A 72,089-nucleotide genomic window follows, 5' to 3' on the forward strand; every position below is an offset into this window, starting at 1 on the left:
TTCACAAAACACAAGAGGCTGGAGAAAAGAAGTGGAGGCCACACTTTGCTCAAATGCAATTGTCTGGAGTTGAAAAGGAGGGAGTCGAGAGCTTCCAGCAGTATGAAAGGTTTTGCACCTTAGAGGGCTAAGAGGAGATCAGCAAATATAAGCCACACAACAGTGCGAAAGTGTGCCACAGACTACATGGGGGCGGCGGGGGGGGGGGGGGAGAAGTGCTCCCCTTTCCTGCAATGAAATGTGTTCACAGCAATGATTGTTCATTACCATAAATGTCTAACTATCTAATTTCATTTTGCCTGTGTTCATTGATGATGCAGGGCTTGTAAGCTTGAAAACTGGTGCCAGCATGCTAGTAGAAGCTGGCCTGAGGAAATGTGCATTCTTGGTTATCCTGCTTATATTTCCTTATGGCAAATTAGATGTTTCAGGTTTGCAACTGGATATGTCCCTTATTTGTCATAAACACATCTAACCATTATTTAAGCAGAGTGTTTAAGGGTCACTTCTGATATTCCTTTGCATAGTTTACTAGGAATAATAAGAATGGAATTGCCCCCAAAAGATGTTAGATTATTTTTGTATGCCACTACAGCAGCAAGACTGCTATTAGCTAAAAATTGGAAATCTCAAGAAATACCAGCGGTAGAAGAATGGCAGATGAAGATGTTGGAGTTTTTGGAGCTGGTCGACCTGACTGGAAGAATCCGCGATCAGAAAGAAGAGGAATGCCAAGAAGATTGGAAGAAATTTAAAGATTATTTAGCTAAATATTGTAATATAAGATAATTAGAAGATACTTGAAAGCATCTGATAGGCCTAGGTCTAGAATAAGAATGTTGTATAGTAATATGGATTTAAGTCAGAAAAGAAAAGAGATGAAGATAGTTAGTTGAAGGAGTTAATTGTATTAGAAAGAGGATTTTGGAGAACTGTTACGAAGGAGATACAATGAAATTCAGTTAGGGGGGAATCGAGGAAGTCAGACTACAGTGAAAGTTAACTTGGATTTTGGAAGTAATGACTGTTTATACACTTTTTTCTTTTTCTTTATCTTAGTACTGTAAGATTTTTGTTTTATGTTTTTCATATGTTATATTTGGTATAAATGTGTAAAATCAATAATTTTTTTGATTTTTTAAAGAAATTAGTGATTGGTAAATGGGTTTGGTGTCTTGTTTCGTTTTTCCATCCATTGGGGGCTTTATATTGCCCATAGCAGTGCTTATCTGATAAAGAGCCAGCAGAGGGGGTGTCATTAGGCAACACACAGAATGATCATCACCACTAAAATGTTGATAGTCACACAACTGGTCAATTTTACTCAATTTGGCCAAGCAGTTTTTTTTAAAAAAAACATAGCTTGCCCTAAGAGTGTCCCAGCCCTGCTCTGGCTTAGACAAAACAATGTTAAAGGTATGATATGGGGAATGGGAACAAATAAGAAGAATGCAGTTGAAAGACTTTACAATCTACATGCGTTGTGCTTTTCATAAGGTGCTGCTCAGTTATCGTAGTTGCTGAGTAAAGCTGAAATGTCGCGGCAAAAGAAAGACAGATGGGCATTGTATGGGAATTCTAGTTGCTGTACAATAAACGAAATGGCAAAGAAATTAATTAGAACTGCACTGGAAACAGACCCTGAATTTTGACTGATTTCAAGTTCTTGGCACTGGAAATGTGATTTTATAAACTTGTAAAGCACATTGCATATAATGTGTATTTTTAAAGTTCTTTAACCTTGGCATGCATTCTACCTGTCATCAGAGTCATTCAAGTAGTGGGGAAAAGGCAGGTGGAAAAGGTATATTGTTTAGATAATGCACATAGCACTCTGTGTGCGGTGTTCAAGCACAAATTTTTATAGTGGGCAATTGATGGGGTGTACCCTAGAAGTGATGAATGGTGTTTGTGAATAATTATTGAGTAGTATTTTGTTCTCCAGCTACAGAAAACTCACCTGGTTCAAAGGAACAGAACTGTAGCTGCAAACCTCAAGTAATTTCTTTTGTGTATTTCCATGGCATTTAGTGAGATCACGAATGGCATCAAGGACAGCAGCCAGATATGAGGAACTTTATGAGGGCAGCACAAAGGATGGCAACCATGTTTACAAGCTCGCAATGGACACAAATGGGATTCCTAAATGTGGATAAGCAAGGAGAAGATTAGTTAATAAAGCAACTTCCTTTTCTTTTGCATGAATTTTACGACTCAAGCTGTTCACCGTTAAAACTGTTCCTGACACCAACCGCCATCTTGTTTATTTTCTAAAAGCCCAACCAAAACCAGACCTGTATTTTAAGTTTAGAGTACCCTATGCCATCCTTATTATCCTATATTTGTCACTTTAAGTACTGGAGGAGTCAAGAATTTCTCTTTACTTAAGAGGGATTAAAGCAGAGCTTTTTGATGGCATGCCTTACATTTGATCTGAGATTTGCAAAAGACCCAGTGATGATATTTTCCTGCAAGCCAGACCTCAGCAAGGTGAACAGAACCGTGCATTTATGTGCCCCTTTCCTTTTTCACTCCTACCATCCTTGTATTATTCCCCCTGATACAGTGGCTTTGGCCCAATGCTGGGAGACCAAGCCTACCTAAACAACCCTTTGCATGTCAACAGACTGTTGGTGGTCCCGTCTTCCTTTTTACACCCCCTCCCCACTTTCCTTTCTCCTTTCCTACCCCAAGACATGCGCAGCAGAACTGAGCCGAGCCTGGAGGAAGCACAATAGCACCAGCTGCTGCTGTGTCTGCAAATAACAGTGTGTGACTCCCACTCTGCAGAGGTTGCTCAGTGCCTTCACATGAGGCTGGTAAGGTTGGCTTGCTAGCTTGATTTACTCGGAGCCATTTGCACTACACCAACTTTTCTGCAGTCAGTGCAAGGCATTGTATCAGGGCCGGATTTAGGTTTCATGAGGCCCTAAGCTACTGAAGGTAATGGGGTCCTTTATATGTCCAGTTGTCCTTTTTCAACAACAAATTGTCGCTGTTTTTTTTGTGTTGAATATATGCTATATGGTAATTTATGGACCTAATATGGTAATTTATGGACCTGAAATACAATTAAGAAGAAGTATATTAACAGTGAAGTAGAATTAAGAAGAAGTTTTGGAATACTTTGGTTTTGGAACAGACTTCCGGAACAGATTATGTTGGAGAACCAAGCTACCACTCTATATAGAAATGAGCAAACCAGTGATATTTTAGGAAGCAGGCTAGCAGGCCATTACAGTCATATCTCGGGTTATAGATGCTTCAGGTTGTGTTTTTTTGGGTTATGGACCGCTGAAACCCGGAAGTACTGGAACAGGTTACTTTCGGGTTTTGGCGTGCGTGTGTGCGCAGAAGTGCTAAATTGCGCTTTGCGCATGCACAGAAGCACTGAGCTGCAACCTGTGCATGTGCAGACACACCGCTGCAGTCTGCAGACGCTGCGGGTTGCGAACGTGCATCTCACACGGATCACGTTCGCAACCCGAGCGTCCACTGTACTTCCATCATAGGAGCCTACACAACACAAAACACTGTTGCTGTATGTAGGTTTTATTTTTATTTTTATTATCTTATATTTTGGAAATGTACATCCAGTTTCCCCCCTTTTTGGGGCTCCCAAGAGAGTGGGGCCCTAAGCTATAGCTTGTTTCAATCCAGCACTGCATAGAATGAATTGGTCTGTGAAGGGCTGACTGATCTTTTCATCCTAAAGCAGAGGTTTTCAACCTTTCTGAGTCCACGTCTCCCTTGAACAACTACATTCTTTCTGTGGCACCCCTGCGGGGCTCAGGAGCCCAGTTATGTCACCCCTTGCCTGCAGAACTGGAAGTCTCTCACTCTTTTTCGAACACCCTCCCTTGTGGAGCGTTCCCTCAGCCTCCTCTCCCTCTCCTTGGGAGTCCTCTGAGCAGCCACTGCCACCGCCCTTGGTCTCTGAGCTGCCCCATTTTCCCCTCACACTGTCCATTCCCAACAGCAAGGGCTGGTGGACTGGCTGGCTGGGCTCCCTCGCCCGCTTGCTTGCTTACTCCGAGGCCGCCTCAGCTCCTGGCAGCCAGCCAGTCAGCGCCAGAGGCACCATTCGCCTGGAGAGCTTGTAGCCAGGGTGGCTGCAACAAACAGCTGCACAAGCTTTTGGGAGGCACAGACACAAGAGGGCATCAGAGGAGGGAGGGAATGACAGAGGGACAGAGGCCAATGTTGCTTGCAGCACCCCTGACCATCATTCAAGGCACCCCAAGGTGCCATAGTGCACTGGTTGAAAACCACTGTCCCAAAGGATTCATGCGTTTCCCTCTCCCTCTGATTTGATGATGCAGCAGTTAATCAGCAGAAGCTCATCTGTAGCACAGGACAACCCTCGAACAGTAGGATTAGAGATTTAGGTCTGGTGCTGAATCAGAACTGGCATTTGCCTTTTACACTGCAATTAACTGGAGGGCTAGGATGTGGGTGTTAAGCAGTAACATCACTTGCTGTAGGAGCTGAACTGGCTGTTCCACCATTGTCAGTAATAATAGATGAGAAGCTGTGCCCGAGAGCAAGCAGGCTGACGCTATGTACAAGCACCCTTTTATTGTTTTGTTATCCCAGTGCCCAGGCTTTGGGCAATTGCTGGTACTTTGGCATCACTGCTTCAAGAAGCCAAATCCACGCTGGTAATTAAGAACGGCGAGTTCTTTGCCATGCGGTAGGAGGATGCAAGGAATCTGCTGCTGACAGTTGCAAATTGTGGCTTTCTCCCTTTCCAGCACAAAAGGCAGCTGCCTACATCAGTTTATCCATGTGGGAATCCCATTTGTTTCTGCCTGCCTCCTGAGTGTCTCACTGTGCAGCAGGTGACTACCAGCTGGCTAGAGCTGCTTGACCTTCATGGCTTGCCCCAAAGGGGTCTCTGTTGCCAAACAACACTCGTACCTCTTTTGCAATCAGGTGTGGGTGAATGAAATCTGGAAGGACTCCCATCTCCTCCTGCATAGGGACCAGGCTATGTTCTTAAACATCTGGAGAGATAAAATGATGATTGCTTTGGCCATCACAAGCTCACTAGTGCAATAAAGTACCCAATGAAGTTCAGCTTGAACGGTGGTTGGGATTCCCATTTCTCTCCATTTGGTTTCAGAAAGAAAGTTGCTGATCTACGGTAGTTCTCCAAAGCCTCCAACAGTACCGTACTGAGCTCTCCAAATTCCCCATAAACAGGCATCATTATTTTCCAGCGTAGCCCTCGTGGGGACGTGTCTCAAAGGCAGTTTATTATGGCTTCCAGTCTCCAACAGCTACTCACAAATAATATTTGGGAAGCTTTTGACAGGCAGCTTGCCTCGAGGCAAAGGAAGACAGTGCCTAATTATAAAATGGAGGGCAAACTTTGCATCTTTAGCAAAGTACTGGCTTCCTGGACAAGAAAAAATTAAAGCAGAGCCCTGATCGGAACCATCTTCTGGGGTGGGGAACTCAACCAACTGTCTCTGATGTTGACATAACTTGAATTTGGATTAACACTTCCAGTGTTAATTGCACACAAATCCCAGGCCAGGTTAACTTGTTATGTCATCCGTATTTTCTCTTCAGTGGCCACTATTTTTTATATATCAGCCTAAACCAAAGGAGGAAATTACTTCACTTGTTTTTTTATATCCATCCCTTTTTGTTTTCCTTTCATTGCTTTTGTCTCCACCTGCCAAAATATTCTGTTATCAAATAAGGCTCACAAACTATCTGATCCGAGAAAGAGAGCCCTAAATCACCAAAATATTCTAGATGGAAGGCATGCCACAAAATCTGCCGAGGCAAGACTGAGCCTCATTGATTCCTTCACCCTCTCGTCTCTTCCCCTATTTAGATTCTGTGGTTTGACTGCCTGTTTTGTTTCCCACTGGTTGCAATGATCTGCAAGTGTCCTAACCCTTAATAACATTTCCCTTTCACTTCTTGCAAAGCCATAATCTCTACAAGCGGACCAGGGGGAAAAGAAAAGCCCAAAGGCTGCTTTGGAGACGGATACAGTTCCTGTTGTCGTAACTTGTGAGTTACTGCAAGAAAACCCGTCAGTAATGCCTAAACTGTTCTATCAAGTGACTAAGCAGCCTTGACAGCAGCGAAGTGAAGGGGGGGGGGGAGGGAAGAGAAGAGAAGAGAAGAGAAGAGAGAGAGCCATAATTCATCAGCAGTCCTTTAGAACTGTGATGTTATCTCCTTCTCCCCGCACAAAAGCCACAGCTGTCTAGTGATAACATCAGAGAAAGAGGAGAGTCCCATCTGTTTCCACCTTCCTTGCTCGGGGAGCAGGTGACTGCCAGCTGACAGAATCGGCTTGTCCCTTTGTGGCTAGCCCCTGGAGAGGCACAACTCACAGAACCAAACAATGCATTGCTTGCCACCCAAATATGTCTGAATGGCCAGACAAACCCCAAATGTGGAGACTGCAAACATGAACAGGGGTTGTCAAGTTCTATTCAGCACAGCGCCCCTGTGAGTTCCCTTCCCCATACACACCCGCTATGTGCTGGGTGACAGGTGATCTGGTGATTTCCCTCAAAAGTGCAGCAGTGATCACAAAAGCAACACCCAACCAACATCCCCTGGAAGGCATCCTCCGAGGAATTAGTATCCCTACAGGACTCTGAATGAGACTGTAATTGCATTTGCTTCTCTATAATCACAGGCCACATTCCCATAGGCCATACATTTAAAGCACTATGATGCCACTTCGAACAGTCATGGCTTCCCTCAAGGAATTCTGGGAGCTTGGAAGGAAGGATTAAAATTTACTGCGTGCAATGCTTTGAAAGAAAATGTGATGAAAATGATGTATACGTGGTATATTACCCCTGTAAAATTAGTTAAAATGTGTAAAATAAGTAACAAATGTTGGAAATGTAAAGATAAGGAAGGAACTTTTTATCACTTGTGATGGGAATGTAAAAAAGTGAAAGGCTTCTGGGAAATGATATATAATGAGATGAAAAAGATGTTGAAATATACATTTATTAAGAAACCAGAAGCATTTTTACTTGGCATTGTAGGAGATGATATTAATAGACAGGATGGTAAGTTGTTCTTATATGCAGCGACAGCAGCAAGAATATTACTGGCACAAAAATGGAAGCAAGAAGAACTACCGACGAAAGAAGAACGGAGGATGAAATTGATGGACTATGCTGAATTAGATAAATTAACAGGAAGGATTCGAAGCCTGCGGGATCAGAGATTTTTAGAGGACAGGAGTAAATATATGAACTATTTGAAAAGTAATTGTGATGAACAGATTATGCTAGTAGGTTTGCAAGAAGTTTTGTAAGGTGGATTATTTGAAATATTACAAGAAGGACTATGAAAAGAATTATTAGTTAAGGACAATTAAATGCAATATAGAAATTTAAAAAGGCAGAATAAGTGATAAAGAACGGAACATCATCAGAGGTGTTGACGGAAGTCTAAAATATTGTATAAGATGAGAAGATATGTTGTATGGCTGTTGGAACGGATATGTTTAAAAATCAATAAAAATGTGTATATATAAAAAAAGAAATTCTGGGAGCTGTAGTTTGTTAAGGTTGCTGAGAGTTCTCAAGAGTCCCCTAGTCCCCTTCCAGAGCTTCAGTTGGTTTAGCTTGTTTCCAATGCAAAGGCTCTATTCTATGAAAGATGAAGCAATAATGGCAGAAATGCTTGGGCCTTGCAAAACCACTGGCATTTTTTCTGAGCATTCGGTCATCAAGTCCATCTCATGTACAACTGTTTTCTGTCTGTGACAGGAGACAGAATAACCTTCTTTAGGGGTAAATCATCAGGTGTGAGTCTGGAATACTAAAGTACCCTGGAGATAACTATGGGTAAATTGCTTCAATCAGCCTTGCCCTGATTGAGCAAAAAAATATTCTCCAGTCACATTTTTAGTTGGAATTTTGTTCTTCTCCACATGCTGATGGAGTGGAGTATAAATCTGGATTTTAAACCCAGTCAACCTGTTACATAAGGCATAGACGGAGATCTTGAGGAAACAGCAGTTGCTCTGAAGCTTATTTATAGCCAGGGTAAAATTTAATATGACTACAAGGAGAACAATTCTGAGGCAGGGCTTGAAAGCAGGGAGTAAGGATGAAGATGGATGTTTTTTAGCATGGCGGAAGTGACACACGCACACTTTAAACCCTTTCAGACATTTGAGAGATGTCCTGTCTTAGCGGAATAGAATCCACAGGCAGGTTGAGAGGGTACAAATTGAGCAAGAAGTCTGGAGGCGAGGCAGAAAAGAAGCAGGCAGGTTAGGGTGCCTAAAGGGAAGGATCTTTCAGAACCTCAGACAGAGCTCAGAGAGCAGACAGCTTGTTCGGAGCTGAGCCTTTTTATGATCTCTGAGGCTGCCTAGACTTCTCTGGCTCCACACCATGACTGGTGAGTGGGAAGCCTTGAAGGGGCAGCTGTTTGCCTGGAGCAGGCATAGGTAAATTCCGGCCCTCCAGATGTTTAGGACTACAATTCCCATCATCCCTAGCTAACAGAACCAGTGGTCAGGGATGATGGGAATTGTAGTCCCAAACATCTGAAGGGCTGGAGATTGCCTATGCCTGGCCTGGAACCTATTCCTATGCTTTGTTAACCTGCCTAACAATGGGACTTAATATTCTGTACCAGCCTGCCCCCTTGTTTATTAACCTACACATGTGAGTCTGTAGAGGATTAAATATAATTAATATATCCTCTTACTAATTCCCATCAGTGTCTACCTGCTGAATAAATGCCCAGTACAGGCAGTGTTGTTCACCACCCAGGGAGATACAATTTGTCACAGCGATAGACACATAGTGAAAAACGCTTCAGTTGTCAAACGTGGACCAGAGGTTCTCCATACTGACTCTGTCCACTGCTCTTCACCAGAGTAACCTGACTTTTGTTTTAGAAGGCTGCATGTCATTTTCCAGAGAATAAAGAACTGTGTTACACCTGCTGCTTTCTTCTGCTTAATATTTTTAATTACTGGGCGTAGAGCGAGTTTGATGCCTTTCTAGAACCTTAGCATTGATTTTATGAGGGTGTTGAGCTGTTGCTGAGCACAGAAGCTAATCCGCTTTTGAGAACTGAAATGTGTCAATCTAAAACCACTGATTTTCATGACTTTCAGCAATTATCTTAATTTGGGGAAAGTATGGGCGAGACGAGGTTGCTATTAGCCACGTTAGGCAACAATGGCCTGTTGTCCTCAGTAATAAATGTCTCCTACCTCAGAGGTTTGTCAAGAAGTGGTGAAAATTATTTAAGAGCAGTTTTGCTGGAGAGTCCTGATTGCGTCAAGGCATTTTCCCCCCTGAGGGAGGTTTAGCTGTCATTGTGAAGGGAAAGCCAATAAAAATCTTAATCTAATCTAGCCCAAGGGTGGTGTCTTAAGGAGGCTAATACATTTTTTTCTTTACTATTAAATGGACCATTTCTGAATCAAAAGCAGGAAGAACCAATGAACATTTTCAGTAAAAAGCCTGTAATGACCTTGGCCTTTGAGAACCACAGTAGCTATTGGGTTGTGATCAACTGAGCCTTGCTCAGAGTAGACCCATCGAAATTAACAAAACTAAGTTTTGTTCATTATCTTCAGTGGGTCTGCTCTGAGTATTGGGTAGATGGGACATTTGCCATGGAAGAAGTCTCTACCACGCAGCCATACTGTTTAGGGTTGCCACCATTTTTGAGTTTATATCTGTTGATATATGTGGCACCATATAGGGCCCTATATTACACCGATCTTGGTCCAACTGCACTGGCTACCAATTAGTTTCCGGGCCCAATTCAAAGTGCTGCTTTTGACCTATAAAGCCTTAAATGGCTCAGGACCACAATACCTCAAGGACCGCCTCTTTCCATATGAACCTACCTGGACCCTGAGATCATCTTCTGAGGCCCTCCTTCGTGTGCCTCCTCCTCAAGAGGTTCAGAGGGTGGCAACACGAGAACAGGGCCTTCTCTGCAGTGGCTCCTCGTCTGTGGAATGCTCTCCCCAGGGAAGTTCGCCTGGAGCCTTCATTATACACCTTTAGGCGCCAGACAAGAACGTTCCTCTTTAACCAGGCCTTTGGTTGATTCAGTTTACATCCTATGCCCTTTTAAAATGTGTTTCTTTTAGGAATTTTAAATTTAAATTCTTTTAGGAATTTTAAATGATGATATTCCAAAAGACAAAACTATTTTTTTCTTATATGTGATGTCTGCAGCAAGAATCCTGGTGGCTAAGTATTGGAAAGGGAATCAGTTACCCATTAGGGGAGAATGGGTATGTAAACTTTCAGAATATTTAGAATTAGCCAAACTGACAGATATAATAAGACAAAAACCAAAAAGTGAAGTGAAAAAGGAATGGGAGTGCTTAAATGAATACCTTAAAAGTCAAGGTTCAAGGACAGAAATCTGGCTGAGTCTGGAATAACCTTGTGAAGTGAAAGGATAAGAAAGAGGGATTTATATCTGGATGCTAGGATAGAGATGATAAGGAAAACAGGAAAACAGGAAGATACAATGAGAGGTAAAGGAGGTGCTATGGGATTGGTGGAAGTCAGTGTTTGTTTTTCTTTTTAGTGTTTATATTATTAACTTGTAAGATATGGATATTTTTTTTGGTATGCTGATTTTTGTGTTTTGTGTATGGTTATTTTTCAATATTTTTCGTGTTGTTGTTGTGTGGAAAATACTAATAAAATTTATTTTTTTAAAAATAATAAAATAAAATAAAATGTGTTTCTTTGTGGGGGGAGGTTTGGGTTTCTGTTTTCATTTTTAATAGATATTTTGTGGTTTTATATCTTGATTTTATTCTGTGAACCACCCTGAGACTCCTGGGTATAGGGCGGTATATAAATTCACATCATCATCATCAGGAAGTTAATTCAATGGCTATGCTTTGTTGCCACAGTTGGAGGTATTCAGTACTTCTGAATACCAGTTGCTGGAAACAGCAGCAGGGGAGAGGGCTCCTGTGCTTGGGTTGCGAACGTGATCCGTGCAGGAGGCACATTCGCAACCTGCGGCGTTCGCAACCCGCAACGCCGCGTCTGCACACGTGCGGGTCGCGATTCAGTGCTTCTGCACATGTGCAAAGCACAATTTAGTGTTTATGTGCATGCGCGAGTGCCGAAACCCGGAAGTAACCCGTTCCAGTACTTCCAGGTTTGGCGCGGTGCACAACCCAGAAACACACAATCTGAAGCATCTGTAACCCGAGGTTTGACTGTATTCCAATCCTACTAACGATTTTAACTGTTTAAAATGGTTTTTAAGATAAACTATACAATTTCCCCATTCCTTATTAACATTTTGGTCTTCCTGATTTCTGATTCTTCTGTTCATTTTTGCCATTTTGGCACAATCCATCAACTTAATCTGCCTTTCTTCTCTGGTTGGGACTTTATCTTCTTTCCATCTCTGGGCCAATAACATTTGTGCAGCCGTGGTCACATACAGAAACAGTCTTTTCTGCTCCCTTGGGATTTGAACCCTTGTCTCCCAGGTCATAGTCCAGCACTCTAACCATCACACTACACTGGCTCTTCCATCTTGGAAGTGAGGGGAGGTGACAGCAGGTGCTGTAGGTCAGGCATAGGCAAACTCGGCCCTCCAGATGTTTTGAAACTACAATTCCCATCATCCCTGACCATTGGTCCTGCTAGCTAGGGATGATGGGAGTTGTAGTCCCAAAACATCTGGAGGGCCGAGTTTGCCTATGCCTGCCGTAGGTGGATTCAGAGACAAGTTTATGGATAAGAAGCTGGGAATTGCATTGGGGGCGAGAGTGCTCTTACTCCCAGGTCCTGTTTGTGCATGACATCTGGTTGGCCACTGTGAGAACAGGATATTGGACTAGATGAGCCTTTCACCTGACCCAGCAGCTGGTGCAGATTCTCCTACTGCAAAGCTATAGCCTGTTTGAAAGTAGGAACTGCTACAGCAAAAATGAAAGCAATGCTTTATCTGTACGCATCTCTCTCTCTTTCCTCCATGTTGTTAATTCATTTGGATCCCAGCCTTTGCTTGGCTGTTTTAACCATGCCAAACCATGTTGTGTTTTCAAGTTAGTTTCTATCCATCTAAGGATACCTGGGATAACATTATGTAACAATCTAATCACATCACAGCTTAAAGTCCTTTCCAGATTGTTGACTCAATTGATAGATTTCCCCAGATGGCTATTATATAATTAACTCTCACTGGTATTATAATTAGCACTGTGAAAATGACAACCTGACTTTTCAGCCGATTTTCTATGGCTTTTTAAAAAGAGTATTCAAACACACAAACGCAAAACCCCTCAGTGGCCTCAGTGGAAGTGCATTTAGAGTCCCCACATCCTCTGTGATTTATTTATTTATTTATTGCTTTGGCTGAATACACACTATATCTTTGAAGCACATTCAAAGTCCATTTTCCCCCTCAAAGAATTCTGGGCGCTGCGGTTGTTTTAAGATTTTATGTGACAGGTAAACTACAAGAGCAATGGGTCTTGCATCCGAGATTTGTACAAGGCAACATTAGGAAATATCAGTCAAAATACAGGACGGCCTCGGTCCTGTATACCTGAAGGGTGTCTCAACCCTATCGTTTAGCCCGGACACTGAGGTCCAGCTCCGAGGGCTTTCTGGTGGTTACCTCATTGCAAGAAGTAAGGTTACAGGGAACCAGGCAGAGGGCCTTCTTGGTAGTGGCGCCCGCCCTGTGGAACGCCCTCCCAGCAGATGTCAAGGCAATAAACAACTGTTTTACTTTTAAAAGACAACTGAAGGCAGCCCTGTTTAGGGAACTTTTTAATGTCTGATGCTGTATTGTTTTTAATATTCAGTTGGAAGCCGCCCAGAGTGGGGAAACCCAGCCAGATGGGCGGGGTATAAATAATAAATTATTATTATTAAAATGAAAATTGTACCACATTGAATTGGAATGTTAACGGGCAAAATGAATTAAAGCTAGTGGACATTGTTCTTCAGCTCACATAGGCAAAGTCAAGTGTAAATTATCGTTTTGTTTGCTTGCAGAAAGAGGAAAGTAGTATTTCTATTAAATGAAAAAAATATGCGTCAACCCACCCCCAAACTGGCACAATTTGGCATGCATAAGTGTCCTGAGAGATGTAAAAACAGCTTGCATACAAATCATCGTGTTTCCTAGCTCTACGTTCTGAATGAACAGAATCAATTAATGGGGAGTGGGGAGAAGCTTCTTCCCAAATAGCTGAGAAAGACACAAATAAAATTGTCACAATCCTATCTATATGACAGTACTGGAGAACACCCAGAACTTTGAAATAATAGCTGAACTGGCTGTCCGTCTGCGAAAGAGCCATACATTTCTAATAATGAAATGAAAAGAACACCAAATGATCATTTCACCGTGGGTGGCCTTAAATTTGGATGCCACAACCACAGAAGGAAATTCATAGCAGTTCATGTCAGGTCAGTACCCTGCTAGAAATATATACAAAAGTAGGGAGCCTCCCCTTCTCTCTGCCAAGAGGCAACAAAAAGCCATTGGGTTCCAGGCACTCACCAAGCATTTGTGTTCCTTTGGAGAATTGAGACATGGTGGAGACTGCCATAGCTTTCAGAAATACGGTTTATTTACCTATTCACACCTTCAGTCTGCCTGAAGGGAGTCCAGATGGTCCTTTCAGCATGGTCCTTTCAAGTGTGGCTTGTCCCCCTCAGCAACGCAGCCCTGGAATCCAAGGCATCTCTCCTAGCCAGCCTTCAGCCAACCTGCCCAAAATGGATCCCAGTCTCTCCTCTTGCTTCTCCTTCTTCCCAGAACACCTTGCTAAAAAACCTCTCTTTTCCTGTCACCTCAAACACATACTCCATCACCTTGGCAACACCTGTCTCCCCAGGCCAAAGGATTCCTCTCAGGTGACCCGTTAACCCCCTTTGTCATGTTAACAGAACAGATTTGTTCTTCGCTAGGCCAGCCAGGCTGGCTTTCAGGACTCCTTGTCTGGCGCAGCTTTGCAGCTTAGACTTTCACCCACACCTCAATTAATCAAAACCCCACCATTTATTAATTTCTAGGGTTTAGGCCCCCCAATCTGTAACAATATGAAGCCCAAATGTCTGTTGACAGGCTATTTCAAGTCTCTCAAAATTGAAGTAGCTCAACCAGCAGCAACCAGCAGGGCCGGATTTAGGTTTGATGAGGCCCTAAGGACATGGGTGGCGCTGTGGGTTAAACCACAGAGCCTAGGACTTGCTGATCAGAAGGTCAGCGGTTCGAATCCCCACAAAGGGGTGAGCTCCTGTTGCTCGGTCCCTGCTTCTGCCAACCTAGCAGTTTGAAAGCACGTCAAAGTGCAAGTAGATAAATAGGTACCGCTCTGGCGGGAAGGTAAACGGCGTTTCCGTGTGCTGCTCTGGTTTGCCAGAAGCGGCTTAGTCATGCTGGCCACATGACCCGGAAGCTGTACGTTGGCTCCCTCGGCCAATAAAGCGATATGAGTGCCGCAACCCCAGAGTCGGCCACGACTGGACCTAATGGTCAGGGGTCCCTTTACCTTTACCTTAAGCTACTGAAGGTAATAGGCCCCTTGATATGTCCAGCTGTCCTTTGTCAACAACAAAGTGTCACTATTTTTTGTGTTGAATATATGCTACACTGTATGGTAATTTATGGACCTAATAGGTATCTAAAGCCATTTGCACACAACAAAATATGTATTTTATCAAAGTACATCCAGGTTTTTTTTCCCTTTAATTTTTTTTGGGGGGCCCACTCTTGGGGCCGTAAGTTATAGCTTGTTTAGCTTATACATAAATCCGGCACTGAAGTAGCACAATTATTTGGAGCAAAATGTATTTCATTTTGGTAGAAGGCCAACTGTTACCCCGGCGTCTTTGTGAAATATTTCCACAATTCTTTCCCAGTTGCTTATGCCTGCATACATTCACTTGGGTCCTGTCTGCTGTCATGGTGGAAATCAAAAGTCCAGTTTAATCAGAAAATGGCCCTTAATTCAATGGAGCTTACTCCCAGGGACTGCGGCCTGAATTTCATCACTGCAAACATAAGGTAAAGGTAAAGGACCCCTGGACTGGTTAAGTCCACTCAAAGGCAACTATGGTGTTCAGCGCTCATCTTGCTGTTTGTTGTGGGGGAGGAAGGGAAGTAGAAGAAAGGCGGGATTTTGGTGTCCTTCCTTATATTTTGGAAATGCACATCCAGGTTTTTTTCCTTTAAATTTTTTGGGGGCCCCCAAGGGAGTGGAGCCCTAAGCTATAGCTTGTTTAGCTTATACGTAAATCCGACACTGGCACCAGTGACCCTTAGGATTACAGTAGCTTAGCCAATGGAGATAAAAGGCTCTGTTGTAGGGTGGCCATGTGTCCTACTTTACAGAATCAGTCCTCTACTTAAAGGGCTGTCCAGTCTAAGCCTGGTTCAGAGAAAGAACGAGAAGGGTTAGGGTTAGGGCTAATCACTGTGGTGTATATTAGAAAGAGAGATGGAAACAGTTGAGGCAATTTGTCAGCTTTGCCCTACATCTATTGTGATGAAAACAGGTTCTAGTGCTAAACATTTTGTCTTTAGCACAAGTGGATGGTTTGTCCAAGGAAAGCAACAGACCAAGCAGAGTCAGGCAAGAGGCCAAACCTCCTTCCATGCATATCACAAACAATAAATCACACTTTGTCACACTGCCAACACTGCACATCCGAGTGCTCATGCTGAGTTTTCTTTAGCTTATAACTAGCATTGGCAGTGACTTATCTTCCACATATTGGTCAACTTCTAATGCTGGAGCTTTAAGGGAGTGGAGTGGAAGCTGGACTTTGCTAGGATCAAGGTCGATATGGAGAGAAGAAACCCTGCAGTCAAGTGGCTGTGAATGTGTAGATTTTGACGTACATGAACGTACATTTTAGCAAATAGAAAGGAACTTGGGTTAACTCCAGAATAGTAGTAGAGAGTCCTGAGTCTTCATATAATCATAGAATTTTAGTTGCCCAACCCCTTGCAACGCATCCAGTCTCTACTGGAGAGACAGTGTGGTGTAGTGGTTAAGAGCGGTAGTCTCGTAATCTGGGGAACCGGGTTCGCGTCTCCGCTCCTCCACATGCAGCTGCTGGGTGACCTTGGGCCAGTCACACTTCTCTGAAGTCTCTCAGCCTCACTCACCTCACAGAGTGTTTGTTGTGGGGGAGGAAGGGAAAGGAGATTGTTAGCCGCTTTGAGACTCCTTCGGGTAGTGATAAAGCGGGATATCAAATCCAAACTCTTCTTCTTCTACTACTTAAAAGCCTCCAGGAAAGGAGTCCACCACCTCTCATGGGAGTCTGTTCAACTGTCAAACAGTTCTTACTGTCAGAAAGTTCTTCCTGATGTTTAGTCGGAATCTCCTTTCTTGTAACTTGAAGCCATTGGTTTGAGTCCTAACCTCCACAGCAGGACAAAACAAGCTTGTTTCCTCTTCCATGTGACACCCCTTGAGCTATTTGAAGATGGCTATCGTATCTCCTCTCAGTCTCCTCTTTTCCAGGCTAAACATACCCAACTCCTTCAACCATTCCTCATAAGGCTTGGTTTCCAGACCCTTGATCATCTTGGTTGCCCTCCTCTGCACACGTTCCAGCATGTCAATATCCTTCTTAAATTACGGCACCCAGAACTGGACACAGTATTCCAGGTGTCTAGTTGACTGGGCGTACACCTTGCCTGCACACTTATCTGTCCTTAAGTGGAATGCCTTCTGAAAATGTTGAGGAGTATTGATTGACCTATGAATTTGCAAAGGGATCTATCACAGGAACGGGGAACCTGTGGCCCTCTAAAGTGTTATTGGACTCAAACTACTATCAGGTCGAGCCAGCATGCTCAATGGTCAGGGATGATGGGAGACCAACAACACCTAGACTTGGTTCTCCATCCCTGAAGTGTTAATTTAAAGAAAAGTAAATCTTCATGAAAGGGACACAGGTGGCGCTGTGGTCTAAACCAGTGTTTCCCAACCTTGGGCCTCCAGCTGTTTTTGAACTACAATTCCCATCATCCCTGACCACTGGTCTTGCTAGCTAGGGATGATGGGAGTTGTAGGCCAAAAACATCTGGAGGCCCAAGGTTGGGAAACACTGGTCTAAACCACAGAGCCTAGGGCTTGCCGATCGGAAGGTCGGCAATTCGAATCCCTGCAACGGGGTGAGCTCCTGTGGTTCGGTCCCAGCTCCTGCCCACCTAACAGTTCAAAAGCACAAGTGCAAGTAGATAAATAGGTACCACTCCGGTGGGAAGGTAAATGGCATTTCTGTACGCTGCTCTGGTTTGCCAGAAGCAGCTTAGTCCTGCTGGCCACATAACCCTGGAAGCTGTCTGCAGACAAAGGCCGGCTCCCTTGGCCTATAGAGTGAGATGAGCACGCAACCCCAGAGTCGGTCACGACTGGACCTAATGGTCAGGGGTACCTTTACCTTTAAATCTTTATAAAGTGTCCAACTAAGGTGCCATCATTATTATAGATGCAATAGATGCAAGATCATTTTAAGCAAAATGTGTGATTGACACTGCTGATCCCTTTAATACAACTGCTTAAGTGCTCAGTTATCATGCATGTTATACTGTGTGGGAGCATCATATGATTTTATGCTCATATGTGGTTGTTTTCTTTTAAAAAATCTCCCCCTTCTGTATTTAGTGAAAGCTGTGTTTTATCACTGATCCTTAACTACGAACCTGTTAGACAGGTTATGCCTCTGTTACACAAGAGATCTGAAGGCTGAGAAACAGAAGCTTATTCAAAGTTATTGCACCCGGTTGTGCCATTACTGAGATTTGAATGGCGCCCTGGCATGTTTTGTACCATTAGGCCATGCTGGGGCAGGGATTGCTGTGTTGTGCATCAAGAGCAATTCGCACTAAATCGCTGAATTTTTTTCATGAGGGTTCTTTTAAAAAGAGAAGAAAAACATGCAAATCTCAGCAGCAATGTGGAGAACTGAATTGAAGAAACTGAGAGAAGCAAAATGGACAGATCCTTCCATCCCTTATAATAAAAAGTAATATATCAAAAAAGGAGAAAAATAAAGCAAAAGAAAAGAATGCTCATGATCCTCACAAAACACAATTGTATAAAAAAGAGAAAGAAAAAAAAAGAACAGAGAAAAAATAACTGAAAAAAAATGGAAAATTGATAAAAAGAACTCCAACCTCCCTATCTGACAATTGGATTGGATAACAAATAACAACAATTATTCAAAGTGTTGAACAGATGTGCTCCAGAAGAGTTTCCCCCCCTCTGCAGGATGTAACTTTTCCAAATTTACCTCCTAAGCCCAGGCTTTAACCTTTAGTCACTTGGACAGCACAATATGATTATTCTAATGTCCTTCTAGTGGCAGAGTGAGTGATTTTGCTTAGGATCAGCCCACGGCATCCATAAAATGGGAATTTCTTTTGTTTCCGTCAGTCAGTAGTGGCCAAGTGTATAACTAAATGGGGCAATGCCAGGGATTTGGCTCATGGGAGCTGGATGAAAAAGGCACCTGGAAGGAGTGGGAAGGATGGGAAATGCAGAAATTACAGGGTTCAGGAGGAAGAGATACACAGCCAGCATCTGTTCAAGTCCCTGTTGATTAAAAGCAGTCTTCCTCTTGTTTTTATTTTGTGCAGGCATCCTCTTTCTCTTTCTCGTTCTCTCTCTCACACACACAGACGCACACCCATTAACTAGTCATTAGGGAAATTGAATTTCCTAGTGCATTTGGAAACAAACTGAGGGCCAGCAATTAGCAGTTCTGAGTAAAACAGCACAGGGTTTTTCTGCTCTGCCATTACTCACTTGCATATTACATATCCACTCTTTGTCACAGTAACCTACTATCTGACAGAAGGCAGATGACGTTGCACAGGAAATGGAGATATGGAGAGGAAACGTTTTGCTGATAGGCCACCCAGGCATGCAGCCCCTACATGGACTGGCAGGCTGGGAAGCTGCTGCCCAGAATGGAATGTTCCAACCGAGGGATTTTTCAGTATTGTGAGATTCTCCTGTGCAGAGGGGGAAGGTGCATTCTTTCTTTCTTTTAATTTACTGAAAACATTTCTAGGCCACTTTCCCATACTTGCTCAGCAAGGGGTTACACTGAATAACTGCACAGCTAAAATAACAATAAAAACACACACAATCCAGTTTAAGGCGTTTCAGTCACCCAGGCATTCTAATTTGTGTTATGCTTTTTGCTGCTGCTTCATATATTATTGTTATTTTTTTTTTCTATGCATATCTTTTGGTTTTGTTTTGTTTTGTTTTCTGTCAGGTAAGCATCCACTTGGAAGTTAGATACAAGTTCCATTGCTTTCACTGGGACTTCGTTACAAGTAAGGACCAATTGTCATTCTCTTAATGGAGAATGTGTGCCATCAAACCCACCTCTCTCTGATTGGCTTCAATTTTTCAGGAGTTCATACAAGCAGAGGTACATAGAGACCTCTTCCTTCATCGCATGTTCCTAGCAAGGAGAGAGCTAATTGCAGCCACTCTTCCTTGCCTTTGCAGCAGCATGAATTCATTTTGGGTTAAAGTAGTTTCCTGCTTGGCAGGGGGTTGGACTCGATGGCCCTTGTGGTCTCTTCCAACTCTATGATTCTATGATTCTATGATTCTTTATTGTTTTAAAATAGATACACTTATGCCAGGAAAGCAAACCAACCAACCAACAAACATACAATCAAATAAACAAACTATAAACTGACAAACAGACAATAGCAATATATGAAACAACACAATTCTTATAACTAACATCCTTCACATATTATTGTTAATGCAATTGTCCCGTTGCATATTTCAGTGCAAGGGTTAGGAACCTGCAGACTTCCGAACATTGTTGGGACTCCCATCAGTTGCAATCATTGTGGCCAACGGTTAGGAATTATGGGAGCCTGGAATCCAACAACATCTTGAGGGCCACAGGTTCGTCATTCCCAATCATGGACTGGCTGGACACAGAAGAATGGTGGGAGGCACCAGATGGGGGAACCCCCAAGGGAAGAAGTCTCAGAGCCAGGAGATTGGGGGTGGGATGATGATGAGTCAGTGTGGGATGTAAAACTGCAGTCAAGTACAACTTTCCTACTGTGGACATGTTAGGGGATGTTTTGTACCACTCAGGAGAAGACTTCCTGTTTCCTCCTGAGCTGAGACAGACTTCCACTACATGTGACTTGAAGAGGGTGTGGTCTGTTGTACTTTGATGGAGGCGCACACGGCCTCCATGTTCTGATCAGTGTGTGTTCTCCAGTTTGTATGTTGCTGTGTGTTTGGAGAAGTGACTGCTTAGTCGCCATCACTTGGGACTAACTTCTTTATGGAATAGTTCTACAGTGGAACCTCAGGTTGCGAACGTGATTCGTGCGGGAGGCGCGTTCGCAACCCGCAGCGCCGCTTCTGTGCACATGCGGGTTGCGATTTGGCGCTTCTTTGCATGCACAAAGCATGATTTAGTGCTTCTGCGCATGCGCGAGACCAAAATCCGGAAGTAACCTGTTCCGGTACTTCTGGGTTTGGCACAGTGCGCAACCCAAAATCGCGTAACCTGAAGCATCTGTAACCCGAGGTACCACTGTAGTTGTTATGTAACCTAAGCCTGCCTTCAGTGATATGTCTGTGAACCTGAATGAATCTGTGAGTAAACTACTTTTATATTAACATTAATCAGATTCTTGTGCTTATTCTTTTTAAGTGGGATTAGAAGGGATCTTACCAGGAAGGAATCTTTAATAGATAAGTCAGCAACAAGCTGATCGCTGCATAATTTCAAAAGGGGGATGTTTGGAACTCTGTTAGAATATGGAACTTGCTAGCGCAAGTTAGGAAGGATATCGCTAAATAATATATCCTCTCCTGCCTCCCTAATCATCCCCACAGTCAGAGGGAGAAAAGGGAGACGACTGGAAAGAGGAGATGGCAGAAGCTGAAGGAGTAACAGGGCTTAGTGAGCTAGGAGAGTCTGTGGCAGAATCAGAGGCAGATGCTGAAACAAGAGAGGAGGCAGACCAAGAGGCAGAGAGATGAGTCAGGTTGCTGAAGAAGCCAGGGTGTCTCCTGCTGCAACAAGCTTCCCTTCCCTCAGCCTCCCAGGACTCAAAGAGGGATGAAGAGGGAGGAGCAGAGACAGAGGCGTTGGCATAGTCTCAGATTGCTTAGAAAGGACCCAGGGAAGGAGGAGATTTAGGCATCTGTGAGAAGGCTTCAGAGCAGAAAGAATGGTGATTGTTCTTTTCATAACATCATAAAGAGAGTTGGAGAGTTTTAAGGTTACAATACATGGCTCCTTCCTGGCTCCTTCCTTGTCTTTCTGCTAGCAGGTGAAGACTTTCTTGATCCAACAGGCTTTTGGGAATGGACTGCTTTTAACTAATGGGCTGGTGCCATGCTGTTTTTATTGTGATTATTGGTGTGGTTTTAATAGATTTTTAAAATATGTATATCATTTTAATTATTTCAATGTTTAACTGTTTTTTTAAAAAGATTTCCCCCTACCTTTTTAGCATTTTTTATTTTATTTTTGTCTATAAGCTACCTTCAGTCCCATCAGGGAAAAATGCAAAGTATAAATAAATTTCTCCTCCTCATAATCACCAGGCTTTCTCTTGAACGTCCATCTGCAATGGCTCACTATGGGAGAATAAACTGGCCCATCTGTAAAGGGTCTATAATGATGCTATAACAAGTGTGATACTTAAACAAAATTATGCTGTATTGCCCATGATGTTTTGCTCACCCAGGCTCTGCCTTTGCTGCTCACTAGTCAATTTGATCTCTCCCCTTCTCATACTAAATACATTTCATTAGATACGTACCACACACAAGGGTGTCATTTGTAATATTTAGCAAACATCTTCGCTGCATTCTTTGCTCATAGGCACCCCACAGTGCCAAACTGCAATTAAAAAGCCATAACACTCCATCACAGCATATTCAAAACCAATGGAAAAACAAACAACTCATGCTATAACAGTGGTAGTAACATTGCTTTTTTCTTAAACAATGTTTAGGAGTACTCTCATTTTGACTCAAGAATATCACCATTTTACAGTTCTAATTGGGGGAAATAAATACCGTAAATGGACAAAAGTACAAAGATTCACAAAATGTTGAGGGGTATGCGTACCCCCAGAAAAAAACCACTGGGTAGTAATAATAAAACAACAACACAAAGTTCCACCCAGCTGACATTAAAAAACTGACCTTCAGACAGAAATGCCCACTCAACTACAAGCACAAACATTAACAACGAGAAAGGGAATACGATTCGCTTGCCATACTATAGGTTTATAAGGTCAAACTGATTTAGTTAAAAGGTACAATTATGCTCATTCCTGGAATTCAGCTATAATAATACTGCCTGCAATAAAGAGGATTCTACAGCAAACATATTAAAAAAATGAACAGTGATTTCCACCCCCCCCCATTAATTGATGAGGAATCCCAGGATGTCCTGAAAACAAACAAACAAAAGGCAACCCCCAAACCTTTCAATTAGAAGGGGGTGGAGGGAAATCCATCTCTTTTCTAAAGACTTTTAAAGCTTTTGAAAAAGGGGGATTGCTTTATTATGATATATCCAGGGGTAGTCTGAAGCCCAGATAAAAGCTTCTGAGCCTCCGAGTTTCCATATCGTATTTTTACTTAGAGTGTCTAAACCTCTTTGTCCATTTCCACATCACTGGCTACTCAAAACAGCATCATCTGTCCTGAGCCACCTGGTGAGAGGAGCGGCTATCAGGCAGTTGTATTTTTCCTTGCTTACGCTGCCAGGAACATGCACTCCTCCTTTCTTCTGTGCTAGTTTCAGCGAGCTTTTGATGTGGGGTACTTTTAATGAAAGAAAAGGGATCCCCAAACCAGAATGTCAGAACGCAGGCAAAGGAAACGAAAGGAAATAGTAGCACGGGTGGTTGAAAAAGTAGAAAGAGATGTTCCAAAAGGTACTAACTTCCTGTAATGGCAAGCTTCTGTGTACACAAGCCCACTTAAAGAAGAGATTTTATAGACTGGAAAAGACTTTGAAGAAAGCATTTTTTTTTTTAAATGTTTGCTTTCTCTTCCTCCGCGTAGTAACCACATCCTCCCTTCCTTCGGCTCTCTCCAGCTGCTCTCCTTCATTTTGGTTACGCCAAGTGGGTCACTTGGGATACACGAGCATTCAGAACGGCAATGTGTCATTTGGCAGTTAAAGAGGAAGTGCCTTCCGATGACCTCGCTATCGGTAAATGTGGAGTAATTCATCATTTTTAAAAAAGTTTCCTCAGCTGTTAACTTTCAGTGCACGTGCTCCTTTTCAGCCTAAATCTGTTGAAAGCAAAGAGAACACATAAATATATCTACATCCATCCATCCATTGATTCTTACATTTAGGTAGATAGATAGACAGATATAGATACATAGGCACATAGTGACACGGGTGGCGCTGTGGTCTAAACCACTGAGCCTCTTGGGCTTGCTGATCAGAAGGTTGGCGGTTTGAATCCCTGCAACGGGTGAGCTCCTGTTGCTCTGTCCCAGCTCTTGCCAACCTAGCAGTTTGAAAGCATGCCAGTGCAAGTAGATAAATAGGTACCTCTGCAGCAGGAAGGGAAACGACGTTTCCGTACGCTCTGGTTTCCGTCCCGGTGTCCCATTGTGCCAGAAGCAACTGTTAGGTCCATCATGAGATGTCCGCCAGCTTCTAATCACAGATACCAGCAGCCTTCAAGCAAGCACACTTGCCTTATTATCGCTCCCTAGCATCCCAGTGCCAGAAGATTGCCTCCTTCCATTCACCACTTTGCCTCCTCCAAGTGGAAGAAACCTGGGCAGTGCTGAATGTCACATCCATTGCCAGGTGTGTCCTGCTGGAAATAGAAAAGGGCTTTCCCCTTGGCCTGCCTTTATATCCACTCAGTTGCCAAGTGCTTTTGTGACATCACAAGAAACCCACAGCCAATGGCAGCAGCTGGGGAGGCATCATCTTCATTGCTTTGAGCCTCACAATGGCAGGTGCACCTATCAGTGATTGTGTGCTTGTTTATTCAGGACATGGGTGGCGTTATGGTCTAAACCACTGAGCCTCTTGGGCTTGCCGATTGGAAGGTTGTCAGTTCGAAACCCCTTGATGGGGTGAGCTCCCATTGCTCTGTCCCAGCTCCTGCCAACCTAGCAGTTCAAAAGCATGCCAGTGCAAGTACTGTAGATAAATAGGTACCGTTGTGGCAGAAAGGTAAATGGTGTTTCCGTGCACTCTGGTTTCTGTCACGGTCTCCCATTGCGCCAGAATTGGTTTAGTCATGCTGGCCATATGACCCAGAAAGCTGTCTGCAGACAAACACTGGCTCCCTCGGCCTGAAAGCCCAACCCCATAGTCGCCTTTGACTGGACTTTACTGTCCAGGGGTCCTTTACCTTTTAACTTACATAGCACTCTCATTGTGTAGATATAAATATAAAATCTTAGACCAGAACCTTTCTTCTTTTTATTTCTCCTAGCATTATCCTGACCCCATTTAAGGATTTTCCCCATTTGATCCTTAGAACAGATTTACAAAGCCCTCAGCCACTTAGGTCCAGGTTACCTCAGGGATCACCTGAAATTCCAGCTTGATCAGTGAGATCATTGCCAGGAGGATTTCTCATCAATCCTCCAGCTGGTGAGACTAATTTGACAACAATGAGAAACTGAACATTTAGTGTGTGCCCTACCATTCAGTCGTGGCCCTTTCCAAGTGATTGTTCAAAGATACCCAGTGAATTTTGTGGCTGAGCAGAGACTGTAATTCAACATCTCTCTGGCCCAAGTACAAAAGCATTATCCAAATGACTCTCGGAAAAGTATCTCAACATGACTTGCAGCAATTCTACATGCTAGCTCTTCCATGGCTACCAAAACCTATTAGGTTGTAACAGCTATGTGGGTGTTTTTCTTTCCATTCAGCATTTTTCCAGCACTTTGCAGCCTCCCCAGCTGTCTGTGCTGCCTGATTTGAAAAGCTCCACGGGAGAAGTTACCGCCTATTCTCTTGCCCTGAGCTTTACTTGAAATGTGGGAAGCCAGGGAGACTGGCTAAAACACACTTGAGATTGGTGGAGCCACTGATTTTGTTTTTAAGGAAAGTCATTCCTCTTATCTTTTTTTTAAAAAAGTGTCTCCTCTCTCATTTTTTAAAAGCAAAAAGGCTTCACTTAAAAGAACAACAACAAAAACTGCTAGACAAACAGCAAACTGCCTTCCCGTCACCACAAGTTTACTAGAAAGCTCAGCTGAGACTGTCGTTTCAGGAAAGATGATCATCCATCACAGCACTGCAGAAGAAGAAAGTCGCATCAGTACATCTGGCTTAAAACTTGGCTCTGCAAGTTTGTATCAATCTCAATGTCCTACCTCAAGGATGATTAATCCACAAGCTCTGGGCTGCATGTGTCTACCAAGACCTTTCTGTGCTTTTTATCCATTAGTTACTAGCATTTTTTTAAAAGTAATCTGCTAGTCCTTATTCTGCAGAGATATATTATAAAAACGAGGGAAACTTTTTTTAAAAGGCTCAAATAATTATTCTACAATTTCATAGTTATATCAAAGGATCCTTCCAGATGGTTGGATATTTTTGAATTTGCAAGCGATATGATTTGTCAGTTGCTTTTACCCCTGGAAGTTAGTAGTGTTATGAGTTTCTGAGTGCCAGACCACTTTCATCCCAGGATCCAGCAAGTGTTAGAATTTAATTAAGGCTTGAGGTGCTGAGCTGTGTGCTGGACACTGATAGTGCATGGATCTAACAAGTGGTAAAAGCTAATTAAGCCAGGCTAGCCTCTTGTGTTGAGGTGATTGCCTGGGTGATGGGTTATTAAGAGAACATTCAATCAAAGGGACTTGGCATGAGATGGCAAATAGCCCATAACAGATAAAGCCAGAGCTTAGAGGATAGAGAGTTAGGAGCAATGTGAACTAGAACCTTAAAGTTAGGCGTTATGGGACCGAGAAGCAAAGCAGTAGGCAGAGCACGATGCTTGATTTCTGTGTGGCTGTGGCTGTTGGGGTGTTGATGCCGTGAACGCCTTCGTTGTAGGCTCAGGTTGCAGATATGTGTAAATAAACCGTATATCATAAGGACACCACAGTCTCCGCTTTGCCTTATTTCCAAAAGGAAACATGGACCCTGGGTTAGTGCCTGGAACCCTCTTGCACTGCCTGGAGACGGGTTACATGCAAGAGTATGTTTGAGAACACCGGGGCAATTTAGCTGATGGGTAGGAAGAATTCTAGGAAGGTCAGAGGCCACTGGTTTTTAGTATTTGCAAACCCTGAAGGAGCATCTCCATCCCCGTCATTCAGCCTGGACACTGAGGTCCACCTCCGAGAGCCTTCAGTCGATTCCCTCCCTGCGAGAAGTGAGGTTACAGGGAATCAGGCAGAGGGCCTTCTTGGTAGTGGCACCTGTCCTGTGGAATGACCTCCCATCTGATGTCAAGGAAACAAACAACCACCTGACTTTTAGAAGGCATCTGAAGGCAACCCTGTTTAGGGAAGTTTTTAATGTTTGATGTTTTATCGTGTTTTTAATATTCTGTTGGAAGCTGCCCAGAGTGGCTGGGGAAACTCAGCCAGATGGGCGGGGAAGGAATAATAATTATTATTATTATTAAGGCTCTAGCCTGGCCTGACATTATGTAAATGAACATGAAATCTAAATATATGAAAATGGCATGCAACTAAAATATGCAACTATAACGGCAGCCCTTCAAATTCTGATATGTTTACAGGAGGTGGTAGTTCTTGGTGTGAAACAGGTTCCTTGACCCTGTCCTGCTAGGAGTAGGAAATGGGACTAAATACGAATCTTTAATATGCCCTAGGTCTTGGCATGCAAAATGTAGCTTTGGATATAGAAAATCTGAAGTAAGCTTTGTAAATAAGCAACATCCTGCAATTTTCTGCTTTTGAGTCATGTTGGACTCTTTCTCTCTTTCTTCCTGAAAGCAAGCTCCTTCTTTGAAATCTGTTGTGGAAGGGGGAAAAAAAATTCCCAAACGCTGTGAAGGTTATTTGCATAGCTGCCAGTTCTTGTGAGTAATCTCCCCACATTAGAAGGGGAATTATTTTTGCGGTGATTCAAGGGATATTCTGTCTGTTTTGGTTAAGCACCTCCGTGTGTTTTTCCTTTCAAGTCTCAGGCTTTTTCATGAGCTCACAGGTGGTTTTAAAAAATGTAGCACTTCCTTTTAACTCCCCCCCTCCATCGCCCATCTATGAAGAAAGGAAACCTAGAATCTTTTCTAAACAGCAGTTTAAAAAAAGAAGAAAAGCTTGTTTTTTAAAAAAAATTTTTTTGCCTGAAAAAACAATCAAAGACCGTCCTGAGTACATAATGTATTTGGCAGATTGCCTTCTGTTTGGAAATTCCAACTACTGTTAATGGCTGAATGCAACCTTTTACTTGATAATGTTTACAGGCAAAATTTAATAGTGCTCCTGAGGTCAGGGGCAACTCCGGGTCCCAGGATTAAACCCTTACTCTTTCTGACTCAAACCCTTTCTATTGGTTGATTTTCATTTCTCCTTCCAGTAAAGCAGTGTTTCCCAAACTTGGGTCCCCAGCTGTTTTTTGGACTACAACTCCCATCATTCCCAGCTAGTAAGACCTAGGGCATATTAAAGATTTGTACTTAGTCTCATTTCCTACTCCCGGCAGGACAGGGTCAGGGAACCTGTTCCACACTAAGGACAACCTTCTGTAAACATATCCAAATTTGAAGGGCTGCTGTTATTGTTGCATATTTTAGTTGCATGCCATTTTCATATATTTAGATATCATGTTCATTTACATAATATCAGGCCAGGCTAGAGCTTTGATGATGATGATGATGACGATAACAATAACAATAACAATAACAATAACAATAACAATAACAATAACAATAACAATAACAATAACAATAACAATGTATTATTTGTACCCTGCCCATCGGGCTGAGTTTCCCCAGCCACTCTGGGTGGCTTCCAACAGAATATTAAAAACACGATAAAACATCAAACATTAAAAACTTCCCTAAACAGGGTTGCCTTCAGATGCCTTCTAAAAGTCAGGTAGTTGTTTATTTCATTGACATCAGATGGGCGGTCGTTCCACAGGGCGGGTGCCACTACCGAGAAGTCCCTCTGCCTGGTTCCCTGTATCCTCACTTCTCGCAGGGAGGGAATCAGCAGAAGGCTCTTGGAGCTGGACCTCAGTGTCTGGATTGAATGATGGGGGTGGAGACGCTCCTTCAGGATTTGCAAATACTAAAAACCAGTGGCCTCTGACCTTCCTAGGATTCTTCCTACCCATCAGCTAAATTGCCCCGGTGTTCTTAAACATACTCTTGCATGTAACCCGTCTCCAGGCAGTGCAAGATTTCAAGGGTTCCAGGTCAGGGATGATGGAAGCTGTAGTTCAAAAACAGCTGGAGACCCAAGTTTGGAAAACACTGCAGTAGAGGTGTGCACCATTACTGCTTCTTAGACTTTGGGGCTGATCCAGGAGGACTTAAGCCATGGTTTCCTTGTCCAGTAATTTCTATGAAGCTTCCTAGGCATTGGGGTAAACGATAAGTTCATATGAGAAATATAGAATCATAGAGCTGGAAGGGACTGCTAGGATCATTCTAGTACAACACCCTGCAATGCAGGAATCTTTTGCCCAATGTGGGTCTCAAACCCACGGCCTTGAGATTAAGAGCCTCATGCTCTACTGACTGAGCTATCTCACAGCTATCACACCACCTATCAGTTACCTGGCACTAAGGCATTGCTTGGCAACTTTCCACAGGTATAAGCCAGTCCTGTCCTGTCCTGTTCCCCAGTCCTGTCCTTGAATTGTAACCTTGTAGGATGTACTATCTGAATGAACATCAAGTGGATAAGTCTCGTCCTTTAAGTCTTACATAAAAGCAACACTACGAAAAGGGCAAACAGCACCTGCTAAGTTCAGGACATTGGGGGAAGAAACCCGATGTTACTGACTTACAAGGATGAATTGTGTGCTAAATGAAGGACAAGGAATAGCTAATGAACAGATCATATTGTGCCATAGGTAAGGAACTGGAGGTCAAAAGAACACAATATTTGAAGGAAAGAGAACGTGCAGTGCAATGGTGTGCTATACATCTTTACTCCAAAGGAAGTCACACTTGAAGGCCATTTGGCTTATTTTTGGGTAAATGGTATAGAATTGCAGTCATCATTTATGACAAGCTGTTAATATCCTATAGTTGGAGTCATGGTCATTACAGTCAGGCAACTCCCGGTCTCCTATGACTGGATTTTTTGAAAGTTATTACCTTGCATCAGTACCTGCTGATTTTTATTTTTATTTTTGGATCAACTATGCATTAGGTACTCACTTTTTAGCATTGATTCTTTATTTAGTAATATCTCCCCCCCCCCCGCAATTTTTATTTTTATTTTAGTTTGTGCCACCTTTTCATCCCCCAAGTGCTGCTCTGGAAGCTGTCTCTGAGAGCAGCCACTGAACAACAGATTATGAATCCTGCTGCTGTTAGTAGAAAGATATCTCTGGCAGCTGGGGTGGTTTTCAGTTGGATTGAGTCAGGAAGTTGCAAATGATGCCTAAAGTGGGAAGCAGCTGCAAGAGTCAGGAGATGCTGCTGGAGACTCTTCAAATATTAGAAGAATGTCGGTGAGGTCTAAGCTACTTGCTCTTTTCCAGCGAATTTGCGGAAAGGGCATTTTCGGAAGCCTCTCCCAGAGGCCCTTTGCTGCTTCATCTGGCAGCCTTAAATGGCTTTCTGGCAACTGTCCAGGGTCAGGGCAATTCAACGGCCACCTGGATTCTGTGTTCAAGGGTAAGTGGGAGTGGAATTCTCCCTGAGAAGCCTTCAGTCTGTAATGAAAAAAGAGAGAAAAGTTTATTTGCACTGGGAAATGAAAGAAAGTACAGTTGAGATGCAACTGCCTGAGAGCAATGCGTGTCTGCAGATGTAGCCATGAACTCATTTCTAATCTACGTAAACGCTACCTGCCCCTGATCGCATATCCGTATGCTTGTAAAAGAAATCCATGTGGCTTGACTCCATAAAACAGAGCTGATGATGTTGTCATTATCTCTTAAGCCAGGGGTAGGCAACCTAAGGCCCGGGGGCTGGATGTGGCCCAATTGCCTTCTCAATCCAGCCCGCAGATGGTCCGGGAATCAGCGTGTCTTTACATGAGTAGAATGTGTCCTTTTATTTAAAATGCATCTCTGGGTTATTTGTGGGGCCTGCCTGGTGTTTTTACATGAGTAGAATGTGTGCTATTATTTAAAATGCACCTCTGGGTTATTGGTGGGGCATAGGAATTTGTTCATTTCCCCCCCCCCCCTTCAAAATATAGTCTGGCAAGCTACAAGGTCTGAGGGATGGTGGACAGGCCCACAGCTGAAAAAGGTTGCTGACCTCTGTTTAAGACAAGGCAACACAGAGGAGTGAATAACCACCCAGTATGCATTGTCCTTACCCAAAGGGACTGCTTCAATCGCCCTTACTCACAGTGAATCACACTTCAAGTACAGTAGCTTGGGGTGGGGTGGGGGGAGAAACCCCTTTGATTTAAATGCCTGACTGCCTAGATTGCATCATAATGAAGCATGCCGGAGTCCTTGGTGAAAAACCCTGTGGGTGATGTCAGTGTTAAGTTGTTGAAGGGCACCTTAGCTGCATGTCTGTTGGTCTTCAATGGGATCTTGCTGCTCATCTTTGTCTTCTGCTGGAGCATCCTTTGTAAACAGCTGCTGTGACACTAGTGAAGCTCTACTGACTCAGCATAAGTGGGAGCAGCGTCTGACTCAGGCAGATATTACAACCGTAACTTTAACAAATGAGAGCTAGGGGCACTCTGAATGCACAACCCCCTCCCTACACTGGTAATGTTTCCTATTATTATTATTATTATTATTATTATTATTATTATTATTATTATTCAGTTTATATACCACCTTTAACAGAAGGTCGCAGGGTGGTATATGAAATTAAAAACACATTACAGAGCATCAACGATAACAAACGTAATAAAAAGCATGCTGACAGACAGCCTAAGGCCCACGGGCCGGATAAGGCCTGAGGGACTCTTTTATCTGGCCCGCGGTGACCGCTGCCGCCACCTGCTTTTACCGGCGCGGCGCTGCTGCCCACTTCCGGGTTGGAGAAGCACCGGAAAGAGCTTGTGAGCATGCACAAGCGTTATTTGCACATGCACAAGCGTTATTTCTGGTGCACATCCGGGTGGGAGGAGGCATGTGCACATATACACAAGCTATTTCCGGTGCTCCTCCGACCCGGAAATGCGCCGGAAATAGTGTGTGCACATGAATATGGGCACGCGCTCCCCCGCCCTCCGGCCCGCCTTGCGATCAGCGCTGGAGACACCGGCCCGAGGCACGGAAAGTTTGCTGACCCCTGGCCTGATAATAAAGTAGTCATCATAATAACAGACCTCTCGCCCATGCTTTCACAAGCCATAGATTACAGTGGTCCCTTGGGTTAAGTACTTAATTCGTTCTGGAGGTCCATTCTTAACCTGAAACTGTTCTTAACCTGAAGCACCCCTTTAGCTAATGGTGCCTCCAGCTGCTGCTGTGCCCCTGGAGCACGATTTCTGTTCTCATCCTGAAGCAAAGTTTTTAACCCGAGGTACTATTTCTGGGTTAGCGGAGTATGTAACCTGAAGTGTATGTAACCTGAAGTGTATGTAACCCGAGGTACCACTGTACTTAATAGCCATAGGCCTGGGTAAAAAGGAATGCTTTTGCCCGGCACCTAAAGATATGTAGCAATGGCGCCAGGTGAGCCTCTCTGCGGAGAGCATTTTGCAGTCAGGAAGCCACCACAGAAAAGGCCCGTTCTCTTATTATTAACATTTATTAATATAGCACCGTCAGTGTACATGATTCTGTACAAAACTATAATAATAAATTTGCAGCCTTTTAAAATATGTATATTTTATTGAAATAATTTCAGTTATAAAAAAATAAATAGATACAGAAAAAAGAAGGAAAAGTGAGGGGGAGTAAAAACAAAGATGTGTGTAAGAAACACACACACACACACACACACATGCAATCTAAGATACTCTCATATATAAATTGACGTTGTGTTATTATCCTAATACTTATGTATATGTTAACAGCCTACCACATTCTGTATTAACTCATTCCAAATGTTATCATATATATTCAAACAAAGTCTGTGCCTGTAAGCAGTCCGTTCATAAGTTGCGAGTGTTGTCATATTGTCAACCCATTGATCAAAGGGTATCATATCTTTAGTCTTTCAATCCATCATACCTGTGATCAGTGATACTGGGATTCTGAAACTGCCATCAAAATGGACTCTATACGCGGGACTTTTGTCTTTGAGACAATAATCATTCCAAAGCAGCTATTATGTGTGATAGCTAGCAAGTGTGATAGATGTGTTTCTTCAATTATAAAATCATAGTTTCCAGATTAACAAAGCAGGAGGTCATTACATTATGAGTCAAAATGGCATCATTGGGATTGCAAAGTGTCATCCGTAGGATGCGGACATCACAGAGCAAAATCAGAGGTTAAGAAGCATTGCTCCTATTCCAAACAGGATTTTTGGGAAGGTTTCCTGAAGATGGCATGAAGCCACTTGAACTTGGCTATGTGCTACTATCACAAAATCAAACCAGAGTGAAGGAAATGTTTACTGTCTGTATTCTAAATCCCACTTTGAAAAACTGTCGATTGTACATTCCACATAGCATGATTTTTTTAATCGAATAATGTCTCAAACACACACACGATTTGGCTCAGTCCCAATCACCACTTTTGTTGTTGTTGTTGTTGTTTAGTCGTTTAGTTGTGTCCGATTCTTCGTGACCCCATGGACCAGAGCACACCAGGCACTCCTGTCTTCCCCTGCTTCCCGCAGTTTGGTCAAACTCATGCTGGTAGCTTTGAGAACACTATCCAACCATCTTGTCCTCTGTCGTCCCCTTCTCCTTGTGCCCTCCATCTTTCCCAACATCAGGGTCTTTTCCAGGGAGTCTTCTCTTCTCATGAGGTGGCCAAAGTACTGGAGTCTCAGCTTCAGGATCTGTCCTTCCAGGGAGCACTCAGGGCTGATTTCCTTAAGAATGGATAGGTTTGATCTTCTTGCAGTCCATGGGACTCTCAAGAGTCTCCTCCAGCACTCAAAAGCATCAATTCTTCGGTGATCAGCCTTCTTTATGGTCCAGCTCTCACTTCCATACATCACTACTGGGAAAACCAAAGCTTTAACTACTGAGCTATAAACAGGAATCAAATCACAGAATGGACCAGAAAACACCAGATTGGTTGTATGCCAGACACAACTGGCAAAAACGTACTTGATGTCCAGGTTTGTCCAAGCAGTGCAATGTTTCAAATGACAACTCTGTATCCTTCCACAGATTATCAGTGGAAAGAACTTGTGTGTCATGGCACAGCACTGTTAACACAGTTTAATCAATGAAAGTGCTCAGAAAAGGCTGGTGGTTAATTAATTCATTTGCTACTCCTGCGCTCTGACTCAAAAGCAAAGGATTGGAAAATTATAGTCCATATTGATCATAGATCAATGTCGGCAAATGTTAATGACTATCAAGCCCTTATTCAGCCCACAAAGGTGGCTCTCAGTAATTTTTATTGATGAGTAAAAGCAGGAATCATTGATTAAATACATGAAGGAGCAGAGGGTTCTTAAACAAGGAACATTTCATTAGAGACCCTGATCAGTCATTTTCTTATAATGACTTTTGTTAAGAAACTCCACCTATTCCTTCTTATTTGCTGCTGGAATAAATACAAGAATAATCATTCACTGCTCGGCTAACTCATTCTGGTTTGAATGTTGCTCTGATACCTGGTTCTAAACTGATCTGTATTCTGTTCTTGGCTACAGCTTTCTGGTACATGCACAGGCAGTGAAACAGATGCATTGGGCGTGTGAATATGTGATCTTCTGTGCAGGCTGGGGAACTGTGATAAGCCAGTGGGCCACACTTGCTCATAGGCAACTTGCCAAGGGCCACATGCTAGCAATGGGTGGAACTGAGCTCAAGCAATGGATGTGAGTCTTGTTTTTGCAGACCTTCCAAGTGTCCCTATCTTCCAGGGATGTCCCTGATTTAAAGAAGCTGTCCTGGTTTGTGATTTGATCCCAGAATATCCTGCTTTTCCTTAGGATGTTCTTATTTTCATTGGAGAAATGTTGGAGGGTATGGAATTATTTGACCCCTAAGATTCTGTATGAAAGAACTTCCCAGTGGATTGCGGTTTGGTTATTATTTCCTCTGCGTTGCCCTTTTCTCATTCCTGATGCCGAATCCATTTGGTCTGAGTGTAATTCTCGAACGCAGCTTTAACCATCAATCCATTCAGTGTGGAATGGAATTCTAAGAACATTAAAAAAACCACCCCATTTAATTGACACTCTTGACAAACAACATAACAGGCTAATTGGGAATAAACGGTGTGAAATAAATTTAGTGCAGGAGATTTCATGATTCTCAGCCGCGGGTTGTCAGCTAATTTATTCGGTAAAATAGCAAATGGCATGAATTAATTGGCACTTGCCTTCAATACTTACTCCGTGGCTGCTTCTTTTCTGCTGCCGTATTCACTGGAAAATTGGAGCTGTGCACATCCGTATTGTTACTGCATTCACCAAATTTTCACCTGTAACTGCTCTGCTCCTGACTGCTGTCTTAGGCTCCAGTCCTATGCACCGTTATCTATTAAAGCACTATTGTACTCAGTGCCAGATTAACATATAAGCTAAACAAGCGATAGCTTAGGGCCCCACTCTCTTGCCCCCCAATTCACTATTAATATACCTCATCTTAATTGTATTTCAGTTCAACAATTACTTTGATAAAATTTTGTTATGTGCAAATGGCTTTAGATACCTATTAGGTCCATAAATTACCATATACCATATATTCAACACCAAAAAAAGCAACAGTTTGTTGTTGACAAAGGACAGCTGAGCATATAAAGAGCCCCATTATCTTCAGTAGCTTAGGGTCTCATCAAACCTAAATCCGGCTCTGATTGTACTTGAACTTAAAAAGGTAAAGGTAACCCATGACCATTATGTCCAGTCGTGGACGACTCTGGGGTTGCGGCGCTCATCTCGCTTTATTGGCCAAGGGAGCCGGTGTACAGCTTCCGGGTCATGTGGCCAGCATGACTAAGCTGCTTCTGGCGAACCAGAGCAGCGCATGGAAACGCCTTCCCGCCGGAGCGGTATCTATTTATCTACTTCCACTGGTGTGCTTTTGAACTGCTAGGTTGGCAGGAGCTGGGACCAAGCAACGAGAGCTCACCCCGTCGCGGGGATTCAAACCGCCGACCTGATCGGCAAGCCCTAGGCTCTGTGGTTTAACCCACAGTGCCACCCGCGCCCCACTTTAACTTACTTCCAAGTAAATATGCATAGGGCAGGGATGCCCCCTCCCCCTTTGGTCAACATAGAATAACCTTGAGCCCCACAAAATCTATTTTGTTAGGATAGGTCTGGCCTGCACTGGCCAGGCTGATAGCCTCATAAGCTGAAACTTTTTAATATTGAGAGTGCTTTTCTTTCTCTGGTGACAACATCATTGGATCTGATAAGGGTGATGTACAAAAGTAGCAGTAAGAAATTTAGTCCACTGGTCGATTAAGATGTTCTTTCTCCTAAGGACTAGGCTCTTGTGACCATAGAAACTATCCCTGTGACATCAGCATGGGAGATAGGGGCCAGGAACATCTTAGCATCGCAAAGGTACATCCTTTGTTTCCTCTTGCACTCTTAATTTTGATTAGCAAGGAAGGAGCAGATAATGACAAAATGGTGAGACATTTTATTTTGCACATGTATCAGGATTAAAAAAGCATGAACAGCAATTTATAAAATCCAGAAGCTCACACTATATTTTTGCAACTCGGCCAGTACTGTATGTAATTATACTAGAAAGGAAGGCAGAGCCATGCGAGACACAAATCTCTTAAAAATTGATTCGGCACAAAATAACCCACCCACTTCTTTTAATACTATTATTTTGATGCTTCTTATGTATTTTTGCCTCTCTGGGAGAATTAAGTAGGATAATGGGCTATCTGCTAGATTTTCTGGCAGAAAAGCTCAGGGTTTAAGCAAAAAAGAGGAGATTTGGCTATGGCATTCCAACAAAGAATATCCTTCAATATTCATAAAAGCTATTTCATTCCTAGTTCAGCTACTGTGTAGAAGAAGAGTGATATTTTCTTCATTTAAAAGCAACAAAGTACCTTTCTAATAAGTATTAACGCTCATCCTAGGCTTTATGACTGCTTCATTTAGAATGAAAAGCAAATACAAGATTAGTTGGCCAAGTCTCAAAGCTGCCAGGATTCTATGCTTTTACTTTCTTGATGGCATGAAAAGAGCAACAGCAACAACAAAATGTCTAAATCCTAGATGTTAAAATTAAATAGAACAGAGACAGATGATTAAGTGTGGGGTGTGCTTCTGATATGTGGATGGTGATCTTAGATACCGTATTGGCCTGAATATAAGCCTCATTCCCCCCCCCCCCATTCCGACCGTGAAAAGTTAAAGTGTGGCTTAAATTTGCGACCTTACAAAAATTGGCTTTTACGATATTGCTGCTGAAACAGACATACAGTAAAACGAAATGGGTGTGAGTGCCTGCACAATTTTAAGGGAGTGGCTTATATCTGGTTATGTCTCTCTCTCCCCCGCCCCCGAATGTTAAAGCTGTGGCTTATATTCAGGTGTGGCTTATATTCAAGAGCGGCTTATATCCGGGCCAATACAGTGGTGCCTCGCAAGACGAAAATAATCCGTTCCGCGATTCTCTTCGTCTAGCGGTTTTTTCGTCTTGCGAAGCAAGCCCATTGACGGCTTAGCGGATTAGCGCTATTAGCGGTTTAGCAGCTTTTAGCGGCTTTTAGCGGCTTATCGGCTTAGCGGATCAGCTGATAAGCGGCTTAGCAGCTTAGAAAAAGGGGGGGGTAGAAAAAAAAGTCGGAAAAACTCGCAAGACATTTCGTCTTGCGAAGCAAGCCCATAGGGAAATTCGTTTTGCGAAGCGCCTCCAAAACGGAAAACCCTTTCGTCTAGCGGGTTTTCCGTCTTGCAAGGCGTTTGTCTTGCGGGGCACCACTGTACGGTATGTCCAATCGCACTTGGGTGTACCAAGTGGGATTTTTGACTTTTTTTTTAGCAGTATCCAATGTCCTTTCAGGAGCTGCTTTTTTGAAGGCCTTCTCAGCTTCAACAGCAGTTTCACAGGCAACATGATAAGAAATACTTGAAATACAAATTGAAATCCCCCTTGAATGCATGAAACTAGCTGTGTGGTTCTTGCTTCCCAGTATTCTAAGACCCAAGCCAAAGGGGATCAAATGAATTAACCTCAACTAATGAATTATCAAAAGGGTGGACTTAACAAAATATATCCTCCTCATTGAATGTGCATCTCCTGCTGTTGCCAAATGAAATACAGATAAAAGCCTTTCTCTGCCATTCAATATGTACTCAGGATTCCAGCGCATGGGGGACAAGCTACACACTTTTGATAGGCTCCAAACAAGCTGTCAAATGCATGGATAGCATGTGGAAGAGGCAAGCACAGATAATGGAAATGGCTGCAAGGACAAAGTTGTGAAGCCCCTGCTTTCCTAACTCATGTCAAGCGTTTGGGGAATCTAAAATGCTTCTGAGGTCCAGCTCCGAGGGCCTTCTGGCGGTTCGATCCCTGTGAGAAGCAGAGGTTACAGGGAATCAGGCAGAGGGCTTTATCAGTAGTGGCACCCACCCTGTGGAACGCCCTCCCATCAGATGCCAAGGAAGTAAACAACTATCTGACTTTTAGAAGACATCTGAAGGCAGCCCTGTTTAGGGAAGTTTTTAATGTTTGATGTTTTATTGTGTTTTTAATATTCTGTTGGGAGCTGCCCAGAGTGACTGGGGAAACCCAGCCAGATGAGCGGGATATAAATAATAAAATCATCATCATCATCATCATCATCGGGGTGGCATGCAACAATATCTTTGATTGGTGGCCAAGGTAACAGTTCTGACAGGCTGGATATAGTCCACTTTTCTTCAGTTGGTGGGTGTTTTGAGAGCCAGACTTAGGGCAGACTTTAAGCACACCAGCAAGAACCATGGACAGTGCCAGAGGGAGGAAATTGCTCCCCCCCGGAAACAGCCCTCCGCACTTGCCTCCTCAATTGTTGGACTCCTGTCCTTAATGTATACTATTATTTTTCTTTGCAATATCATAACATGTGGGACACAACTCACTCTCACCTGTAAATAAAATTACCCTTCTGTGCCCCTCATTATTCTAGTATGGCCGCTGGCAGCAGCACCCGTCAGTTTCTAGTATTACTATCACTTTTATCATTTTAAAGAAGAAGGAAGAAAGTGGATGAGAGAGAGCAGGATAAAAAGAATCAAGGAGAGGAAGTAGGAAAAAAGAAATGGAGGAGGGCAGTGTGAAAATACTAAAAGCGATATCAACATTGGAGGATGAGACTGAACATAGCTGGGGGTGGTTGGTTGGAGGAGAATTGGAAAGAAGAGCTAATCTGTCCGTGGCTAGGGGCATAATCTGGACGGTTTTGTCAGGGACACAAGATCACCTCGCTACGGCTCTGCTGACATGAGAGGCAAGTGGTCCAAGCACCCAGTAAAGGTAAAGGACCCCTGGATGGTTAAGTCCAGTCATCTTGCTTTCAGGCCAAGGGGGCCGGCGTTTGTCCACAAACAGCTTTCCAGGTCATGTGACCAGCAGGACTAAACAGCTTCTGGCACAACGGGACACCGTGATGGAAACCATAGTGCATGGAAACACCGTTTACCTTCCCGTCACAGCAGTACCTATTTATCTACTTGCACTGGTGTGCTTTTGAAATGCTAGGTTGGTAGGAGCTGAGACAGAGCAATGGGAACTCACCCCGTCTCTGGGATTCAAACTGCCAGTCTTCTGATTGGGAAGCCCAAGGGGCATAGTGGTTTAGACCACAGCACCACCTGTGTCCCGAATGAACAAGCACACAATCAATGATAGGTGCACCTGCCATTATGAGGCTCAAAGTGATGAAGATGATGCCTCCCCAGCTGTTGCCATTGGCTGTGGGATTCTTGTGATGTCACAAAAGCGCTTGGCAACTGAGTGGATATAAAGGCAGGCCAAGGGAAAAGCCCTTCTCTATTTCCAGCAGGACACACCTGGCAATGGATGTTTCTTCCACTTGGAGGAGGAAAACTGGAGAATGGAAGGAGGCAATCCTTTGGTAGTGGGATGCTAGGGAGTGATAATAAGGCCAGTTTGCTTGCTTGAAGGCTGCTGGTATCCGTGATTAGAAGCTGGCGGGCGTCTCATGATTGACCTGAGAGAAGCTGGTGGATGTTGGTGAAAACATTGTCTGGAGAGCTCATCTCAGACTGCAGCAAGCAGATGAAGGGTAAAGGTAAAGGTGAAGGACCCTTGAACGGTTAAGTCCAGTCAAAGGCGACTATGGGGTTGCGGCACTCATCTCCCTTTCAGGCCGAGGGAACCGGCGTTTGTCCACAGACAGCTTTCCGGGTAATGTGGCCAGCATGACTAAACTGCTTCTGGCACAACGGAGCACCATGACGGAAGCAAGAGTGCATGGAAACGTCATTTACCTTCCCACATACATATGTACATATTTATCTACTTGCACTGGTATGATTTTGAACTGCTTGATTGGCAGAAACTGGGACAGGGCACTGATTAGAATCTCCAACCTTCTGATTGGCAAGCGCCACCCACGTCTCTCAAGCACCCAGCATCCTTATGTTAACTCTTCACTTTCTTTTTTTAAATAATATTTTAAATTAATTTTTAGCATACAATTTTTTTTAAGACATACCACACAAATTATTATACATATGTCCTTGTTTGGACTTCCTTCAGCATCTCTGATAGCCTTCCGTCTTGGTTATTTCTCCTGCAATTCTTAACTTACCGGTAGTATTGCCTTTACCTTTTCTAACAAATCATTTCTCCCTTTCCATTTTTACAATATTTCTTAAATTACTCCTCACACAACTTTTGTAGTCCTACAAACGTAATCTGATCATCACAAATACTTTTCAGATACTCAGTAAATTTAGTCCAGGCTTCGGTAAACCTCTAGTCCCACCGGTCTCGAATCCTTCCTGTTAGCTTGTCTAATTCTGCGTAGTCCATTAGCTCTTCACTTTCAATTCCTGGATACCAGGCTTAGTTTTATTTATTTTAAAGCCACCGTACTGTATGTATATATATATATATATATATTTAATAAAGTGATAAAGAGGCAGCAAATCTATGACATACCTACTGGGCATGTGACAGGATTTAAAGTGTTACACAATATCTGAGTCTATTCCTGCTGTGCTGTGTTGGACAGAATGATCCTGCCTTGTTATCACAAAGGCTTATCAGAAGCTTCCTCTGTTCTGTTAGCTAATTAGCAACCTGGCCAGCAGCACATAACTTACTGGGATGTACTGTCATGAATTCATTGTGCAGAATGCGCCTTTTAAGCTGCCATGCTGAGATGTGTCACTTCACCTCTTTTAAAGAAATACCACTACAGTGGTACCTCGGGTTAAGAACTTAATTCGTTCTGGAGGTCCGTTCTTAACCTGAAACTGTTCTTAACCTGAGGTACCACTTTAGATAATGGGGCCTCCCACTGCCGCCGCGCTGCTGGCGCATGATTTCTGTTCTCATCCTGAGGTAAAGTTCTTAACCCGAAGTACTACTTCCAGGCATAGCTGTCAAGTGTCCCTTATTTGAAGGGACAGTCCCTTATTCCAGCACCATGTCCCACTGCTGTCCCTTATTGATGGATGTCCCTTAAATGTCCCTTAAATGATGTCCCTTAAATTTCAAAGGAAGCAGCTCCTCTCCCTCCCTCCCTGCCAGCCAGGGAGGAGGGAGGCTCCAACTGTGTTGCTTGGCTGTGTTGCTCACCCAATAAGAAGCCTAAGAATGACTGGGGGGGTGGAGCTTGCATGCCTTGTGTGTGGCTAGTTAATGCAAGCTGAGGGGTTTTTTGAATGCTGGACGCCATTTTGTTGCACGTGCTGCTGCAAACTTTGCAGTGCAAAGCCAGGCCGGGGAGCCATCTTAAGTTGAAGCTGCATAGGCCTTGTGGCGCATGTGATTCAGATTCTATTCAGTTGAACCTCTGGTTACAAAGTTGGTTGGACAGTGTTCTTGAAGCTACCAGCATGAGTTTGACCAGACTGCAGGAGGACAGGAAGACTGGAGTGCCTGGAACAGGTGAGGCTGCAGGTCCCTTATTTTGGCTGCTGGTCCCTTATTTTCAAATCTGTAAGTTGACAGCTATGCTTCCAGCTTAGCGGAGTCTGTAACCCGAGGTGTTTGTAACTCGAGGTACCACTGTAGTCTAGTTGAAACTGGGAATTTCACCACAGCAAGAACCCCCAAAATTTGTTATAATGTTTTGCTGGGGGCTAAGTTGGGTGGCAGTTTAAGGAGGCAACGAATGCTTGGGATATTATTGCTTGCCTTATCAAAACTCTTTTTTTGTGGGTTTTTTATGCTTCCTTAAGGTGCACCGAGCAGTTATAAAGTGAAGGTCTGAGGTGATTTCCTACAGGGAAATGGTGGACAGGCAGCGGCCTTCTTCCACCCACACTGCCAACCACTTTTCTTTGCCCAAGCAGGTGCATGATGTGACCCATGGCGGCAGCAAAATAATAATAATAATAATAATAATAATAATAATAATAATAATAATACAGTGCTACCTTGGTTTACAAACTTAATCCGTTCTGGAAGTCCATTCTTAAACCAAAGTGTTCTTAAACCAAGGCGTGCTTCCCCATAGCAGCGGGGGTCACAATTTACAACACACTCAACAGGAAGCGAAACATGTTCTTATTCCAAGGCAGGTTTCACAAACCAAAACACCTACTTCTGTGTTTCCAGTGTTCTTCATCCAAGTTGTTCATAAACTAAGCTGTTCTTAAACCAAGGTAAAAGGTAAAGGGGCCCCTGACCATTAGGTCCAGTCGTGGCCGACTCTGGGGTTGCGGCGCTCATATCGCTTTATTGGCCGAGGGAGCCGGCGTACAGCTTCCGGGTCATGTGGCCAGCATGACCAAGCCGGTTCTGGCGAACCAGAGCAGCACATGGAAACGCTGTTTACCTTCCTGCCAGAGCAGTACCTATTTATCTACTTGCACTTTGACGTGCTTTTGAACTGCTAGGTTGGCAGGAGCAGGGACCGAGCAACGGGAGCTCACCCCGTTGCGGGGATTTGAACCACCGACCTTCTGATTGGCAAGTCCTAGGCTCTGTTGTTTAACCCACAGCGCCACCCGTGTCCCTAAACCAAGGTACCGCAATAATAATAATAATAATAATAATAATAATAATAATAATGCCTTCAGATGTCTTCTAAAAATCAGATAGTTGTTTATTTTCTTGAAAACTGATGGGAGGGCGTTCCACAGGGTGGAACCGAACAGTTACATCTTAGCAGCTATCAAGCTATTATCAGCTCTTGAGTGCTAGATCAGAGCTTGTGTTTTGGTAGCAGTAAAAGGGATCACACCTCAGATAAACAATGGCTTGCATGCTGAGAGGCATTATCTGCCTATATCCCTGTGTTTAAAAGGTGCTTCTCATTCCCTTACTCTGAAAATGCGTAAACTCTCACTATAACTTCTTCAGAGCAAGGTATTGACTGCATTCACATAAACTGTGGCTTACTGGGCACGAGTCAAATCTTGCCCGCTTCACTCTTCCCCACCGCTCTCAGCTCGCCCTTGGAGGAAATAAATAATGACATTTGATTTAGGACTTACTGCGGTGTACAAACATGCCAATTTTCTTCTTTTTATTTATTTAATATATCTTCTGATAAGTCTTCCTTCAGTATGGGAACACTTTCAAATGCATTCCAAAGTGGGAAGCACTTTTGGATCAACAAAACTCTCTTTGCTCTGTATAATCAAAAGATAAAGTGTTTTTTTTTTTTTAAAAAAAATCTTTATTGAAAAAGAAAGAAGTATAAAATTATAAGTGCACATGGTAAAATAAGACATGAATAATAATAAAAATAATGTAATAAATCATAAGACGCCCAATTTAGGGTGTAGTCAAGCCAGGCCTCACATTTTTGAATTGATGGTTTAGGAAAAATACTTAAATTTTGTCTAGGACCAGGCACTTTGATTCCTCTTTCAATTGACTGTGGAAATATTTTCATATGGGATCTTCATTCAGATTGTTAAAGCTTTGGGGCTATTTTCAGATTGAGGCTGTAATCCTCTTGCCTGGAAGAGAGCCCCATTGAACTCAGTGGGTCTTACTTATGAGAAGAAAAGATTACAATTGCACTACAGTGGTACCTCGGGTTACATACGCTTCAGGTTACATACGCTTCAGGTTACAGACTCCGCTAACCCAGAAATAGTGCTTCAGGTTAAGAACTTTGCTTCAGGATGAGAACAGAAATCGTGCAGTGGCGGCAGCAGGAGGCCCCATTAGCTAAAGTGGTACTTCAGGTTAAGAACAGTTTCAGGTTAAGAACAGACCTCCAGAACAAATTAAGTACTTAACCCGAGGTACTACTGTAACTGTTTAGTACCACTGTACAAATGTATGGCTAAGTTTGTGACTTAGCCCATATCTGTGTGCTTTGTGGAAGAACCTCTTGAAAGTTGAACTGGAACTTAATTTTAGGAAATCTGTAAAAAGTACAAAGGGAATGTAAAACCTCCCCTTCATTAACCAAATGTGAATAGGCTGCTCAGTTGTTTAGAGCATGGTGCTGATAGCGCCAAGGTTGCAGGTTTGATCCCTGTATGGGACAGCTGCATATTCTTGCATTGCAGAGGGCTGGGCTAGATGATCCTCAGGGGCCCTTCCAACTCTACAATTCTAGAATTCTGTTCTCCTTCCCACTATGTTTCCATTCCATTTGCCTCCTCCAAGTGGAAGAAACCTGGGCAGTGCTGAATGTCACATCCATTGCCAGGTGTGTCCTGCTGGAAATAGAAAAGGGCTTTCTCCTTGGCCTGCCTTTATATCCACTCAGTTGCCAAGTGCTTTTGTGACATCACAAGAAACCCACAGCCAATGGCAACAGCTGGGGAGGCATCATCTTCATTGCTTTGAGCCTCACAATGGTGGGTGGACCTATCAGTGATTGTGTGCTTGTTTATTCAGGACATGGGTGGAACTGTGGTCTAAACCACTGAGCCTCTTGGGCTTGCCGATTGGAAGGTTGGCGGTTCAAATGCCTGTGATGGAGTGAGCTCCTGTTGCTCTGTCCCAGCTCCTGCCAACCTAGCAATTCCAAGCATGCCAGTGCAAGTAGATAAATAGGTACCACTGTGACGGGAAGGTAAACGGTGTTTCCGTGCACTCTGGTTTCTGTCACGGTGTTCTGTTGCGCCAGAAGTGGTTCAGTCATGCTGACCACATGACCCAGAAAGCTGTCTGTGGACAATCACCGGCTCCCTCGGCCTGAAAGCGAGATGAGCGCCGCAACCCCATAGTCGCCAGGGGTCCTTTACCTTTACCTTTACCTTGGGGTGATGGATGCTACAACAGCTACTAGATGGCACTCCCTGGGCTGCACTTCACTGAACCTAACCAGTAAGCCACTCAGATAAACAAAGCTCTACAAGATCACAAATATTTAGCCATTGCTATTCTACCTGTTGAACATTTGCCCTTCCTGTCAAACATATCTCTGTAGTTAATATGTATGTTTGAATGTTCGGCATGTTTGTCGGGAAGACTGATATTCAAGGTAGCTAATTTAACTTTAGGGAACATAACGTTCTGTTGTGTTTTAATCTTGCTGAATGCTTTTATTTTGTTGGTTTTAGGTTGGATCGGATTTAGTTGAATGTGTTTTTGTATTTTTTATTAGTTTATGGCTTCTGAGCCATCGTGGACACCTTATTAAGGCAGGAGGGTGAGGTGTAACTATCTTAAACAAGCCATTATTTTAAAAGATAAATGATAAGATATGTCATGTCCAATTCATATCATTTTACTTTATCCTGTTCTGTAGGGTCCTGTTGAGGAAACACATTCCATTTTTTTTTGCTGCAGCTTAACCCTATGCAGGTTTGTTCAGAAGTACCTAAGTCCTTTTATGTTCAATGGATCTTACTCCCTTGTACAGCCTTTGCCAACCGGGTGGGGGGGGGGGGCTCCAGAGGTATTGGACTATAACTCCTATCAGCACCAGGCAGTGTGGATGTGCTTGCTGGGGCTGATGGGAGTTGTAGTTTAAGGCATCCAGAGGGTACTGGCAAGGACTGCAGCTTTAGTTCAATTGTTTCTCAAGCATTGTCCCCAGGGCCGGATTTAGGTTTGATGAGGCCCTAAGTTACTGAAGGTAATGGGGCTCTTTATATGTCCAGCTGTCCTTTGTCAGCAACAAATTGTCGCTGTTTTTGTGTTGAATATATGGTATATGGTAATTTAGATACCTAATAGGTATCTAAAGCCATTTGCACATGCAGAATGTAGGCACCCTATACATAGAAATGAGCAAACCAGTGATATTTTAGGGAGCAGGCTAGCAGGCGGGGCCCATTACTTACATCACAGGAGCCTACACAACACAAAACACGGTTGCTGTATGTAGGTTTTATTTTATTTGTTTTTTATCTTATATTTTGGAAATCCACATCCAGGGGTTTTTTTCCCTTTAAATTTTTTTGGAGCCCCCAAGAGAGTGGGGTCCTAAGCTATAGCTTGTTTAGTTTATACGTAAATCCGGCACTGATTGTCCCAATATCTTTTCTTCAGGTAGTACTTCTGTTGTAGAAAACTTGACATATTTTGCCACTGGCTTTTTAAACTGCATTAATTGTTATTATTGCTGTCGCTTTGCTTCTCCAAAAACTGACCACACAATGGCACAAACTCTCATGTAACCCTCTAAACACCAGCAAGCTTATCTGTTCCCTTGCTGCATTTATCCCTAAACATCTTGAGTCCCTTCATATTGCTTTCATATTCATTTCTTGTAGGTTAAGCATGCTACATCTTTGGGGCTGAAGCACAAATCTCTCCTGCTTTATTTTATATAACCACCCCCTCACATCCTTTTACAGAACAAAATATTGCCCTGCTAGCATTAGACAAGGACTACAGCAATTACAAAACTTGAGAAGCCCTAAAAAGACCTCCTGTACCAGCCAGGCTGATGTTTTGCATTCACTTCCAACAAATTGAGTACCTGGAAACAAGCACTAATTACGCGGTGTGTCTTATCTAGTTTTAATTGCATCTCAGCTTCAGTCATTTCACATTTGCCTTCTTTGCACATTGAGTTTCACAGAACTCCGAGTGCATTCTATTAGATGCAATACAGAGAATTTATTTTCAGACATTTCTCTGAACTGGCTAGGCCAGAGGAGTTTCTTGGAGGTTAGAAAGACACATGCACTGAGTGACCAGATTCAAAAGAGATCAGGAAATTTCAGCAGGCGTAGTTTGCAGGACAAGCGACATTGGCTAAAAATTCCTCCTCTACACAATGATAGACATGGGTGGTGCTGCGGGTTAAACCACAGAGCCTAGGACTTGCCAATCAGAAGGTCGGCGGTTCAATTCCTTGCGACGGGGTGAGCTCCCGTTGCTCGGTCCCTGCTCCTGCCAACCTAGCAGTTCGAAAGCACGTGCAAGTAGATAAATAGGTACTGCTCTGGTGGGAAGGTAAAAGGCATTCTGTGCGCTGCTCTGGTTCATCAGAAGCGGCTTAGTTATGCTGGCCACATGACCCGGAAGCTGTATGCCGCCTCCCTCAGCCAATAAAGTGAGATGAGTGCTGCAACCCCAGAGTCGGCCACAACTGGACCTAATGGTCAGGTGTCCCTTTACCTTTACACAATGTTCAAGGATGTGGGGAGCCCTTTCTTCTGTTGCATCTGGCTATCCCCCACAGCCCTCACATATAGCCAGGGCCGGATTTAGGTTTGATGAGGCCCTAAGCTACTGAAGGTAATGGGGCCCTTTATGTCCATCTGTCCTTTGTCAACAACAAATTATTGCTGTTTTTTGTGTTGAATATATGGTATATGATAATTTATGGACCTAATAGGTATCTAAAGCCATTTGCACATAACAAAATATGTATTTTATCAAAGTACATCCAGGGTTTTTTTCCCTTTAATTTTTTGGGGGGGGCCCACTCTTGGGGCCGTAAGTTATAGCTTGTTTAGCTTATACATAAATCCGGCACTGAAGTAGCACAATTATTTGGAGCAAAATGTATTTCATTTTGGTAGAAGGCCAACTGTTACCCCGGCGTCTTTGTGAAATATTTCCACAATTCTTTCCCAGTTGCTTATGCCTGCATACATTCACTTGGGTCCTGTCTGCTGTCATGGTGGAAATCAAAAGTCCAGTTTAATCAGAAAATGGCCCTTAATTCAATGGAGCTTACTCCCAGGGACTGCGGCCTGAATTTCATCACTGCAAACATAAGGGAAAGGTAAAGGACCCCTGGACTGGTTAAGTCCACTCAAAGGCAACTATGGTGTTCAGCCCTCATCTCGCTGTTTGTTGTGGGGGAGGAAGGGAAGTAGAAGAAAGGCGGGATTTTGGTGTCCTTCCTGTTGGGGGAGGGACGATGAGTCAGACTGTGGAACTAAGCTTAATGAGGCTCTGGATTGGTTTTTCTTGTAAATAAATTTACATAAAATTGACGGAGAGTCCTTGCTGCTTATTAGGCAGCTTGCCTCCCAGAGATCATTCTAGGTCAGGCTGGGGCGGTCAACTCCACCATTCCTCCTCTGCCCAGGCCGTGACAGCATTGCTCATCATATACAGTAAGTAAAAAATATTTGTCCTGGCTCATGGTCCATATCTATTATCACAATTACAGCTGAAGTCTAGGAAAGGCAGTGTGTCCCTTATCCCACCAATGAAAGCAATCAAACATTTTCCTTGAGCTCTACACCTTAGTCACATTTTACACTGTGTAATATTCCACTAACCTTTACCTAATTACCTCCTGATGAGGCAATGGCTTGAGAGAGCTTCGGTCATGTTTAATAAATACCTGGCAGCTTCCCTTCATCTGATCAGCTGATTGTCACAGAGCTATTAGTTCAACCTCCTCTTCTTCTTGCAGCTGATTCCATTTCATTCTTTTAGCCCATTAAACTGGGAAAACACCTCCTTCTGAATTCCCAGCCTTTACCTTATGTCCGGTAAGGGCATCGCTAATATAATTTTCAAGTATCAAAATAGGTTTGGACAAATCATTGTGGGTGGGTGTAACAGAAAAAGAGAGAGTCACTTTTTGCACAAGCTGTCTACTTCTACTGGACTGGTTTACAAATCCTACAGATCTGTCTCTGATGTAGGGGTGCTTCAGAGCTAGCTCAAGTTTTTTAAAAGCAAAGAATACCCATGGATGAATATGTTATGATTTTGTTATAATTATTAGAATGCAGAATTGATGTAGCTTCTATATAAGGTCCATGACAAGAAGTTGAAAGAAGAGTATTCTGCTGCCAGGGCATGTTTCTGCAGAATATGCATTTGTCATTCCAACCCTATGTCATGTGTGCATGCAAGTAGAAGAAGAGTTTGGATTTGATATCCTGCTTTATCACTACCCGAAGGAGTCTCAAAGCGGCTAACATTCTCCTTTCCCTTCCTCCCCCACAACAAACACTCTTTGAGGTGAGTGGGGCTGAGAGACTTCAGAGAAGTGTGACTGGCCCAAGGTCACCCAGCAGCTGCATGTGGAGGAGCGGAGACGTGAACCCGGTTCCCCAGATTACGAATCTACCACTCTTAACCACTACACCACACTGGCAAGCATATTAATCTATGCATATTATTCTGTGAAGAAACAATATTTTATGAGAATGGCCTTTAAATATTAATGAAGTTTACCAGGACCTGAAATTTAAGCCATTCTAGTTAATTTTCCTTACCAGCCAGGTATTTTATTTTGTTGAGACAGAATTAAATTTCTTCAAGCCAACACTATTTCCTGCCCCCCTCCTCTGGGGAAAAAGTTAACTTCAAACCAGCAATGTTCCACATATTTTATGCAGTGCTTGTTACTTTATAGACTTCTCTTTTTTGATTATACATATTGTGGTTTTTCTGTTGATTTTTTCTGTCAACCGCCCTGAGACCTCCGGGTATAGGGCAGTATAGAAATTCAATAAATAATAATAATAATAATAATAAATCTCTCTCCACATGAGCTGCAGATTACGACAACAATCGGGCTTGTAAGTTTTGTGATGAGGGTGGCCACCGCCACCGGCGGGGGGTTGGAGGGAGAAGAGACGGCAGACGAGGTGTTCATCCTGACCCAAATCACTTCAGTCAAATTGTTTTGCTGGCAGCTTCACAGGTTTCAGTGAACGCAGGGAGTTTTCCCATTGTTGCTGTTACTCACTCAGCCTTTGTGCTATCCAGCTGTCGAAACAGCAGCCTCAGCCCCTGTCAGCGCTGACACCAGGCCTGGCAGCAGCAGCAGCAGCAGCAGCAGTTTATCTCCGAGTCATTTGTCTCATGTCAAACATGTGTTTGTGTCTGCTAAGCTGAAGCCAGGCGCTGCTGGCGGGCGGCGAGAGGCTTAATTGCGAGAGATCTTGTTCAGCAGCCTTCGCCGTTACAGAAGGACTTGTGCCCTTTTGCCAGCCCCCGCATGATAGGAAGGGTGTTTGTGTGGGGCCAGGAAGACTCCCTCTAACAACAGGACCCCTGGCTGCTTTCTGCACACTTTGCTGTACCTCAACATAACCCTCCCTCCAGCCAGCACCTCCAGCTGCTGTGCACTTACAGAGACACATGGCCTTCCGCAAGGGCTGAGGTTGGTATGGCAACAAAATTCTGCATCACTGCCTGATGCCAGTTCAAACAGGATGAAAACTTTTGCTAACCCATTCATTTTTGTTGTTGTTGCTTAAATCTTCAGCTCCATTCTTTTCTATTGCCACCTCCTCTTTTACACATATGCAGGGCAGGATATTGGCTGTTGATAGGGATATATGTGTGTACCATATTTTTCTGCAGATAAGACATGTATAAGACAACACCTATTTTTTTGAGTCCAAAATTAAGAAATAAATCATTGCAACAGTCTATGCATAACACCCCCCCCCATGGGCTGTAGTAGTGGCATGCATAATTTTACAATTTTTAAATTATTATTAATTTTACAATTAATAATCTTTTAATTGTACTGTTCTCAACCGGAACAGGAGCTCCTGTTGTTGTTTTGGCAAAGCCAGTAATTAAGCAGTGCGTGACACTGTTTTTTGCTCAGATTGGCTTCTGGTGGCATAAGCCAGAAAGTGAAACGGTTTATTTAGAAAAGCACTGCTCCACAAAAAGTTGGAGGCGGTAAGCCGGGAAGCAGTCAATAGGATTTAGAACCAGAGAACAAAGCCAGAGAAGAGAAACCTATCAAAAGGACAGCCTGAGGGAGATTCACCTGCTCTGTCAGATGAGACTTGTCAAAGTTAAAATGGCCCCCTTTGAGGTGGAAGGAAGAAAGCAAGCTGGGAGGAGGGGAGGCTGGAACCAACAGGCAATATGACACCTGCAACATGCACAGGTATAGGCCTCAACAGCTGGCTTCTCAGCCCCATTTCAGCTTCCCATCTGGCCAAAAAACTTGACATGAAAGGTAGGTGGGGCACACACACACACTCAGCAAGTTTTATTTCTGATTCATAACCCCAGAGGACTGAAAAACAATCTAAGCAGTTTTAGGATATTTCTGTTCCACCTTAAGAAGGGAGCAGGTTGTTGTGTCACAGCCTGCGTATTTCCTGTTCACAGGAAGTTTATGTTTTGTACATTGCTTTCGTTTTCTCTCTGTGCCTGAGACATCGAAGCAGGCAGTCATGTTTTTTCTTTGTTCTGATCAACGCTGAATAAATTTGTAAATAATGCTCTCCTGAGTGCACCTTTTGTTGTGCGAATTCTGCTGATAGAGCGTGCACGAGCTCTGGAATGTGGCAAGCTATTTCTGAGGCTTCGTGTCGCTAATTGACTGATACTGTATCTACGGGAGATCGATGGATTGTCCGGAAGAGACGGCGTGGGGGCATGATGGCCTCTGTCTCCCTGGCAGTATTCCAACAAGCAGAACAGGACATAGATTAATTGTCACAAAATGACTTCAGAGTTGGTGCGCATGATCCCTGAAAACAATTAATGAGTGAGAGAGACAAATAGCAGGTCACACTGGCGTGATTTAAGGGGCATAGGAGCCAACTTCTAAGGGCCATGGTCCCTTTGGCCTCCCAAATAAAATATTTGAGGGGACAGGGCCTCAAATATTGTTGAATATTGCCATCACATCATGTGATCGATTTTTGCAGAGCAGAGCTTAACTGCCCCCCCCATACAGTGGTACCTCAGGTTACATACGCTTCAGGGTACATACGCTTCAGGTTACAGACTCTGCTAACCCAGAAATAGTACCTCGAGTTAAGAACTTTGCTTCAGGATGAGAACAGAAATTGTGCTTCGGCGGCGCGGTGGCAGCAGGAGGCCCCATTAACTAAAGTGGTGCTTTAGGTTAAGAACAGTTTCAGGTTAAGAATGGACCTCCGGAACGAATTAAGTACTTAACCAGAGGTACCACTGTATTGTATTCAAGTTGGCACCCCTGCTAAGGAGCAAAGGCTGCCACAAAATTGCCAAGTGTCTCATGGTCTAAGGCAGTGATGTCCAACCGGTCGATCGCGATCTACAGGTAGATCGCCTGGTGTGATCCTGGTAGATTGCTTGGGGACATTAGACCGTGGGGACATTACTGCCAGTGCTAGGTCTCTCCTTTGGCTCTGCAGTGATCGTTGTGTAATGTGGAAAGCGGAAGTAGTATTTGGTGTAGCACTGCGTGCAATCATTATTGCTGCATTTAATGGTGAGCGGTTTTTCTCATCCCCCCCCCAAAAAGCTCAACAACTCTGCAACTCTGGCCAACCCCCCCTAAAAACCCAATGACAATGGGTAGATCACTGCCAGATATTTTATACTGGCAGTAGATCCCTGCCTCTTGGGAGGTGGACATCCCTGCTCTAAGGCAATGCTTGTGGCAGGACAAGGAAAAGTGTCTAGTGACCTAACAACCTAATAATGCATGTACTCATCGACACAAATCCTAAACTTCCGCAAACTCTTCTCTCTCTTTCTAAGTTAGCCTCTCTCTGATGTTAAGAGAACACCCAGATGCTCTGTCTCGTGATGATACTGATACAATTCTGGTTACATCATAAATGACATCATACAGCTATCTAGATTCCTGGGAGCACCTGACACCTAGTTAAAGCAGCAATAGAGACAGACAAAGTAATCACAAAGAGCAGATGAATGTCATTCTCAGCCGTAACTTCGGTGAACGGCAGTCATAAGAGTTCATGGAGACGACTGTTTGACTTTACCAGCAAAGTAAATGTTTGCTTTAAGAAGATATGTGGCTATCAATATATTTTATACTCTTATTTGAAGACCACCCCCGTTCTTTTTAATCAAGGTTGTGCATATTTCACTTGTGCTCATCACATGAGTAAAGCAAATAAATTTGGGTCACCTGAGAATGTATGGAGAAACATTGAGACTTGCATCTCAGAGAAAGGTCTAATAAAATGCTATCTTAAAATGGTTATCACTGTATAGTGGTACCTCAGGTTAAGTACTTAATTCGTTCTGGAGGTCCGTTCTTACCCTGAAACTGTTCTTAACCTGAAGCACCACTTTAGCTAATGGGGCCTCCTGCTGCTGCCGTGCCGCCGGAGCACAATTTCTGTTCTCATCCTGAAGCAAAGTTCTTAACCTGAAGTACTATTTCTGGGTTAGAGGAGTCTGTAACCTGAAGCATATGTAACCTGAAGCGTATGTAACCCAAGGTACCACTGTACAGCAATGAATGAAGTACAGTGGTGCCCCGCAAGACGAATGCCTCGCAAGACGAAAAACTCACTAGACGAAAGAGTTTTCCGTTTCTGAGGTGCTTCGCAAGACGAATTTCCCTATGGGCTTGCTTCGCAAGATGAAAACGTCTTGCGAGTTCTTGCGAGTTTTTTTCCTCCCCCCCCTTTTTCTAAGCTGCTAAGCCGCTAAACCGCTAATAGCCGCTAAGCCGCTAAGCCGCTAATAGCGCTAATCCGCTAAGCCACTAATAGCTGTGCTTCGCAAGACGAAAAAACCGCAAGACGAAGAGACTCGTGGAACGAATTCATTTCATCTTGCGAGGCACCACTGTACAGCATTTAGACACTACTGGTTACTGTGTATAGATCTTATGACATGCGACATTCTACAACTACAGGTGTTACTGTTCAACCAAAACAGTCTTTTATTGGATTTCTTTTTTGCTGACTCACGTTTGCTTGCAGTTTGACTAAAGCAGCCCACTTGTAGTCTAGCCTTCCCCGGTTCCAGTATCTGAAGCTTATTAGCTGCACAGTGGATTGGAAGTACTAATTCCTCTGCGGATCGTGTAATTAAATCCACAGCTGCTTGAAAGAAAAATAATTAGCACTAGAGAGATCATCTGCGAATCTATCAACCCATGACCTTCTCCAAGAACTTGGCTGAACTCAACTGAACATCCAACTGATGTTGCAAGTTGGGAGAGCAACAAACACTGAGCACAGGGCTCTACCTGCTCAGTGCTGGTCAAAGGTCAAGAGAAATGTGGTTATTCAGTAATAAAAGCCTTTGGAGATCCAGGGGTATGTGATTCTGAGCCTCTTCTTCCAGGGTTGTACCATTGAAAAAATACAGATTTCTCCTGAGGAAGGTCTATCTTTGACTTGAAATGCATGGGGTTTTCCTTGGGAACCATGAAACTGGTGACCGCCCCCCTTCCCAAATAATTAGACTTGAAAACAGCTTCTTATTGAGGCCAATACTACAGTACTAATTGCTGAATATAAATATTTGGGGGGAGGGAGGGTTAATATTATCCCCCGCCCTGCCAAATGACCCCTCCATGCAGCATTTAGCTTTGAAAACGGTCTTTCATTGGTTCCAATAGGGGGGGGCGGCAACATGGGCTGCAACTGCCTTACAGCCTGGTGTTTTCGCATCATTGTGTTAGCGATTGGAGTTACTCTGCAAGAAGGCGTGGCAGACTTCACTTGTTGCCTCTGGTACCTGTTGCTGTAGTAATGTATCTTGGCTTTGTTCATTTAGTATCACCTGCTTCTCTCCATTGTTCCTGTTGCCTTTTCAGGGATTGCATTGTTTACCCTGGCCTCTCAAAACCAAAATGTCAAATGCAATGAAGAGAGAGGAAGAAGGGTGAGGGTCCAACTGAAATTTTGATTGTAGAAATGTCAAGGCCTACTTTAGCAGGATGCGGGCGGCGCTGTGGGTTAAACCACAGAGCCTAGGGCTTGCCGATCAGAAGGTCAGCGGTTCGAATCCCTGCGACGGGGTGAGCTCCCATTGATCGGTTTCTGCTCCTGCCAACCTAGCAGTTCGAAAGCACGAAGTGTAAGTAGATAAATAGGTACTGCTCTGGCGGAAAGGTAAACGGTGTTTCCGTGCATTGCTCTAGTTCGCCAGAAGCAGCTTAATCATGCTAGCCACATGACCGGGAAGCTGTATGCTGGCTCCCTCAGCCAGTAAAGCGAGATGAGTGCCACAACCCCAGAGTCGTCCGCAACTGGACCTAATGGTCAGGGGTCCCTTTACCCTTTACCTTACTCTAGCAGAGCCTACTTGCCCTGTGCATTGATGCCAGCCAACCTCAAATTCAGGGCTGAACTACAGTACTGCTGCATACTAGGATGGAAGAGACAGTACTGAGGCCAGTGTGGTGATAGAAATATAAAATTCATTAGAGAAACTAAAATGCAAACTAATTGGCACCATTATAAATATTTTTGCACAGTAAAAGCTGGAGATTGGAGACATATATTAGGGCTGCCATACGTCTGGGAATTCCCAGACATGTCCCCTCCCCCCCCCCCTTACCTAATATTGTATGTAATACTAATGTCTCAAAACAAATGAAACTGTATTGTAGAAATCACAATTTGAAAAAAGAGACAATGCAAGTGTTTTCCCCCAATAAGAAATCATTAATAAAAAAATTTAAAACAACAGCAACAACTTTAGTATTTATACACCACCCGCCTGACTGGTTTGCCCCAGCAACTCTGGGCAGCTTCCAGCAAAATATAAAAACACAATAAAACACCAAACATTAAAAACTTCCCTATGCAGGGCTATATAATGCAGCTGTCAGGTGTTCAGAAGCTTTTGCTTCTAATTTAGATTAACCACAGCGCCCCATGTAGTCTAAACCTGGACATACTGTTGTTGTAACAAGTCAGATTCAAACCATATGAAGGTGACTTGTTTAAACAACTATAACTATAGTTAAGATTAGCCACAGTCCATGTTTTGGACAATATGCTAAACTGTCGGTAATTGAAAGCAGAACTGGAAGCTTCTAATTTCCTTGTGGCCACATTGTGGAAGAAGACAGGGGAGGTGGGGGACTGTGCACGTCTGAGACTTTCACATGCTCCTTCTGGTGACCCTCAATAACAGTCGGGGGTATCTTATCCATAGAGGCTAGTGGCGCAGGGTGCCAGGGTGCCAGGTTCTGGAGGGCGCCAGGGAAGAGTTGGAGGCTGGACGCAGCGCCTCCCGGCATCAGCTCGCCACCCTCACTTGCCTCCGCCATGCCGCAGAGCTGTGCCCAGAGCCTCTGCCTGCCGTGGCCACCACGGCACAAAGCTGTCAGGTGTGCATGCAGGATCCAGGCCCTGTGACCAATAGGACTCTGCAGGACTGGGGCCTTCCTAAGTTTGTTCTGAAGAGGCAAGGGGCGGCCACACAGGTGAGGCTGCTGGGTAACTCACAGCACCTGGTGGCAAGAGCTGGGAAGGGATATAAGGTCAGCATTTTCCCTTCGGCTCTTTGCCACAGCAACACATCCCCTGCCTTGCTGCTTTGGACTCCTTGCTTCTTGATCCTCGGACCCCTGACTTTGTGACTCCTTGCTTTCTGACCCTTGGACTCTTGGCTTTCTGGCTTCTGGACTCCCGTTCCCGCTCCCACCCTGCCATCTTGCCTCTGGTCCTGATGTTCCCAGCCGGGACTTCAATCGCCCATTAACCGGACCATGACAAAAGCAGCCAGCTGAGCCAGGAGCTGCTGCCACGTCCAGCGTCCACCTCTTCCCCGCCAGAGGAGCTGCCCTCCAGCCGTTGCCCGCCTCCTCCAGCCCCGTAAAGCTGGGCGCAGTGCCGTCCTCCCTAAAAAAGGTTGGCAACTCTGGGAAACGGGAGGTGGGGGGGGGACGGGGACGCTGGAGGGATCTTTGCACCACGGCGCCGGATATGCTTAAGACGGCCCTGATAACAGTCCTGCAGTCACAGATGCCATCGTCTTGTGTACCTGCACAGTTTAGCCTTTAGCATTGCATGCAAAAGCAGCCACTGCAAACTGTGTTTTCGACTGGAAGCCCAACTGGATTTGGCTTGCTTGAGACGCTGCTGAACAGACATCAAACGCAGCTATAAGTAGCTTCTTCAACAGCCTTCAAAAAGGAAAGGCACACCAAGAGCTCATGCCTTACAGCAAATTATGAAATAAAAGTGGTAACTCAAATTATGAATTGCAAATGCTGTGGTGAGACTTCAAGGGGGAAAACAGGAGGGCAATTTTACTATGTTTAAAAGGTGGTTTGCCTTTGGCAAAAGAACAGAAAAATGTTGGTTTTCTGCAGTGTTTGAAAGGGTTTTCTTGCAACTACTTAAAGCTCATTGATGGTTTATGACCTCTTGCTTACAGCCATCCTAAAACTAACAATCTTCAGCAATGGGGAATGTACTTTCCACAATCAACAGGAGGCTTGAGAATAGGATCGCAACCTATTTCCTGCAAGGCAGAGAGGAAACTGCTAGATTCCACTGCGTTGATAGGTATTAGAAAATTCTTAGCAATGGAGCCTCTTTGTGGCCCCACTGAAATTTTCTTGGTCAGGATTGAGAGTTAGATGACACAAAACTGGGCAGGGTAGCTAATTCCTCGGAAGACAGACTCAGGATTCAAGATGATAGTGTCAGTTCCAGCACACCTCCCAGCAGACCTTCTTGCTCTCTCGCTCTCTCGTCCATGCTCCTCCCTCCCTCCCTCTCCTTGCCACCTTCTGGCTCCCTCTCAGGGACCCTCTCACCGCAAAGTCATCTTGGGAGCTGGCCTGGTAAGGTCGAAAATATAAGCCGCTCTCAGGGGCAAATGAAGGCTAACCGACACCCGGGGCGGGGCAAACTGCCGGCTGCGCATGCGTGGCACCGTTACGTACGATGCATGCGTGGCGCTGCTCTGTACGACGCATGCACAGCATCACTATGTGGGGTGCATGTGTGGCGTCACCACATATGATGCATGTGACATACGTAGCTGTCAGGGGTTCAGAAGGAGAGACACAGGAGGGGGAGCAAATGGAGAGTGAGGAGGAGGAGTCCGAGGGGGGCGCAGGCAGTGACAGTGGAAAGAGTTATTCCACAAGCCTCCCCAGCGAATCGGAGGACTCACAGAAGGGAGCGCCGATGGCCAGAGCGAGGGGGGTTCCAGGGGGGAAGCCCCAGGAGGAAGGGGCCAGCGGGGAGTCCCTGAGCAGCAGTTGGAAATCAGGACCAGCTTCCCCACCAGAGCGCAGTGGGGAGGGGGAGTCCCAGGAATCGGGACCAGTGCGCTCACCACCAGCGGGAGGAGAGGAGTCAGGTTTGGTCACGCCCACATCAGGAAGCGGGGAAACGGTCAGGAGGAAGGCTACCGGCTGGGCGCGCGCGCCAAGTTCAAATGTACAGGCGAGCGGCACAGCAGGGAGCCCGGGTAGGGAGCCAGGTCCTAAAGCCCGCCGGAAGGAAGGGGAAGACCAAGGGGGGTCAGCGTCAGAGGAGTCCAGGAAGGAGGAAACCCCAGAGGGCAGAAGGACCCAGCGAAGGAAAGAACAGCGTAGGAGGTGGAGCCGGGCTAGGATCTTAAACTGGTGTGGGAGGAGCAGTGAGTCAGAGGGGACTTAGCCGGTCTAGCGTCGAGATGTGGGTCTGCGCGCCCAGAGCTTTGAAATGGAAACTAAACTTCAATAAAGACTTTTGTATATTATATCCACCGGGCGTTGGTCCTCTGTGAGCTGGGATCTAGAGGCAGACCTGACAGTAGCGATGCTGCACATGCGCGGTACATAGTGATTTGCTGCCGGCACCACCTAAGCACTGTATGGACGGTGGCAGGATCCTCTGCTCATGGCTGCAGCAGTGGTGGAGGGATCCCACTGCTGTCCATACGGTGCTTAAGCGGCACCGGCGGCAAACCGCTATATACAGCGCATGTGCAGCATCACTACATACAGCACATGCATGTGGCACCGTGCATGCGTTGTACGTAGCGGTTTGCCACCTGCGCTGCTCAAGCACTGTACAGACAGTGGCAGAATCTTTTGCTTGTCGCTGCAGTGGCGCGATGGCTGCTGGTGCCACTGCGCCCGGGGGTGGTGGGGTGAGCACCCCACGGGGTGGCTTCTTGTCACCCCCTGACATGGCACCCGGGGTGAAACGCCAGCCCGCCCCCTTGTGACACCACTGGCCGCACAACTTTTAACTTTTCATGGTCAAGATTTGGAAAAGTGCAGCTTATATTTGGCCCAATACGGTACGTCGGAAGATGGAGATTTTCAAATAATGTTTGACTTCCTTTTTTCAAACAATGTTTGACTTCCTTGGGGATTTTCAAACAATGTTTGACTGGCCACTTGTCAGGAATTCCTGCATTGCAAGGAGTAGACCCATTGGGTTTGCCTCCAACTCTACCATGCTGTGATCGTATGATTCATATACAGGTTTGGACTTTGGAACACATCTTTATTCAAGAAAAGCTTGCAAGGCTCATTCTCCCTACTTGCCAGAGTCACAGTAACATTGAAACAGGTGGAGTAACATGATAACCCAGCCCAGGAGATTTGGCATTCCAGAGTGTGTGAGTCCTTTGGCTGTTTGCTCAAAGGCCCACCCCCCCTCCCAAAAAAATTGATTCATTTTAAAACAAAAGACATGATTAATTACACTAATATATTCCTCTGGGACGAGGGCCATTTCACTATGACTTGAAGGAGAAGCATTGAAAATGGTTCATATTTCAACTATGATCTTTGGTGCCAAGAGTCTCTGTGCTCCGAATGATATCAAACAACGAGGATTTTCCTTGGAGTGTGTCTTGGAAACCTGATCTGTTCTCTAAGGCATTGATATCCCACTTGCCCCAACATCCTTTATAGTGTTTTATGACATCTTTTGAGTCCGTACCTTCGTATAGTCGTCAGCTTTGGGTTTTAAGGCCTTTGAAAGAGATTAAACTATTTTCCAACCAGCTGCTGTCAACTGATGTCTGACATATGGACCGTGGATAGAGTTGCCAGTTTGCAAGTGACTCGGAAAGCCCTCAAATGCCCTCCAGCCATGATAATACAAGTAGGGAGATTGAGGGGGTGGGGGAAGATGAATTTAGCTCAAATTTCTTCTGTTTTGGAATTACCCAGTGCTCTAGCTGAATTTCCCCCCGCAAAAGCCCTTTGGAAAATATCAGGTTAATTCTTACAGTGTAATTAAGTTACATATGTAAAGTAGAATCCTCCATATACGGTTAATTCAGATTATGAAGCATTTACCTTGATGGGAAATATTAGATATGGGACTATGTAGCCTAGTAGGATGCAAGCTGGATGAATGGGTTGGAAGTAGTTACGATGGGAAGGACAATAAATACATCATATGGCAACAAATATGTGTACAGATTACATATTGATCTGCTTATTGGCATTTGCCTTGCCTACTAATTTTAAAAGGACCCAAGCTGTTTTATTATAGCTGTTAAGCTACCAAGGTTCTCCAATAAGTGACATAAAGAGATAACTGCTTCCAGAGTTGTATGTTGCATTGTGAGATTTTGTATAAAAATATGCATATTGTAGGCTGAATAAGTGACGTTTGCTTTGTGCAAAATAGAGAGAGGGAGGATGCTGCACTGACAACGTGCTTTTTAAAAAATTTAAATATACTCTGTCAAGTGGGTTCCACAATTGTTTTAAAAGGTACTTCATGTTTTTCTGATGCTTTCAAAGCTAAAATAACCCAAGCTGTTCAGAACTCTCTTTTTTATGGTGGGCGTGTAGAATCTTTCTATTAATATGATTTATAATTTTTCTTCAAAAATGTCGTAATAGGATTGTTTCGGGCCCTTTCCTGCTCCAAATCAGAACAAGTGCCGGCCCTAAATAAAGATGTGATGTCAGACAAGAGTTTAATAACTATTTTAAGTGCTTTAGAAATGTCATTTGTTTTAAAATGCCTGCTGATCTCACCTTGTAGATTGGTTTGCTTTCATAGCACCACATCTGACCCGATTCTGTCTTTACGCTTTCTTTTAGCAGGATTTATCTTCAGGTAAAAATACTTCAGGCACTCCTCTTTACATTTATGAGCACATTCTCCCAGGTTCAACATCACTTGAATTAGCCCTGAAATAGATGTCAGAAACAGTGTGAAAATATGGAGATTGAATTTCAGCATTGCTTTGAAACAACCAGCTGAGTCTCTGACTTTTAGTTTCTTGTTTCTTTTGATGGGAAGGAGAGGCATGTGCTTCATTTTCTTGTATTTAATCATTCTGCCTTAAATATGCTTAACTCGATGTGTTAATTGATTTATTGCGATTAATTCATTAATGTGCCCTGTTGTGCTATCCAGCTACGACTAGCAACACACTCTTTCTCTGTTTGATCCAGAAAGTAGATCAGCAAACCGAGCTCAACAACTTTAGGTAAAGGTAAAGGGACCCCTGACCGCTAGGTCCAGTTGTGGCCGACTCTGGGGTTGTGGCGCTCATCTCGCTGTATAGGCCAAGGGAGCTGGCGTTTGTCCGCAGACAGCTTCCGGATCATGTGGCCAGCATGACTAAGCTGCTTCTGGCGAACCAGAGCAGCGCACGGAAACGCCATTTACCTTCCCGCCAGAGCGGTACCTATTGATCTACTTGCACTTTGACATGCTTTCAAACTGCTAGATTGGCAGGAGCTGGGACCAAGCAACGGGAGCTCACCCCGTCATGGGGATTCGAACCGCTGACCTTCTGATTGGCAAGTCCTAGGCTCTGTGGTTTATTTATTTATTTATTTTTTTAATAATATTTATTAAGAGTTTCCAATTATAACAATATAAAAAAACAAAACATCCAAATTTAAGATCTTATTTTCCGTAACATCTTTCCAGGACTTCCCCTCCCCTCCCCCTCTTATATTCCAATTCTTACAAATAAATTCAGCAATTTATTATCCCAAATTTTAACCTTGTTATCATTAACCCAATTTAAAAATATTTTCCCATCTCCTAAGATCGACCTATTCCCTTCCGCGCGTTCCCCCCTTTAATATACATAATAGATTAAAATATAATAAAATAAAATATGATTTTGCAGCCTTTGGATTCCAAATTTCCCTCCCCCTTTTCCTGGTTGCGTTCCCCATATTGATCAACATCTGATGTCTTCCTGGAGCTCCCACATTTATTTAAACCATAGTCCTTTACCAGTCTTCTTTAATTTTAAATGTCCAATCTTGGAAGGAGTCTATCTCAAAAAGGCCCATTTTTTCCATCCAGATTTTTATATACTTGGGAGTAAAACTCCAATTTTATTTCTTAAACCTTTCAAATCTGGATGTCCCAAATGTTCCCACTTCCAACTTTGTCCAATTCTTATTATTCTTGTTGTTCTTGTTAATCTCTCTCCTCTTTCTTTTCCTGTTTTCCTGCACAAATGTTCTAATTCCAAAAGCTTCTAAATTCCACTGCAGAGGCTCTGTTATTCAGGAACGAAACATGATGCCAAGTCCCTTCCATTTTTCAATAGATAAGTCTATTGTCTACTTTAGTGTGTAAACCTCTGTAGCCAAAATAATGTTCCATTTCTGCAGTTTCCCAGGAGATAAAAAGTTCTGTCAAATTCGATGCCAACAACTTGTAATATCCCTCGGCTCCTCTAGGTGGATTGTAGTAACTCAGTTCCCTTCCAGATCACGTCCACCAGTCAAAGTAACTTATTATTCCTTGTTTTAAACATTTTGTATCCAATTTGTAACAAATATAACCGGCAAAGTCCTCGTAACAAAGTTCTCATTTTTGTTCTTCTGCTTTGACAGCTCTTTGACAGCTGTCAAAACCTCTCCTTGTCTTCTCCCGGCGCTCTAACTAAAACGCTCCCAGGTTCCGGGGGGGGGGGGGGGGTTGCTTTTTAAATAAATTCCACTTTTCTCCTCCAGCTCAATCTTATAATTTTCCATCGCGAAATTTCATAACTTTATCAAAGTAAGGTTGCGCTCAATCTTAGATGTTAAGTCCTTTACTTTAGCTCCTCTACAACAGGGGGGGGGGCTGACTTCCTTTTTATGCCTCCCCCGCTCATTCCGAATTCTTTAAAAATTTCTCGCCTTTTTTAATCCAAGTTCCGATTACTCACGGGTTATGCTTTTAAGTCCAAATTTCCAATGGAAGAAGTCAGCGCTCTCCGTCGAATGGCATGCGGCTTCGCTCGGCAGGGGAAGCGGAGGACTCAAAGCACCACCCCCCCGTCACCCGTTCCGTAGCCTTTAAAAAGGCTCCTTCGCGGGTCGGGGGGGGCTCAAAAGGTGCCAGCCGAGTCACCATGTCCATGGGTTTTAGCGCCCATGGTTTTTAAGGGTCCCCGCGTCGCCGGCGCGGCAGGACCCAGCCCCTACCGAGCAGGCTCCCTCCGGAGCTCGGAGGGAGTCCGCCATTCGGCGATGGCGCCAACCCGGAAGTCCCCTAGGCTCTGTGGTTTAGACCACAGGGCCACCCATTTCCCTTTAACAACTTTAGGCACAACTAAAAAAAGCCGGATTTTCACTTTTTGAAATATGGCAGCCCTATCGTATGTGTGTGCGTTGGTAACATACATAGGCAGGCAACTCCCAATTTATGTGGTACTACGGTCTAAACCACTGAGCCTAGGGCTTGCTGATTGGAAGGTCGGTGGTTCGAATCCCCGTGATGGGGTGAGCTCCCGTTGCTCGGTCCCAGCTCCTCCCAACCTAGCAGTTCAAAAGCAGGTCAAAGTGCAAGTAGATAAATAGATAGGTACTGCACTGGCAGGAAGGTAAACAGTGTTTTCGTGCACTGCTCTGGTTTCATCAGAAGCAGCTTAGTCATGCTGGCCACATGACTTGGAAAACCTGTCTGCAGACAAATGTTGGCTCCCTCGGCCAGTAAAGCGAGATGAGCGCCACAACCCCAGAGTCGTACGCGACTGGACTTAACTGTCAGGGGTCCTTTACCTTTACTATGTTCCAAGTTACTACATGTTTAAATGAAATCGCGTATATTTGAAACACCATTAAAAAGGCTGCAAAGACCAATGTCTTTGGGTCGCTTCTGGGTTCAGTGTGATGCGCATATGCACAGTCGCACACATATTGAATGTGCATAAATGTGGGGTTGCCTCTCTCTCTCTCTCTCTCTCTCTCTCTCTCTCTCTCTGTGTGTGTGTGTATACGTACACACACAGGCTGACATCTCTTCAGTGGCAGAGGTGGTGTGTGTTGTCTGTTATGAAATTCCAGTTCACAGACAGAGTAGCAGTTTGACCTTGCATTACTGACCCAGCAAAGAATGTGACTCTAGTGAAAACTATTCTCTTCAGCTTTAAAGCTAAGCATAATTGCAGGATAGAGATGTTGGAGAGGTTTTTAAAAGGAACATATTGAAAAAGAAACATGGATATGGAGCCGAGTCGGAGGATTCACTCTTTGATGGGCTGGAGTAACCATTTTAGTCTGAAAATGGATAGGCGATGCCGTTCGTCATGCATCAGCACAAATGTGAAAAGGCTTTGAAGACTGGATATCTGGTGCAGGGTAAACTCATCAGGAACGAAGTCAGTAAGTTGTGAAAAAGTCTGGAAGCAGAAGAAGTTCAAGTCTGAGGATGCACAATGTTTAATATGATCCAGATGAGCTTCTTTCCCGGAATTTGGCTTTACGCTTTCTGAGATTTCTCACCCAGGATGGCTGCTGTTGCTGGAGTTTTCTGGCCGCTTTACAATTCTCAGCTTTGAAGCTGTGCAAGACTCTGTGACTTTCTTCCAAGTTCAGGAGCATGACTATAAAAGACTCAGTAGGTCCCAAGCTCGTTATATAAATACCGGAAGCAAAAATGAGGTTGAAATATGATTCAAACATGGATGAGTGAAGCTGTATTGCCTTGAGATTTAGCATATTTTGGTGTCAGGGACTGGACATCAGAGGAGGAATGGTGGAGACCCCCCCCACCTTCTCCTGAACTTTGCCGAGAAGAGGAGGGTAGTATAGATGTACAACAGTGGTTTGCAGAAGGTCATGACACTGGGACAGAAGAGGGAAAAAGCTGGGAGATAATGGAAGGGAATGGGAGAGCAGCAGAGCTGGAGCACCTGGCAGAAACATTATCATTGGAAAGCATTCCTGACCACCCTCTTCTCCTAGGACCCATCTGGAGGATGCGGACCATTTGGATCCTTTCCAATCAGGATTCAGGCCTCATCATGGGACTGAAACCACCTTGGTTGTGCTGGTTGATGATCTCCTGCAGGCTAGGAACAAGGGTGAAAGCTGTTTCCTAGTTCTGCTGGATCTCGCAGCAGCTTTTGATACCATCAACCATAACATCCTTCTGGACCATCTAGAGGAGCTGGGGGCACAGTTATACAGTGGTTCTGCTCCTTTCTCCTGGGCTGTGTCCAGAAAGTGGTGTGAGGGATGAGTGTTTGGACCCCTGGGCTCTCACTTTTGGGGTGTCTCAGGGCTCCATCCTCTCCCCCATGCTTTATAATATCTATATGAAGCTGCTGGAAGAGATCATCAGGGGGTTTGGGCTGGGTGTTCATCAGTATGCAGATGATACCCAGCTCTACCTCTCTTTTAAATCAGAACCAGTCAAGGCGGTGAAGGTCCTGTGTGAGTGTCTGGAGGTGGTTGGAGGATGGATGGCAGCTAACAGATTGAGGTTGAATCCTGACAAGACGGAAGTACTGTTTTGGGGGGACAGGGGGCGGGTGGGTGTGGGGGACTCCTTGGTCCCGAATGGGGCAACTGTGCCCCTGAAGGAGCAGATGCACAGCCTGGGAGTCATTTTGGACTCATAGCTGTCCATGGAGGTGCAGGTCAATTCTGTGTCCAGGGCAGCTGTCTTCCAGCTCCATCTGGTACGCAGGCTGAGACCCTACTTGCCTGCAGACTGTCTCACCAGAATGTTGCATACTCTAGTTATCTCCTGCTTGGACTACTGCACTGCACTCTACATGAGGCTACCTTTGAGGGTGACTCAGAAACTACAACTAATCCAGAATGCAGCAGCTAGACTGGTGACTGGGAGTGGCCACCGAAACCATATAACACCAGTCTTGAAAGATCTACATTGGCTCCCAGTACTATTCCGAGCACAATTCAAAGTGTTAATGCTGACTTTTAAAGCCCTAAATGGCCTTGCTCCTGTATACCTGAAGGAGCGTCTCCATCCCCATCGTTCAGCTCGGACACTGAGGTCCAGCGCCGAGGGCCTTTTGGCGGTTCCCTCACTGCGAGAAGTGAGGTTACAGGAAACCAGGCAGAGGGATTTCTCGGTAGTGGTGCCTGCCCTGTGGAACATCCTTCCATCAGATGTCAAGGAAATAAACAACTATTCGACTTTTAGAAGACACCTGAAAGCAGCCCTGTTTAGGGAAGTTTTTAATGTTTGAAGTTTTATTCTGTTTTTAATGTTCTGTTGAAAGCCACCCAGAGTGGCTGGGGAAATCCAGCCAGATGGGCGGGGTAGAAATAAATTATTATTATTATTATTATTATTATTATTATTATTATTAGTAGTAGTAGTAGTAGTAGTAGTATTAGAACAGAAAGCTCAGAGGCCGAAAGCAGAGATCAGCCAGTGCAGGGATGGCGGGGGTGGGACTTTACTTGGAGCTATGCCATTACTGGAATGGAGAGGCACTTTTCAAGTCTCTTGCTGTGAATATTGAATAAAGGACTTGGAAGTAACTTGAATTATTACCAGTTGAATTGCAGTGGTACCTTGGTAGTCAAACGCCTTTGTTGTCGAACAAATCGGCTCCTGAACACCACAAACCTGAAAGTGAGTGTTCCGGTTTGCAAATGTTTTTTGGAAGCTGAACGTCCGATGTGGCTGATGCAGCTTCCGATTGAGTGCAAGAAGCTCCTGCAGCCAATCGGAAGTGGCGCCTTGGTTTTTGAACCGTTCCGGGAGCTGAATGGACTCCCGGAATGCATTAAGTTCGACAACCAAGGTACCACTGTAGCTGCTTATTGGTTGCCCACCAAGGGGGGAGGGATTGGTTTCCCTGAACCCTGACATTTGGTGAAGAAAACCATAAGCTTTCGTTTTAGGACTTGGACTTGGGTTGCTGGGAACTGAAATCGATGCTACATTATTGCTGCTTAAGGCAACACAGGACCACAACAACACAGGACATCTCTGTTGGTCCCAAGCACTCTACTGACAGTAATTTGAAAAGAATGGGCTAAGCATGCAAAATACTCCTTTCTCTTTTCCAGATAAGTTAAAAGCAAACAAACATTGCCAAAGCTACAGTTGGGTCCATTATCTGTGTTTCTTACACTCGACTAGGCTTGGGTGGTTCTCGGGAAGGAGCAATGTTTGACCTTCAGATGGAGGTTTAATGCCGGATACGTTAGTTTTGTAACTGTTCACGTGAGACACAAGTGTAATTTCTGCTCTCATTCTTCATCCAATCTCTGACATATTTTATAACTGATTGGGGCATGACTAGAAGATTACGGCTTTGTAAATATGTCCACCTCTTTTAACTATTCTGTATTTATTTTAAGTTATACATTAATTTTTTTAAAAAATGCAAACACATAATGGAAAGAGAGGGGAGTTAATAGAGGGGAGAAAGAGTTGATTATTCCACTGAATGCTTTTTAAAAATATGTAATTTAAGAGTAAAGAGAATTTTGAAATTTCTGTGAAAGAGAAGCCAGACTTCAATCGAGTTTAGAGATCTTGGATTTTATGATTCTTCTCCAACATCCTGGATGTTCCAACTGCTAGTGGTCATTCAGCTGATCTTACTCTTTAACTATTGTTATAGCTTTTGAGAGGACCCCCTTAAACCCTAGAAATTAATTAATGGTAGAGTTTTGATTAATTGGAATAGCTGCAGAGCTTTGCCATGCAAAGAATCCCTGGGCTGGCTTATGCAAACCAGCCTGGCTGGGCTAGGGAAGAGCAAATCTGTTAACATGACAAAAGGGGTTGGTGGGCCATCTGAGAGCAATCCTTTGGCCTGGGGAGACAGATGTTCCCAAGGGTGTTTTTTTTTGGGGGGGGGGGTTTGAGGTCACAGGAAAAGAGAGTTTTTCAATAGGATGTTCTGGGAAGAAGAAGAAAGACTGGGATCCATCTTGGGCAGGCTGACTGCAAGAGATGCCTTGGGTTCCAAGGCTGCACTGCTGTGCTCTTGAAATGCTGTTAGATCTGGACTCCCTCCATGCGGACTGAAGGTGTAAATAGATGAATAAACCATGTTTCTTAAAGCTACAACAATCTCCGCTGTGTTTCAGTTCTCCAAAGGAACACGAACCTTGGGTGAGTGCCTGTAGCCCCCTGGGATCTTGCAGAAAGCGTGGGTAGCACCCAAGTTTTGTAACACTATCATATAGTTAACGATTCTGTGAAAGTGTCTTCTCAGAATACATGTGATAGACATTAATGCCATTACTTTTCAGTGCATAACATTTTTTTGCTTGGCCTGTAGAACCCATCATATTCTTGCAGGTACCTCAATCTCCAAATAGCAAGAGACTCCAGGGGTGCCTACACTTTCCCAGAGTTTAGCTTCCTTGGATTGAAGGTCAATGGAGCCTGTGGTGTCTTTAGTAGATATGGTTTTATTTACACATGCATACAACTTGAGCATAGAATGGAGGAGCTCAACACTCCAACAAATCTTGCTTCCCCATTAGGTTTCCATAGAAATCCCAAGTCCCAGCTTTGGGTCCAGCACAGAGCAGTCATGTCCAGCATCAGCCAAAACTTGCAGACACCCAGCCCCTGCCTTGGCCTATTTCCCCCCATCCTTGGATGATGTGGCATCCAGCCAGGTGATATCAGAAGAGGCACACCCATTTGTCTCTATGACAACCACTTAGGACATGTAAATGGAGGTACTTAACTGGCCAGCCAAGGCCATTACCTTAACAAAGGAAACTGGGTTGGCTGGTTCAGCAGGTTTCCTATTATCCATTCCTACCCTCAAAGATTCAGGACCATAGGTGTGAAAGGGATCTATAGGCATCATCCAGGACTGATCTCCCCAACCCATAACAATCCCTGAAGGGAATCTAGTTCACATGGAACTCCCAGCACAGTGACAGCTATAACGTGAATAACTCCTTTGTCTGGTTGGTATTCCTTCTGTGAAGATGTTTTCCTCACCAGTTTGGAAAATTCTGCTCAAGCACATCAAGCTATTGCAAGCATTGCTATACTAGGGTGAAGGATGAATACTCAAGGATGCAAAATCCCAGATATTAAAGGCAGTTTGGCAAAAGCCATGCTGAAAACATTTGTGCCAGCCGGCAGGCAGTGCTTACTACAAGGTTCACTTAACAGTCCTGTTTTGTAGCAGCAATGCTGGAATTATTTAAAAGTATTAATTAAAATATTATTAATTTAATTAAATAAAATTATGAGCCTCTATGTTCGAGGAGCATCCCACTTCTGTCCTTCTGCAATGCAACAACATTCTTTCTTCCCAGATGGCTGAATGTCAGTAAGCTGGCAATTGTAACTGTAGGCTAATGTTGTGTTGTTAAGTCAAAAGGAAATGAATGAAAAGGCAATTAAGTACACTTCTTTATTCCTGTTTCCTTCAGATTGAACAGCTTCACATCAATAAAATTCCTTCCAAAGAGCATTCTCTGTTTTGGCAATTGCTTTATTTTTTTACTCAATATTCATGTTATATCACAGTTTGTGGAGGAAATTTGTCACATATTTTATTTTAATTTTTTTAAAAAAAAAATTGGCTTCAAGTGACCCCTGCAAAAATTAATTTACAGCTATTGTTTCGGTAGGTTACAACTTCTAACTCCTCTCCCTCTTTGAAACATTGCACTGGATTGAAATTGTAATCAAAGGAGCAGAAAATGACCTATAATGACAATAAGATGGTTCACTCTCTCTGCTCTCTATATTTCTATGTGTCTCCTCTTCTTCTCCCTTTCTAGCCACTCAATTCCATTCTCTCTTCCTTCTTATTGTCCTTTCCCTCTCTCTCATTCAATCTTCTATGCTGTTATCTTTATGAGGCTGTTCTGGATGTTCCCCCTCTCAGGGTTTCCACCTAAATATCCAGTGGCGTAGCGTGGGTTGTCAGCACCTGGGGGCAAGGCAAGTAATTTGCGCCCCCTAACCCGTGGATTTGCGCCCCCTAACCCTAACCCCCAGATGTTGCGCCCGGTGCGGCCGGCCCCCCCTGCACCCCCACGCTACGCCACTGTAAATATCCCCCCCCCACTTCTGCAATTCTCAGGATTCTTCTAATTGTGTTACACACCCTTTTGAGAATCAGTGCTATTGTATTGCAGGTGGGACCTTTCCTCTGAAATATGGAAGTTAAGCATAAGATAACAGTTTTATAAAACAGACAGTCTAAGACATCTGAGAACCATGGATAAAAATTTAGATTCTGGTCTTGGCAAATTGTTTCTCAGATCTTTTCTGAGTTTCTGAATGTATATTTCTTTTCTCCACTCTTTAGACAACTAACCATACAGCACTTACAGAGTGTCTTGAAGCACAGACCAACTCACTAATCCTTACAACAATCTCCTAAGGTAAAGCTCACTGCGGTACATTGGAGATCTGCTTTGCTAGCTTCCTGGCAGGTGTGTCACTGTTACTTACCTGGAGTGAGTGGGGTGAGGTAGCAGAGAGGTTAGCACAATGGAGATGCATTGGCAAAGCCTACATTGTGGTCCTTCTGGTGTGTTTGCACCACAACAGCCTCCATACCATCTCCCTCCTTCTGATAGGCAAAAGTGACCCACCTGTTGGGCAATTAGTGTAGCAGCTTGGCTCAATATAGCAAGCCATTTCTGGTTATGTATCCAGAGTAAACCTGTTATGCCTCTAAGTTACTCATGTTCATTAATTTCAATGGCTCTACCCCAGGTATGACTAACACTGGATACAAGCTATGATATCTTGATTTATTCTTAGATTATGGTGGGGCAGGGGGAGACAGGGGGAGACCCTGTAAGGTCCCCTGGTATGAGGAGGGAATGAAAAAGTCACAATTTGAAACCATCTGTGTCAGAGGTGTTCACGACCTGTTAAGAGTCATTAGATTTCCACTTCCTTGTCTGTAAATGCACAGCGACCACAAATAAATGCTGGAGAAATATGCAGAAGATGCAAATAAATTATAGAAGCTGCTTGTTTACCCCTGATTCAAGGTGAAGCTATTTCTCTTTTAATGAATCAAAGAACATATCTAGTCGTAAACTGAATCAGAAGGCTGCAGTTCTTTTTTGTATAATTAAATACATTTCTGTGCGTTGGTACTTGACTGTTGAAAAACACACTGCTAGCTACTTTATCTCCTCTCCTGCTTTATAAGAATCAAGGTCCCACTGCTAAAAACAGTCCTGTTCTGAGAAGCAACGCATCGTACCCTCAGGTGGCTGGGAAGATGGGTCAAGGTCTCTGAGGAGGATCTGAATCTACTCAGAAGCTTATATGGAGGGATCTAGCATGGTTTGTACATTGGAAAAGAGAACAAAACACGCTGTTTCTAATTAGAGCCAGAAAACAACTAGAGGCCAATGCAGGAAAACAGTTGTAAAACTGCCATTTTATTCTCTTGCAACTTTCAAAATGCAAGTCAGTTTTTAATGCATCCAGTCACTTCAGCATTGATGTCTGCAATAACACTTATGTGGGGGACATCCTTGTGGCCTTTATCTAAATCCAAAAGGTAAAGGTAAAGGGACCCCTGACCGTTAGGTGCAGTTGTGACCGACTCTGGGGTTGCGGCGCTCATCTCGCTTTATTGGCCGAGGGAGCTGGCGTACAGCTTCCAGGTCATGTGGCCAGCATGACTAAGCTGCTTCTGGTGAACCAGAGCAGTGCACGGAAACGCCGTTTACCTTCCCGCCGGAGCGGTACCTATTTATCTACTTGCACTCTAACATGCTTTCGAACTGCTAGGTTGGCAGGAGCAGGGACCGAGCAACGGGAGCTCACCCCGTCATGGGGATTCGAACCGCCTACCTTCTGATCAGCAAGTCCTAGGCTCTATGGTTTAACCCACAGCGCCACCCGCGTCCCTTATCTAAATCTAGCGCCTATCAAAATGGGTGTTGTCAATCTCTTTTGGACTTGGAGAAATCAGGAGAAGCTGCAGGACAGTAACACTGGATGTAACCCAGTGTTGGGCTGGAGGCTTAAGACAGCAACCACCCTACATGGTTTTGGACTTGATACAGTAAGGCTTCAAATGGCTGTCATAGGTAAAAGGGTAAAAGGATTCCTGGACAGTTAAGTCCAGTCAAAGGCAACTATGGGGTTGCAATGTACATCTCGCTTTCAGGCCGAGGGAGCCGGCGTTTGTCCACAGACAACTTTCCGGGTCATGTGGCCAGCATGACCAAACCGCTTCTGACACAAAGGGACACCATGACGGAAGGCAGAGTGCATGGAAAAGTCATTTACCTTCCTCCCACAGCGGTACCTATTTATCTACTTGTACTGGTGTGCTTTCATAACTGCTAGGTTGGCAGGAGCTGGGACAGAGTAACGGGAGCTCACCCTATCACATGGATTCAAATCGCCAACCATCCGATTGGCAAGCCCAAGAGGCTCAGTGGTTTAGACCACAGCGCCATCCGCATCCCATATGTGTGCCATATGATCACAAGAAACTGCCTCATCTGGAGTTAGACCTTTGCTCCCTCTAG

At 44.1% G+C, this 72,089-nt stretch overlaps 2 long non-coding RNA genes across 2 annotated transcripts; both read right to left on the reverse strand.

The window, feature by feature from the left end:
* Window positions 1-23,021: 23,021 nt before the first annotated feature.
* On the reverse strand, window positions 23,022-23,856 carry LOC309352232. The gene is made up of 2 exons (XR_014161174.1): window positions 23,580-23,856; window positions 23,022-23,311 (listed from the first exon to the last, which is right to left on the reverse strand). It is a non-coding gene; the product is annotated as an uncharacterized lncRNA (long non-coding RNA).
* Window positions 23,857-29,369: 5,513 nt separating this feature from the next.
* LOC309352279 lies at window positions 29,370-30,544 on the reverse strand. Its single transcript, XR_014161227.1, has 2 exons — window positions 30,488-30,544; window positions 29,370-29,873 (listed from the first exon to the last, which is right to left on the reverse strand). It is a non-coding gene; the product is annotated as an uncharacterized lncRNA (long non-coding RNA).
* Between the last annotated feature and the right edge of the window lie 41,545 nt (window positions 30,545-72,089).

This window comes from Podarcis erhardii (genome assembly GCF_964252035.2).
Source record: "Podarcis erhardii genome assembly, chromosome: 11".
Classification (NCBI taxonomy): domain Eukaryota; kingdom Metazoa; phylum Chordata; class Lepidosauria; order Squamata; family Lacertidae; genus Podarcis; species Podarcis erhardii.